The 72,089-nt window shown below is 41.3% G+C and overlaps 1 long non-coding RNA gene across 1 annotated transcript; it reads right to left on the reverse strand.

Moving 5' to 3' along the window:
- Positions 1 to 4,407: 4,407 nt before the first annotated feature.
- On the reverse strand, positions 4,408 to 29,993 carry LOC115136980 (uncharacterized). Its single transcript, XR_003864742.2, has 3 exons — positions 29,923 to 29,993; positions 19,257 to 19,386; positions 4,408 to 4,631 (listed from the first exon to the last, which is right to left on the reverse strand). It is a non-coding gene; the product is annotated as an uncharacterized LOC115136980 (long non-coding RNA).
- Positions 29,994 to 72,089: the final 42,096 nt, after the last annotated feature.

Genomic DNA, 72,089 nt, shown 5'->3' on the forward strand with positions numbered 1-72,089 from the left:
GGATGTACCATACTAATTTCAATCAATACAGAAAAACATGCAACGATCTGACTGGAATTCATAATGAAGAGCATCGATTTCCTTTTGCAAGGTGGTCTCGTTTAACCAGTTATGCATTAGAGGGCGCTATTAAATTTTTTGGATGAAAAACGTTCCCGTTTTAAACAAGATATTTTGTCACGAAAAGATGCTTAACTATGCATATAATTGACAGCTTTGGATAGAAAACACTGACGTTTCCAAATCTGCAAAGATATTATCTGCGAGTGCCACAGAACTGATGCTACAGGCGAAACCAAGATGAAATTTCAAACAGGAAATGCCCCAGATTTTGGAGGCGCAAAAAAAAATCTGAGATGACAGTGTTGTTAACCTGTTGCGACGAGCAATCCCGTATCCTCAAGCTCATTACCATAACGCAACGTTAACTATTCATGAAATTTCAGACTTATCATCGAATAGATATGTGAAATACACCTTGAGGATTGATTCTAAACAACGTTTGCCATGTTTCTGTCGATATTATGGAGTTAATTTGGAAAAAAGTTTGACGTTGTAATGACTGAATTTTCGGGTTTTTTTCTTAGCCAAACGTGAAGAACAAAACGGAGCGATTTCTCCTACACAAATAATATTTCGGGAAAAACTGAACATTTGCTATCTAACTGAGAGTCTCCTCATTGAAAACATCCAAAGGTCTTCAAAGGTAAATGATTTTATTTGAATGCTTTTCTTGTTTTTGTGAAAATGTTGCCTGCTGAATGCTAGGCTTAATGCTATGCTAGCTATCAATACTCTTACACAAATGCTTGTTATGGTTGAAAAGCATATTTTGAAAATCTGAGATGACAGTGTTGTTAACAAAAGGCTAAGCTTGAGAGCCAATATATTTATTTCATTTCATTTGCGATGAAATTAATAGTTAACGTTGCGTTATGCTAATGAGCTTGAGGCTATACTTAAGATCCCGGATACGGGATTGCTCGTCGCAACAGGTTAACACCCTAAGCATGTTGCATACATCAAACCCAATCTGCATTGTGTTTCATGCTGCATTCATAACCAAGTGGGAATTTAGCCAGTTGTGAAGTCGTAAATACCAGTCGGATGCATTCACGTGCTTTGAAATCTTTGAGAAACGCTGATTGGCTATTGGCAAACAAGCTGCGTAAAGCATAAACTAAAAGTACAAATATCATGCTTGTAAACAAATTATAGTGTTCAAAAGCCATATTAATAGATTGCTTTTTATGAATAATATTTTGTTGTATTTGACTGCCGAAAATGCTATTATCGAAGTTGTTTCCTTAGTAGGTGACGTCAGATGTCATCATGTGGGAGAAGTGAGAGCTCAGGATGATAGACAAGTTTCCCACTAGTAATTACCAGTTGGAGGGCCATTCAAGTGGATTCTTCCCAGTCATATGTGGCAAATTCCCACTTCCCACTTTGTCACAAACGCAGCACTAATCTTTATTAACCCAGAAGTAAAACCTTGCGTAATTTGAATAGCTGTGGATTCATTTCTAGGTCTATACATGATAGAAATTGACAGTTCGGACAAAAACAAGTCTCCACCCTTGCAAATGGAAACTCTCAGCCAAATTTGTCAATGAAAAAAAGGTCAGTCAACGCAAACACCTGATGAAAATGTTTTCATATGACTGCTACAAGTACAACATTTTTCTGCTCACTGGGAAATGATTATCCAACTTGTCAGGGACAACTGTGTGGAGTTTGTGACAGCAACTGTGCGAGAAATAATGTATAACGTTGAAGATCTGATGTTGTTTCAAAGGTAAAAATGAAACATTTTATAGAAAGTTTGTTTATGTTGAAAATTGGTTACCATGATGGCATAATCCTGTGGTTTACATTTCACCCTCACAACAACGTTGATGACTTTTTTCAAATCTAAATGTATTTTCAATGTAGATTTTACATCACAATACATTAACAAATTATGTTGAAACAAACATTCAACCATTTTGTTCCCAGCGGGGGGGGGGATCATGAATAAATATACTGTCTTTCTTTACCCTGACACTGTAGACGCTTCCATAATGCAGAGAAACAGGGGCTCATCTTCAAACACAAGTTAGGTTAATAATGTATGCCAGACAACCTGCGGAATATTCACACAAGTGGAATGAGGTGATTACTCTGACACTGGCAGGGCCCTAGCCCAGCATTTGTGCTCTGTAAGGTTTTATTGGAGTCTCATAGCCAGGTCTGCATCCAGGCAGGCTAAATTACCCCTGATACTTTCCCTAGTAAATTTGAGGCCTTGTGTATTTTCAGTGAGATGGATAATTAGGAGTTTATTTCATTTATTTGACATTGCATAGTAATAGTTGCAAAGAACTAGGGTTCCACATGATTTTGTCTTCCAGCGTTAATTGGATTTCTGGGGTGAAACACAGAGACAGGAGAGAAACTCTCATTTTGGGCTGTTTTGTAAGAGAAATGGAGAACACCTATAGATTGAAAGGTACTGCCCTGAGTAGAAAAATGGTATACAATTTTTTATTTTTCATAGACCGCACAACAGAGTGATATAGCTGACTGAGAAGAGATTAACAATAATAATTGACATGACATGTTCTATCATGCAAGTCCCCCCATAAACTCCTTCAAAAATATCACAGGTGGATGGATGGGTGTCTATTGACACAAATCTCTCCGCAGCATGTATAGCACACGTTTTTACACACAACGAGGTAATGAAAAGCCAAGAGTGACCCTGACCCAATAATACTACATCCTCATGGTCCAATTAATGTTTATTTTCCATCAAATCAGGTTATGACTGGTATTTACAGAGCCCTTATCTACAGATTCCTCTGCCATACTAATCTAAATGTCAAAAATCCACTTATGACGACCCCTTTCTGAGTGAGGGTTGTAAAAGAAAGAGGTTTGATGAAGATGAACAATGCACCATTAAATGCCTAAGAGCGTGCTCATTATTTATTGTGGGGGAAAACACATGACATAATTGATATGTCAGAGAAACGCAGCAGTGACATAATCAGGTCTTAGTTGATATAAATAAAACAGAGAGGCAAAACTGATTAATGCGGCAGGGATATTGTCCCTCGTTTGTCTGGAGGACACACTCCATCTTCCCCTCGCTGACGGAGTGATCAAAGAGCTTGTGGGGAGCAGGTGGCAAACTCGGAGGAGTTGCGGCGATGAGTGTGGCGCAAGGATTAAACAAAGCCATTCCTGTTTTAAACACAAGGTAAGCCCAGGCACTAATCAAAAAGCTCCTGTGAAATTGACACTGTGTTATGCCTATTACCGACCCAGAACAGCAGGGGATACATGCTCTCCAACCGGCAGAGCTGACTTATACAGAACACAGTCTGGTGGTGCTGACCTCATACTCTGTATGACTAATGTGGTTCAACAATCAAGCAAGTTTCTGCTTTATTATACATCTAACAGTTAATATGGCCGACACTCATGGAGTTACTGTTGTCTACTCCCACCACTAGCACTTAAAGGACTGTGCACTCCACAGTCCTTTGGTAACTTACTATAGCCCCCTAAAGATATATGCAGTGATTATTATGAAAAGTCCCTCTATGATTTTAACAGTTTTCATTATTGGAAATGTAATAAACCTTGAAGATGATTGATATCATCGTAAAGAATATCTTTATGATTAAAGGCATAACTCATATTGTTAATCGTAAAGATTCTGAACAGCTGTAACGAGTACGCTGAGAGTCGGTAAGCAAGTTCAGGGAGTGAGTGTTTTAATAAATAAAATAAACAATGAACATGAAACACAAACAATGCACCGAAATGAAAACAATCAATAAAACCTGAGGAAAGTACCAAGGAGAGTGACAGATATAGGGAAGATAATCAAGGAGGTGATGGATTCCAGGTGAGTGTCATGAGGCGCAGGTGCATGAGATGATGGTGACAGGTGGTGGGATAATCAGCAGCCTGATGACCTAGAGGCCCGAAAGGGAGTATTACGTGACAGTACCCCCTCCCCGACATGCGGCTCCAGCCGCAGGACGCCGTCAAAGGGGACAAACCCGGGGATCAGGAGTGGACAACCCTGCTGATGCGCGGGAACCTGTCGAGTCAGGTGGGGCGCGGGAACCTGACAGTTCGGTTGAGGCAGGGAATCCAGGCGATCCGGCGGAGGCATGAAAGCCCGACAAACCGGCTGAGGCAGGGGAGCCTGGTGATCTGGTTAAGGCATGAGAGCCTGACGGGCCGGCTGAAGCAGGGAAGCCTGGTGATCTGGTTGAGGCATGAGAGCCTGTAACAGTTCCCGGACCGACATCATTACTCTGACACAAAAAAATATAATAAAAAAACTCTGATGCTTCCCTTAGTTGAGGTGTTATTCTGTAACAAGTGCGCTGAGAGTCGGGAAGAAAGTTCAGGGAGTAAGTGTTTTAATAAATAAAATAAACAATGAACACAAAACACAAACAATGCACTGACATGAATACACAGTCAATAACACCTGAGTAAAGAACCAAGGGGTGTGACAGATATAAGGAAGATAATCAAGGAGGTGATGGAGTCCAGGTGAGCGTCATGAGGCGCAGGTGCGCGAGATGATGATGACAGGTGTGCGGGATAATCAGCAGCCTGATGACCTAGAGGCCGGAGAGGGAGTATACGTTACAACAGCAAGTGGAAAAACGTCAATGCTCAAGCCAACGTGCTAACTGTTCAAAGCCTGGTCACTCGCAAAAGGGTTTGTTGTATTAGATAGAGGAGACAAACTGACAGTCCTTTAATAAACTGTTGTTTCTCTGTTCAGCTGTCAGCGAAATGGTCCCCCTTGTCCAGCCATCCCACCAATCACATCCTATTGAGAGAGAAGAGACATACAGGTGTTGTGTCTTTGCTATGGATTAAGTGTTATGACATGCTATTTTATCAAATAATGTCTCTGTAATTAATATTACCTGATTAAACTAATCATGTAAATGTAATTAACTATGAAGTTGGGGCACCACGGAAGACTGTTTATAGAGCTGTTGTCTTCCGAATAAACTCTTAAAGACCTGGTAATATTGTATATCAATAGCAGTCAATTATTCATCGTCACCTTATTCAGTCTCATCTAAATGTTGTAAAAATCTTCACGAACTCTGGCTAACAAGTTGAATCATCAATACCAAATTTGCTTTAATTATTTAATTACGAAATAATCACACAGAATGACATATACACAGGATGGGTCATACAAGAAAACGTCCCTAGTGGACGGAACCGATGTGACGACTGGTTACCCAAAGAAAGGGGGTTGGGTTTGAATGAAAGAGTGGGAAGATTGTGTCTTTATCGGACCTTATGAAGTGATGCGATCGTAAATACAGAATCTTATGCATTCTAAATAACCGCCTATTTTGAAAAGGAAAATGCAAGAAATATTTACTCTGAGCTGTGCTTCGATAGATTAGTCGAAAATGGAAGGCTGGGTTGCCCAGCAGAGATCTCACTTGTCCTTGAAGAATACATCTTTTGTCGTAGAATGGATACGTTGTAGTACCATCGTCGTGTGGTAGAACAAATACATTGTAGTACCGTCTTTCTGAAGAGATTGTCCGTCCTTCCTAGCCCACGTTTACAGCTGCTGCTGCTAACCCGACTTCTAGGATGTATCACTTCTTTAGTGAATAAGAGTTCAAAGTTCATACCAAGTTGCCATTCTATAAGCTCATGCTATATTCTGGCTGGTATAGTCGAAATTCATTCTTCCAGCGTGTCGATCGTCACCTCCAAGGTGAAATTTGCCCTTCTAAACATATGGAAATCAGTCTTCAAGACACCGGGAACACACTGTTAATTTCGTAAGGTTGTTGTCGTTCATCCATTTGCAACCAGAGCTCACACTGAGGTTGGGTTAGTTCTGTTGTTGATATTAGCCCTTTTAAACGTATGGACAGGAGTCCTCCCATCATCGGGAACATCAGGTTGACTTTCGTCAATGGGCTTTTGTAGTGGTGGAGAGAAGGGAGTGTTTCATTGTTCACATGGGCAGTGCCACTGAGTGAGCATAGTTCACTTATGAAAACAATTCTCTTATTTAGAAGCTAAAATTACATTTGATCTTTTCACAAATAGTTTTATATTTAAACATTTAAATTACACAACAATTCCATGTGAATCCGATAACTAGAATGTGTAGACGTTCCAATATACAGTTTATGTCATCAGTAATAATGTCTCAGACGACAACTGATCTGACATCATATTCTTTAAGTACCAACGGATATTTCAACTGGTTGGATTACCGAAATATGGTTCCATTCCCCACCCTTTTGATGTTACCAGACTCTCTCTATGTTAAAGGGCTTTCTAAAAGTCCAATTTGTAGAGTAGAGAGAGAAAAGGGGGAAAGGTATTTATGGGGGTTAGGGCAATGTCATGACACAGGTCAGCTTATAGTGAGACAGGTCACACACACACGCACAAACACACAAAGCATCTATAATACCCTGACTACACCACTCCCGTCGCGTGCGCGAGTGTTGCAAAATAAATTTTGAAATCTATATTATTCAATTATTGCACCCACACTGCTCGCGCGCGTCTGCATTGCCAATAGCTAAAATAGAAGTCAGTTCTATTTGTGACGCAGATTGCAGTGCAAGTCCTGCCTCTCCCAACTCCTCATTGGTTTATTGAAGCAGATACCCACATGCCATCTCCTCATTGGTTATACCCACGTGGGTGATTGAAAGACGAACTGTGTTGTCGGTCATCGTGGTAATACTATGAAAGTTTAGATGACAATCACCATATAAGTTCAAAGAAGAAAAAGCCAAGGAGGGGAAGGGAGATGACTAGAAATTATTTGGTTGACCGTTTTAAGTGTGGATTAATTGTCGGAGTAGAGGACCTTGTGTATTTCAGGTAAAATAACAACTCAATGTTTATATCCCAGGACAAATTAGCTAGCAACAACAAGCTACCTAATTGGACAAATTAGCTAGCAAGTGCAAGCTAGCTAGCTAAATTGCCATACATTTTTAATGCTTTTCGACCTGTCCCCAAATTAATATAACTGGTTCAGAGTTTGTTTTGGTATTTTAACCTGCGTGTCGTGATCACATTTGATGTGGGGGGACTAAATACATTTATGCACGATGGCACATGCGCGCAGGCGGTTTGGGTTCCATTTAAGTCCGTATCTTGGAGCCCAACAGCAGCCCAAAATAGTCTGACCAAAATCTTTGCAACAGTCTGACATTACTTAGTAGCGTCCATTACAGGAAACGATCTATCACCTCCACTTTTTGGACTTGCTGAAATGTATGCTTGACTGTGAGGCTATTATGTATTACAGGTTCTAGAGGGCCTTTGTAGGAGTGTAGCAATCACGTCTCTAAAATAATCTCACCTGTGCTTCAGCAGTCATTATATCACAAGCTCTTCTCTTTTGAGTACCAGCTCACTGTCATAGCCATTACCAGTGACTGTTATGAAGGATACAGTGGCTTTGGAACTACCATCAAACTCAAAACAGCAGAGATTATGAGTTTCCTGGATCCACAATATACCACTTACCCTTGAGCAAAAGACCAGATATGTGTGACCCGTTTCAGGAAACTAGGCGTATGTTGCTGGTCACTACTTCACAGGAGAGCAGTTTGAACGTAACCTTATATTTATATCAAAATGCGTTTTTTGGCAGAAATGCTTTCTCGAACATGTGCACTTTCATGTGCCTTAATAACAAACGTGTATGCCATCTGTAAATATGAATACAATTGTTAAATTACAAGTCTAGTTGGTTTAGCCAGAGAAAAGAGGGCAACCTTCCTGCTAGCCATGGTTGGCTGAGATAATGAGTGGGCTGGACATGCCGAGAGAGGAGTTTGGATTGGTCCACCATATAGCACGCTTCTGTCTATTTGAGCTGGTCAGTATGTCTATGTAATCCTGTCTATTGCAGTTTGACATTTTTTAATGTATTGTGTAGTGAAGCTGCTTAAGTGTTGCTTTCCACTTTCTGGAAGGCTGACTTTTGAAATCAGTGGAATTCGTGTATGATACCTAAGGAGATGGAGAAAACACCTGTCTCCAGATTTCATCTTCAAAGGGCAACCATGGCATCTGACAGGAGACGCGTCCATCTATGAATGATCTATACGGGTAAGATAGTCTAGCTAGCTACATTTTCAGATATGACACATTTCTAATTTTGACAGAAAGAGCCATTTACTTGGCTAGCTATAGCCTAATGTTAGCTAGCTAATATGGAACCTGGTTGGTTAGCTATCTACAGATTCACAAAGGGTAGTAACGAGTAATGAGTTGGGATTGTGGCTCATTGTTTACCTAGCTAGCTAGCTACATGTCTTAATAAAAGACTCCACTATGCAAGTAACCATTTCGTGTGCATTCGTAAAATTCAGCCTGGCCATTTACTCTGATTTCAGAGCACTCTCAACTGAGTATGCCAGAGTGCAGAATAACAGTTGAATGTATAAACGCTCAACACCCACTGAATATGACCAGTGTCAGTAAACTTCGGCAAATAAGTGTAACTAAATTGTTGCCAGCAGCACAGTTACAGTCCGCACCGCTCGGGATAACATGAAAGCAGCCTAACCAGCTCTGCTAGGGTGAGTAAAATGGTCAGAGTGAGGTGTTCTCTCATGTGTATCTGGAAACACCTAGCAAGCTAGCCAATGTTAGCCAGTTAGATTGGGTGCTTGATTGCAGTTGTGAGGTCTGAATGTTCGGATCAATCCTACTTATCGGCCAGAGAGTCCAGTGTTTGTTTTTACGAACAGACAATCTGACAGCACAGTTGCAGTCACCAACGCTCTCATTTGTGTCTGGGTGCTTGACTGCTGTTGTTAGTACAGAATGCTCGGGTCAACCCTTAAATATTAAATTTAAAAAAATAAAAAGGAGACATTCACAGCTTTTTGTATCTATGAAGTTCTAAGGCGCATTTAACACAGATGTTGTCTGACACCTCCAAATCCAAGGTACACTTGAAGTTGAAACGAGAGAGATAAGGGCAGAGGGTAAAGCTATAAAGAACAAAACTTATGAGATAAAAAGTCAAGTGTCAGGAAAAGTTTACTGTCATGCTTTGTTAACTGGTCATCACCAGAAGCAGAATATAGCTGGTCACACTAGATACACTCTCTGTTCTCCCAGAGTCATCATGTAGTTTCACTGCTCCCTTCCACCCAGAGAGGAACATTAGTATTTGTACAGAAAACTCCCCTAAATACACCATGATTGCCTTTCTCCAACAGGAAACATGGCTGATGCCAAACCAGTTACACTCCCTCACAGTACCAATCAATACTCTTACATTATTAACAGGTCTTTTACAGCTCATGCCCAGCAGTATATATAAAATCTCATAGTTAGAGGAGTTCATCCATGAGAATGATTAATTATGATATGAATATGTGACCATATTTGTCTGGGGCTGCAACAAAAATGTGTGCTGTTAGGGGTACTCAAGGACTGGAGTTGGGAACCACTGTTTTGCTACTACTACTGGAGAGCCTTTCTTTGTCTACACCCATTCAGCATCATTCACACCCTCTTAAGCCTTAGCCCCACCCATCTCTTTAACCAACATTTCAGCGTCCTGCTACTCATGCCAGGAATATAGTATATGCATATGATTAGTATGTTTTTTCCTTGATCACACAGTCTTCATAGATCGATATTTAGGGTATATATGGACCGATTTAATCGAAAAAAAGACCCAATAGTGATGTTTATGGGACATCTAGGAGTGCCAACAAAGAAGATCGTCAAAGGTAATGAATGTTTTATATTTTATTTCTGCGTTTTGTGTAGCGACGGCTATGCTAATTATTTTGTTTACGTGCCCTTATTTTGTTTACGTGCCCTTTGGGGTGTTGCATGCTATCAGATAATAGCTTCTCATGCTTTCGCCGAAAAGCATTTTAAAAATCTGACTTGTTGGCTGGATTCACAACGAGTGTAGCTTTAATTCAGTACCCTGCATGTGTGTTTTAATGAACGTTTGAGTTTTAACGAGTGCTATTAGCATTTAGCGTAGCGCATTTGCATTTCCAGATGTCTAAATGGGACGCCTGCGTGCCGGGTCGACGTAAGAGGTTAAAACATCAATTAGCAACTCCACTCCCACTTGTCTTCAATTCCACATCCCAACCCTCAGCTTCCCTCAGCCCATCCTCAACTTCCCTCAGCCCATCCCACCTATCCCTGCTGGCCACCCTCTTCGGATTTCTACGCAACATATATCTCTCAAGTATGCTGTGATGTTTAAAGTTGCTCCTACCCTCTACTTTTTTGAACATTTTGTTAAAAATCGCGCAACATTTCAGCGCCCTGCTACTCATGCCAGGAATATAGTACGTTCATATGGTTAGAATGTGTGGATAGGAAACCCTCGGACGTTTTTAAAACTGGTTAAATCACGACTGTGGCTATTACATAACGTGCGTTACATCGGAAAGCGCAGGAAAACCTGATCACAGAAAATGGAAATAAATATCCTTGCGCCACTTCCAGCAATTGTTAACAGTGAGCCGAATTAGATAAGACCGAGCATTCAACTCCCACAGCATCCCCATGTTGTCTAGAGTCTTGTGAATTGAATCCTCTTTGATTCTTGGTTGAACCGAAACAGGGGCACCACTTACCTCCGGTCTCCGCCCAGATCATTCCGGAAGAGCTCTCTCGTGAAATTTTTTCCAAGACGACAGCTAATGATTTTGACATCGCCTATGGATGATTTTTATCGCTTATTAACGTTTACTAATACCTAAAGTAGCATTACAAACGTATTTCGAAGTGTTTTGTGAAAGTTTATCGTCTACTTTTTGAATTTTAAAAAATGACGTTACGTTGTGAAATCGCTGTTTTTTTCGTTTATCACACAGTCTACATATAACGATATCTTGGCTTTATATGGCCCGATTTAATCGAAATAAAGACCCAATAGTGTTTATGGGACATCTAGGAGTGCCAACAAAGAAGATGGTGAAAGGTAATGACTGTTTTCTATTTTATTGTGCGGTTTGTGTAACGCCGAAATGCTAATTATTTTGTTTACGTCCCCTGCTGTGCTTTTGTGTTGTAGTGTATTGGTGCATGCTATCAGATAATAGCTTCTCATGCTGTCGCCGAAAAGCATTTTAAAAATCTGACTTGTTGCCTGGATTCACAACGAGTGTAGCTTTATTTTGATACCCTGCATGTGTATTTTAATGAACTTTTGAGTTTTAACTAATACTATTAGCATTTAGCGTAGTGCATTTGCATTTCCAGAGCTCTAGTTGGGACGCAAGCGTCCCAAGTAGAGGCAAGAGGTTTTAACGTACAATTTCTAATCAAATAGAATCCACAGATTGCGAGTTGAAGATAAATAGTTTTACTAAGAGTATTAGTATATTAGTAATCGACTGACCCGGTCTTAATTTTAGATTAATGTTATGCATTTTCAGCCATTCCTGAACCTGAGACCAGAAACAGGCTACCTGAGGGCAATACCAAAATAAATGGTCTATTGACTCTGTATCCTCACAACAAAATCTGCAGAGCTTCGATGAATATTCAACATTTTGTTCATGCAAAGAATTCTATATAATAATTTTAGCTGAAATCTTGAAGACTTGAATCTTGCGTCATTGTACAGTATATATAAACCCGTACCATTGTATATATAAACTCGTACCATGGAATCTGAAAAACTATTTTGCAATCTGTATGGCACAGTTGTCAACATCCTGGTCCTCAAATGAAACTGGTATACTTTCTTATTTATGCAATTTTTATCTATTTTTATTCCTCCGCCAGTTTTGATCCTTTATATTGGGCAGACAGACCAGTTCCCTACCTCCTCCCGCTGCCACCTGCCTCCTCCATTTTTGGGGTAATGCTGTAATCAATTGGTTGTAATCTTGGATTGAGCAGACCTTCCCTTACAATTCTGAAAACTCCATGAAAGACATAACTCTACCATTACAATGTAGACTATCATATAAAAACAAAATACCCTTTTCAAACATCTTTGCCATACAAGTATTTTATAAACCAGTAGATTTGAGTTCAGCCATAATACTTGTTGTTCTATCTTTTCAGGGGGATGAAATTGATATTGTAGCCAGATCTGCAATGCTTGTTTGAAAAAGAGAGATACTTTGAAAAAAGTATCATTTTCAATTAATCAAAAATGAGACATGGCAATCTGCACAAAGGCCATTTTTAAACAATACATGACCTTTTCCCTTCTTTAGAAGGCTTTCGATTTTCAGATTTTTGACCCAATTGTCCCTTGGAAATCTCAGCATGCAAAGGTGTATTTGGCAGACATAACAGGCATAGCCAAATGTTAAAACCTGCTTCACAGATCTGAGATTTAGCCTTGACGGTCTTTGGGAAAAGAGATGTATATTTTCACACTTTAACTGAGAATCTGACTCAACACTGCTCTAACTTCTACCCAAACATCGCTCAAGGCTTCACAATCCACTTTATTTCCCCCTTGCGCACACACACACACACACACACACACACACACACATTCTTTACTTTAAGAGCCAAGACATGGAGTGCAATATTGAGCATCGATAATGGATTTTTATCTCGCCAATATATAGGGCCTTGGACAGCTATTTTCTTCATTTGAGAAAAAAAGAATGTTTATATCATCCCATCTCCAAGGCTTTTTGATCTAATCCTCTTGTCAATTGCAATCAAAATATAATAGTTTTTCTCATAGTGAAACAATTGGACACTCACACAGTAATAATGTTGCTGTCATTGAATGTCTCTCATGTCAAGAATTCCTCTACTCAATGAAGTCACTTTACCAGAGGAGTTCAGTGTTCCCTTCGTTGAATCTGTCTGGCTAATATTATAGAATATTTTATGACAAAGCCCCTGTAGAGGCTCTTCCTTACATCTGAAGACAACAATGGAAGTAATTTCAGAGGGCTGTCTAAACTGATGTAGTAGCTATTGAGGAAAAGCAGATAAGGTGTGTCCATCATCGGAGACAGACTGACCCGGAGTTGCCGCTTCTCTCTCTGCTCTCTGGGCCCGGCAGCTGTGGTTTTGTGAGAGCTTTCCCACTCTTTCTCCATCGGTGCCATGATAAGCCAGTGTCATGAGATCCCCTTAGACCTGTCTGATAAAGAAGTCCACAGAGAGCCCTAGACTGGGCCCCAGTCATTCTACATTCACTATGTCTAATTGATGTGATGTCTCCATACTGCAACCCATACAGGTTGAGTATGGAGTGCAGCAGGGGTGTCCACTGTGGCTAGATAAGATAATATACCCCAACCAGATCATGAATGATAACTGTAGCTGTACGAGCATGAATGATATATCAGCAGACAGCAATGTTTCAAAAGGCCTACATAATTCCTTGATTGTCGGGTTTGATTCTCACAATCATAGGCTACCCCTTAAAACACAAATACTGTAAGTCAATCATTGCTACACGGGAAAATAATTTATATTTAACTATGCCATATCAAATACTAATGAGCCTTAGGTGTCTGTACTTCCATGATGTCACATTGTCGCATATGAAAGATAAACTGAAACCCCAAGTGGCACTCAGGGACTTGAGGTGGGTTTTAGCTGTAAATGTTTCAGACAGAACATCTGGAAAGTGCAGCTGAATGTAGCTGGTTGTCATAACAACACCTCTGTCCCTGCAGTGACTATAGGTTGTTATCAATAAAATGTCATAATAAGGTGCTGAGTGTTCGATTTGCCTGCTGGGGGGAAAGAGACTCGTAGCTCCACAAAAACCATTGACAACTGAGGTCTGTAGGGATTGTTAAATAAATGTAAACTATTTGGTTGCATTATCACCTCATATTTTTCCATGCAAAACAATTGTGCACATTTAGCTCTATCATCAGAGTTATACAGTAAGTAACTGCATGCATTCAGTGATCAGTAAATATCAATTGATCATGTCATTTCAGATATGTGAAACCTCACGGTATCTATCCATATTGGCCACTATTAATTGGATATTTGATTATATAAAATAAAAGTCAACTATACCTGACAAGGTTTATGTTAATTTCCATTCGCAGTCTGCCTGTCAAGCAGCAGAAGGGAAAGGGGATATATATATTTTTTTACCTTTATTTAACTAGGCAAGTCAGTTAAGAACAAATTCTTATTTTCAATGACGGCCTAGGAACAGTGGCTTAACTGCCTGTTCAGGGGCAGAACGACAGATTTGTACCTTGTCAGCTCAGGGGTTTGAACTTGCAACCTTCTGGTTACTAGTCCAACACTCTGCCGCTGTACAATTGAATGCATTTAACTGAACTGTGTCAAAGGGCGCATTTGCCGATTACGTTTACTTCGCAAGCTACCGGTGGAAACTTTGTACAGTTAGCTAAACATAGTGGTGTCATGACGTTGCCCTCTTTGGGTACAGCAAGCCCCACCCCCCTCTCTCTGTCTCCTACACCCAGGCTGCTGTGGTCAGAGAGAGGTCGTAAATTCCTGGAGGAGATTATCTCCTCATGGCCACAGTATAGAGATAGAGTAGAGTTTTCATAGAAGAGAACAAATCATTTTCTTCCACCTCACATAACTTGAGGTCCGAACAACATTTATGTTCTGGAGAAGGTATAAAAGATCTGTGAAGAATCCAGCTACGAACTGGTCCGCTTGGTACAATTTTGTGAAACTCATGGGAGTCAATACGGCCACATTACCATAACGCTTTTTATATAATAGCCTCAGATATGAGGCTTACGTCTAATTGTTGTATAAGATGAATGAGTGATGATGATACTGTTTGTGAAATTGTGTAATGTGATTTTGGTCTGTTTAATGAAGGAAACTCCAATTCTCTTTGGAGTTCAACTAAATCAGAGGACCGCCCATGAGCCCAGTTATGGTCGGGCACCCCCACCTTGAGAATTCTCAACAGACCATGTTGCTCTCAATCACGAGAGGACAAAGGTTGCAGACCAGCTGACCTCGATAACGGGAGGGCCAAGGTTTGAGACCAGACTGCTGAATCTTTTAACCATCCCATGTGGTTAAACTCTTAGACTACCGATACCGACAGAATAAGAACAGGTCTCTGATATTAATTACTAGTCTGCAGCTAGGAATTCGGTATCATTGAACGCGAAGAGCGACAACCGTCGAAACATCTATCCATAACGACATGAATGAATGTCACTCTGAACTATCCATTCTAACCATGACAGAGAGGGCGGACAAACTCTCCAACAGAAACTAACTTTTCAACAGAGATCCCGACGACACACTGAGCGTAAATATATACAGTGGGGCAAAAAAGTATTTATTCAGCCACCAATTGTGCATGTTCTCCCACTTAAAAAGATGAGAGGCCTGTAATTTTCATCATAGGTACACTTCAACTATGACAGACAAAATGAGAAGAAAAAAAATCCAGAAAATCACATTGTAGGATTTTTAATGAATTTATTTCTTTAAAAATCCTACAATGTGATTTTCTGGATTTTTTTTCTCATTTTGTCTGTCATATGTAACTATGATGAAAATTACAGGCCTCTCTCGTCTTTTTAGTGGGAGAACTTGCACAATTGGTGGCTGACTAAATACTTTTTTGCCCCAATGTATATTGATTGCAATTGTTCCCAAATGAGTGAGGGTTCATGTGCAAAGGATTAGCATTTCAATTGTTCTAATTATCAACTCTGTAGTGACTTCTCAGCTGAACCCCACTCCCCTTTTGTCTAACAAGCCGCCATGCCAGTTTAGCCCAATATGGCACATTCCCCTATCATTTCTTGTAACCATATTTACTTTGTTTGTTTGTGTGTGTACTTTTGTGATTGTTTAGTTAGTTAATAAATACATTATTTAAGACAATTGATGTATGGATGACTCATAGTGAAGACTGGGTTCCTGCAGATAACCAGTAATTTACGATGTTTGGAATGAGACTAATGTGAGGTAAAGAATAATTAATTAATCAGAAGACTATTGATCAGATATGAAAATATCTGAAAAGTTATTTTAGGAAAATTATAACTTTGTAATCTGAATATTTACCTTGGTGCCCCGACTTCCTAGTTAATTACAGTTACATGATTAATCAGTTTAATCGCGTAATAATAATTACAGAGTCATTTGATAAATATTAATCTTCAGTTTAATGATGTAAAAGACACGACAGTGGTAAGTAGACCTACTTTTTCTCCAACCAACACAAGGCCTATATAGACAAGTTCGCTAACATTATCCCACATTGTTTTTAAATAGTTTAATCCAGATTGCTACTGACAGACATTGATTGATGGACCATGAAAAATTGGCTACTTAGCTAATACCAGATCACATCAATATGGCTAGTTAATAAGCTAACTTTAATGGGATAAACCAGAAGACTATATCCAATTATGGTTTGATTTGCTTGTCATCTATATTGGTGATGACAGTAGTCCGACTGACAACTTAACCAGGACGATGTCAAGCTCTTTCCAAAAGCCTTATCTGGTATGAAGCAAGCTAAATGAGACATGTTTCTAGCTTAATGCCAAACAGATAAGGCTACCCTAATGTAACTGAAAATACATGATCAATTGATGTATAACACTGATAGAGCTAAATGTTGAATAATTGGAATTGTGTAGTTCAAACTATGCTCTTCAAGAGGTGATGATATTAAATCCAAATAGTTATAAAATGTATTTAACAATCCCTTGAAAATGGCACATAGTTGTCAATGGTGTAAATGGAGCTAGTGGTCTCATTACCCCCATGAACCAAATCAAACGCTAGTATGATGTTTTATTGATAACGACCTATAGAAAGAGTCTATCCTTCAAGACAGGAGGTCATCATATAGCTGGTCACATTCAAAATAAAGAACACAGCCCAGGGAAGCAGCAGGACCTGGCAGTTAGCCTCCACTTCTCAAACGGCTAACTGCTATCAAGGGTGATCTAGCTATTTAGGCTATTAGCCTGCTTTCATTTTGGTCAGACAGATCCACTGGAAAACTTTATTTTCGCTTTACCTGTTTGATGGTTTGTCAGAGGGCATAGCGGGATTTCTTATAAGCTTCCGGGTTAGAGTCCCACTCCTTGAAAGCGGTATCTCTACCCATTAGCACAGTGCGGATGTTGCCTGTAATCCATGGCTTCTGGTTGGGGTATGTACGTACAGTCACTGTGGAGACGACGTCATTGATGCACTTATTGATAAAGCCAGTGACTGATGTGGTGTACTCCTCAATGCCATTGGAAGAATCCCGGAACATATTCCAGTCTGTGCTAGCAAAACAGTCCTGTAGCTTAGCATCTGCTTCATCTGACCACTTTTTTTATTGACCGAGTCACTGGTGCTTCCTGCTTAAATGTTTGCTTGTAAGCAGGAATCAGGAGGATAGAGTTATGGACAAATTGACCAAATGGAGGGCGAGGGAGAGCTTTGTACGCCTCTCTGTGTGTGGAGTAAAGGTGGTCTCTAATTTGTTTCCCTCTGGTTGCACATTTAACAGAGTTAAATGAGGTAAAAAGGGAATTAAGTTTGCATGCATTAAAGTCCCCGGCCACTAGGAGCGCCCCTTTTCCTGTTTGCTTTTGGCGGTATACAGCTCATTGAGTACGGTCTTAGTGCCAGCATCGGTTTGTGGTGGTATGTAAACAACTACAAAAAATACAGATGAAAACTCTATAGGTAGATAGTGTGGTCTACAGCTTATCATGAGATACTGTACCTCAAGTGAGCAGAACCTGCTGTTCTATCCTGCCGATACAGTGTTTAACCTGCCAGATGTATGTTATTCATGTCGTCAATCAGCCATGACTCATGGTGAAACATAAGATATTACAGTTTTTAATGTCCCGTTGGTAGGGTATACGTGCTTTTAGTTCGTCCAATTTATTATCCAGCAATTGTACGTTGGCCTATAGTACCGATGGCAAAGGCAGATTAGCCACTCATCGGCGGAGCCTCATAAGGCACCCCGATCTCCTCCTGTGAATGACGGGGATGAGGGCCTGTTCGGGTGTCTGGAGTAAATCCCTCTCATTCGACTCATTAAAGAAACATTCTTCGTCCAATTCAAGGTGAGTAATCGCTGTTCTGATGTCCAGAAGCTCTTTTCGGTCAAAAGAGACGGTAGCAGCAACATTATATACAAAAATAAGTTACAAACAATGCGAAAAAAACCGAACAAAATAGCACGGTTGGTTAAAAGCAAATAAAACCATCCTCTCCGGCACCATTACCTAGCCAAGGCATTAGCAATTCTATAAGCTATTCTATTTTGTAGAATTTCTTTGTGCTGAAAGTCCAAGGAAATTAGACAGAAGCATTGAAATATTAAACCCACTGCATGACTAAAAATAACCTATGTATGGTGGGTTTGCCATGTTCTATTTATACAGACAAATCTACAGCACCTCATTGACCGTTGGTTAACACGCATGGTAACATTGAGAGTGATTAATTGAAAGGTGAAGTCTCTATTCTGCTTTTGCTTAATAGGAGAGGAGATGGAGGGGGAAGATACTTCAACACGTTCAAAAGAAAGAAGAATAGCCAAAGTGTTTAAATCACAAGATGAACACGATCCTCAAGGGAACAAATAAGACTAGCGGCAGTCCATCTCTAACAGCTTATCTACGTTAGTCAGCTGGAACGCTTCCCTGCAACACCCATAATACATCACAGGGAGAGAACAACCCAACAGCAACTACAGCACAGGGTTAACAGGGTGAGTTATGGGGCTAATGATCCTACTCTAGGGCTGTAATACACACACACACACACACACACACATAAGTCTCAAAGCACAGTGAGTGGGCTATAATGCCATCAAACACCAGCACATGAAAACAGAAGATCAGTTCATTTAATTCTACTAGTGGGTAATGAAAAAGAGCACACCTCCATACAAACAATGAACAACTGGGGCATCATATACACAAAGACAAGTGAAACTACACCTGATGTGGGCCTACATCCCTCACATCCTCCCTGCTGCTATCGGCATAAGCATACCTCTGCAGGCAAACACAAATAAATGACAAGGAACCTATTCAGGAGTGAATAATGCTAATCAAGTTGAGGTGTTTTGTGTTGGTGTGTGACAGCACAGAGAGGGAATAATGCTGTGATTACATCTGCTCTCCAACCCAGCTGATGGCAGATACACAGGTAATACTGTAGCCACAGGCAACACATACAGAGAGGAGCCTGGAAGTTCAATCAGGAAGCGTGTCTCAGAAAGGATGTTATGATTGACGTTAACTCACTCAATCCCAACATCCACCTTTTGATGGATAGAAAGCCATTGAGAGTTTTACAGAGGCTTCCTCCCCTAAACGACAGCAAAGCCATTCCTCACTGTCTTCTCCTTGAAGGTTTTTAGCAGCACTGACTTACCTGAAAGAAAAGACAAAGAAAAGGAAGTGGCATTAGGTGGTGAAGATCACACAGTCATACAAATTGCTCAACATCATGATTTCCATTTATTTTAAACAGGAGAACAATACAAGAGATGCATTAACTCTGAAGTCTCTAGATTTTGCTCGCCTGAAGTAGGGTCTTATGATAAACAGTAGACCACATTATTTGCCAAGAGAGTTTTCATCTATACTTTTCGTGGCTGTTTATTTAACACCACAGATGGATGCTGGCACTAAGACCGCACTCAGTCAACTGTATAAGGAAATAAGCAAACAGGAAACCGCTCACCCAGAGGCGCTCTTAGTGGCCGGGGACTTTAATGCAGGCTTACCGAATCTCTATCAACATGTTAAATGTGCAACCAGAGGGATTTTGTTTTTTAGATGAGACATGAGTACAAAGCTCTCCCTCAAGTTGGGAAATCTGACCACAATTCTATCCTCCTGATTCCTGCTTACAAGACAAAATTAAAGCAGGAAGCACCAGTGACTCGGTCTATAAAAAAGTAGTCAGATGAAGCAGATGCTAAACTACAGGACTGTTTTGCTAGCACAGACTGGAACATGTTCCGGGATTCTACTGATTGCATTGAGGAGTACACCACATCAGTCACTGGCTTTATCAAGAAGTGCATCGAGGACGTCGTTCCCACAGTGACTGTACGTACATACCCCAAACCAGAAGCCATGGATATTCGCACTGAGCTAAAGGGTAGAGCTGCCGCTTTCAAGGTGCGGGACTCTAACCCGGAAGCTTATAAGAAATCCTGCTATGCCCTCTGACGAACCATCAAACAGGCAGAGCGCCAACACAGGGCTAAGATTGAATCATACTACACCGGCTCTGACGCTTATCTTATGTGGCAGTGCTTGTAAACTATTACACACTACAAAGAGAAGCACAATCGCGAGCTACCCAGTGACACGAGCCTACCAGACGAGCTAAAACACTTCTATGCTCACTTCGAGGCAAGCAACACTGAGGCATGCATGAGAGCATCAGCTGTTCCGGACGACTGTGTGATCACGCTCTCCGTAGCCGACATGAGAGAGACCTTTAAACAGGTCAACATTCACAAGGCCGCGGGGCCAGACGGATTAGACTAATTAACTGTGTGCTCCGGGCATGTGCTGACCAACTGGCAGGTGTCTTCACTGACATTTTCAACATGTCCCTGATTAAGTCTGTAATAGCCATGAAGTGCTTTGAAAGGCTGGTAATGGCTCACATCAGCACCATTTTCCCAGAAAGCCTAGATCCACTCCAATTTGCATACCCCCCAAACAGATCCACAGGTGATGCAATGTCTATTGCACTCTCAACACTGCCCTTTCCCACCTGGACAAAAGGAAGTCAATGCTATTCATTGACTACAGCTCAGCGTTCAACACCATAGTACCCTCAAAGCTCATCCCTAAGCTATGGATCCTGGGACTAAACACTTCCCTCTGCAACTGGATCCTGGACTTCCTGACGGGCCGCCCCAAGGTGGTGAGGGTAGGTAGCAACACATCTGCCACGCTGATCCTCAACACAGGAGCCCCTCAGGGGTGCATGCTCAGTCCCCTCCTGTATTCCCTGTTCACCCACGATTGCGTGGCAGGCACGACTCCAACACCATCATTAAGTTTGCAGACGACACAGCAGTGGTAGGCCTGATCACCGACAATAACGAGACTATAGGGAGCCTATAGGGAGGAGGTCAGAGACATGGCCGGGTGGTGCCAGAATAACAACCTATCCCTCAACGTAACCAAGACTAAGGAGATGATTGTGGACTACAAGAAAAGGAGGACTGAGCGCGCCCCCATTCTCATCGACAGGGCTGTAGTGGAGCAGGTTTAGAGCTCCAAGTTCCTTGGTGTACACATCACCAACAAACTAGAATGTTCCAAACACACCAAGACAGTCGTGAAGAGGGCACGACAAAGCATATTCCCCCTCGGGAAACTAAAGAGTCCTCAGGACCTCAAAAGGTTCTACAGCTGCAACATCGAGAGCTGGTTGCATCAACATCTAGTACGGCAACTGCTCGGCCTCCGACCGCAAGGCACTACAGAGGGTAGTGCGTAAGGCCCAGTACATCACTGAGGCTAAACTGCCTGCCATCCAGGATTTCTATACCAGGCGTTTTCAGAGGAAGGCCCTAAAAATTGTCAAAGACCCCAGTCACAGACTGTTCTCTCTACTACCGCATAGCAAGCGGTACCGGAGCACCAAATCTAGGACCAAAAGGCTTCTCAACAGCTTTTACCCCCAAGCCATAAGACTGAACAGGTAATCAAATGGCTACCCGGACTATTTTCATTGTCCCTCCAACCCCTCTTTTCTATGCTGCTGCTACTCTCTGTTTATCATATATGCATAGTCACTTTAACCATACCTACAGGTACATACTACCTCAATTAGCCCGACTAACCCGTGTCTGTATATAGCCTCGCTACTGTTATAGCCTCGCTACTGTTATAGCCTCGCTACTGTTATTTTTCACTGTCTTTTTACTTACCTATTGTTCATCTAATACCTATTTTTTACTTAGAAATTGCACTGTTGGTTAGGGCCTGTAAATAAGCATTTCACTGTAAGGTCTACCTACACCTGTTGTATTCGGCGCACGTGACAAATAAACTTTGATTTGATTTGAAACGGTCTAATTACTTTTGACACATACTCTCTCACTTCTCCCGATTTCACTTTCCACAAAGGTAGTGAAGTGTGACAAAGAAACGTCCTTGACCACAGCTCTCCATTAGTGGCATATTTCGTTTCAGATATTGCAGATGAAGGTCTATAAAAGCTGTAGTCTCTCAGAGAACATCAATGATCTGTCAAATCACATTATAGTCAGGTGTGCAATTAAAAATCTACTTGATTATCATTGTAAAAAGCAATTGACATCCTATTTGAAGAGGAAAATGATACCGGTTGGTCTATGACAGTTAGACTATAAAGTACACCAACTGGGCTATGACACTCTAGGTGAAAAAGCGTTGGCGTATTGGAATAATTCCAGACACTTTCTATTATACCTCATAGAAATCGCAGACAGATTATTCATGTCACTGTTCATATTCCAAATAGCCTTTCTCTACAGGGTGAGGCTAATTTCATCAGCTTCGAGACAGACACACGTCCTTCCTCCCGATATTTGTGTTGGTACGAGAACGGTGTCTGCGGAAAGCTGAGTACCTTACCTATTGACCTGTGCCTTAAAATATTTGGTGGGGCATACAAATGTATAAGAGCAGGCCGATGAGATGATCTCATTTCAAGATGGCTGCTACCTACATTCCGGTTAGCATCGTGAAGCATAAACGACATAAACACGGAATACGTTGATTCACACCGAAAGCCGGGATTCCACAGATCATTAGGATGTCTTATCTGACCTACCGTTATTGATCACCAGTCCCTAGAGTCAGATTTTTTCAAACATTAAACGTCATACAAGGTAAGATTCGATTTGTTTTGTGTTTGAGCTATAGATACATGGGGGGGGGGGGGGGGGGGTGAAATTAATCCTCCGGTTGGTAGGAACAAATCTAGCCATTTGCCAATGTTATCAGATGATGTATGACTTAATAGCAATATTGAATGTCCACCAAGTGACTATGTCTTTGCACATGAAAAATCTGATGAAAACACTTGAGACATCCCCTCTATGACCCCGACACCACCGCAATGTTAGAGGGAGGTTGGTGTTGTAGAAATTTAGTTTTTATAGCAAACAATAACTTTTAGGCACATCCATTATGCAAAAACAGTGCAATTACCACATTCGGACACTTTGGAAAGATTGAAGAACACTTGAATGTACCCTGGATACCCCATAACACCACCACAATGTTTGAGTGAGGTTGATATGGTAGAAATTGTGTATTTATACTGAACAAATAGCATTTATGGATTGCAAATGCGTAATAGCACTGGAATGATCTAATTTACAGACATATATGCCACTTTAGAGAGGTTTAGGAGCACATGGAAACGTCCCGTGACCAAAACATCTTCCCATTTCTAGTTGTTAAGTCTATCAATCCCATTTTTTTCTGATATTGTTCACATGTTGTGGAAGCCATCTGATGTGTTTCCAGCTCTGAGCATCAATAATTCACTTAAGCTTGTCAGTCAGTGAAAGGTTACATTCAAAATAAAAAAAACAAAAATGTTGTGTGTGCTTGATCTTGTGTATTCTGAACTACGTAATTCCTATCTATCTTCTAAACATTTCCTCATAATCTACCAGATGTCTTCTTTCCAGATATACCACGTTTTGGCATGTCAGAATCATGTAATTACACATGAATAGCAGTTACATTTGGGTATGTCTATTGAGGCAGATATCTACATTTTTCCATTACATTTAAGAGGTTAAGGGGGAACATGCACTGTTAATCAAAATGTAATGGGCCAATACATTCTCTTTTATATACGTATGTATCATCCAGGTGAAAGTACTGTATTTGTCATTATGACAAAAGCTGACAACTGAAGAACAATGCTAAGCGCTAGTCCCACAACATTAAACTACATTTCATTACATACTAAAAAGTATTCTAATGAATACTACGAGTTAAAAAGTCTACCTAACTTGAAACCTATTCATTTAAAGAATCTAAAATATCACTGAATAATTTAGCAGAAACAGTCAAATGGCATTGCATTCAGGCAGTTACTCTTACTGAAAGAGCTCAGTCTGTAGACGTACAAATCGGCCTGAAAGTAATATTTTCCATCGTATTCCTTTAACAAAGATCCATTGATTACTACAGTATGTAGAGCTTAAGAGCAAGTACAGATTACTCGGTGTCACATTTGATTGAAGAGGTACTTGAATATATTCTCCACAGAAGATTACTATTTCGCCACATAAAAATAACCTGGTAGTACAATTTGCATGTAGAGTACAGCTCTGGCCTAGTTCCTTTTAGCAAAAAATGTAATTTACTCCTGACCCCCTTTGACTAAGGGATCCTGAATCGGTCCAGAGGGTTTTAGTGGAGTGACATCAGGTCAGCCTTGTACTAAATTACTGTCAAGCATGTCATCGGAAATGGCATGGATGAAACATTTTTCACCTCCCACTCTCAAAGGTAATTAATTACACACTAGAACCGCTAAAACAGTCATTTTGACTGCTCATTAATTGTTTTGTTTTATTACTCTGCCATTTTTTTTAAATCAAGCCCCCCTCCGTCCTTGTATTTTCCTAAATAGGTCTATATACAGTGGGGCAAAAAAGTATTTAGTCAGCCACCAATTGTGCAAGTTCTCCCACTTAAAAAGATGAGAGACCTGTAATTTTCATCATAGGTACACTTAAACTATGACAGACAAAATGAGACAGAAAAATCCAGAAAATCACATTGTAGGATTTTTGATGAATTTATTTGCAAATTATGGTGGAAAATAAGTATTTGGTCACCTACAAACAAGCATGATTTCTGGCTCTCACAGACCTGTAACTTCTTCTTTAAGAGGCTCCTCTGTCCTCCACTCCTTACCTGTATTAATGGCACCTGTTTGAACTTGTTATCAGTATAAAAGACACCTGTTCACAACCTCAAACAGTCACACTCCAAACTCCACTATGGCCAAGACCAAAGAGCTGTCAAAGGACACCAGAAACAAAATTGTAGACCTTCACTGGAAGACTGAATCTGCAATAGGTAAGCAGCTTGGTTTGAAGAAATCAACTGTGGGAGCAATTATTAGGAAATTGAAGATATACAAGACCACTGATAATCTCCCTCGATCTCCACGCAAGACCTCACCCCGTGGGGTCAAAATGATCATAAGAACAGTGAGCAAAAATCCCGGAACCACACGGGGTGACCTAGTGAATGACCTAGAGAGAGCTGCGACCAAAGTAACAAAGCCTACCATCAGTAACACACTACGCCGCCAGGGACTGAAATCCTGCAGTGCCAGACGTGTCCCCCTGCTTAAGCCAGTACATGTCCAGGCCCGTCTGAAGTTTGCTAGAGAGCATTTGGATGATCCAGAAGAAGATTGGGAGAATGTCATATGGTCAGATGAAACCAAAATATAACTTTTTGGTAAAAACTCAACTCGTCGTGTTTGGAGGACAAAGAATGCTGAGTTGCATCCAAAGAACACCATACCTACTGTGTTTTTCTGCAAAGGGACCAGGACGACTGATCCGTATAAAGGAAAGAATGAATGGGGCCATGTATCGTGAGATTTTGAGTGAAAACCTCCTTCCATCAGCAAGGGCATTGAAGATGAAGCGTGGCTGGGTCTTTCAGCATAACAATGATCCCAAACACACCGCCCGGGCAACAAAGGAGTGGCTTCGTAAGAAGCATTTCAAGGTCCTGGAGTGGCCTAGCCAGTCTCCAGATCTCAACCCCATAGAAAATCTTTGGAGGGAGTTGAAAGTCCGTGTTGCCCAGCAACAGCCCCAAAACATCACTGCTCTAGAGGAGATCTGCATGGAGGAATGGGCCCAAATACCAGCAACAGTGTGAAAACCTTGTGAAGACTTACAGAAAACGTTTGACCTCTGTCATTGCCAACAAAGAGTAGATAAAAGTATTGAGATAAACTTTTGTAGGTGACCAAATACTTATTTTCCACCATAATTTGCAAATAAATTCATTAAAAATCCTACAATGTGATTTTCTGGATTTTTTTTTCTTCTCATTTTGTCTGTCATAGTTGAAGTGTACCTATGATGAAAATTACAGGCCTCTCTCATCTTTTTAAGTGGGAGAACTTGCACAATTGGTGGTTGACTAAATACTTTTTTGCCCCACTGTAACACACTGTCAGTGTTAGAATCGTAATATCACAAACAGAAGAGTTACAACCAGTTTTAGGAGGGCATGTCATTTTTTTAATGGTTTTCCACAGTTGCCCCTCCTCCCAACAGTAGGGCCCAGTGATGCCAACTTATCATTTTTGTTGCTATATTTAGCAACTTTTCAGACTACCCTGGCAACTTTTTTTTCAAAAGGCACCTAGCAACAATTTTGGCGAAATTTTAGCTTTTGAAAAGTGACTCAAACACTAAACTGCACTAATTGTACCTCTAAATTACACCAAAACAATATTCGCTGTCACACTCAGTCACAACACATATGCCTGGCTGCAAAAGTGCATTGTGAGTGACGTCAGCAGCAGGCACTCAGCTCGTACACAGTCAGCAACAATTTCAGCAAATTGCAAATCCTTGTTGGCTGACTGCAGTAGTATGCATTCGAGACAAACCGAATGAATATTGTTGGTCACAAATATTTGATCTCAAACAGAATTTACAACATCAATCAACATGTCTCAATCGAAATGATAATAAACAAACAAATCTAAACTAACAAATGTCAAATCAAATTTTTCAGCTGAGATGGCCAGTCAATTTGAGTAACGTTATTGTGTATTCTACATAATGACGCAGTTTTACGTAATGACGTCATCACGCAATGACATCGCAACATCATTTAGCAACAAATCGACCTGCCTCTAGCAACTTCCCTGGTAGTGTCACGTTCGTTGTAAGGATTGGACCAAGGCGCAGCGTGGTATGCGTACATTCTCTTTTAATGAATGAACCACTTAACAAAAACAAAACCAATGACCGACACCTGACGCTACACAAATTAGTGCAGACAGGCAACTAAACATAGACAAGATCCCACACCAGAAAGTGAGAAAATGGGCTGCCTAAATATGATCCCCAATCAGAGACAACGATAAACAGCTGTCTCTGATTGGGAACATAGAAATACAGGCCAACATAGAAATACACAACATAGAATGCACACACCCTGACCTAACCAAATAGAGAAATAAAACGGCTCTCTAAGGTCAGGGTGTAACAGGTAGGGCCCAGTGTTGCCAACTTAGCTACTTTGTCGCTATATTTAGCAAGTATTCAGGCCCCTCTAGCGACACATTTTTTAAAAATCGACAAGCAGCAGGTGCTGCCTTTGGCCCCACCCCCGTCCCAAAGCACTCACAGGCGGCCCAGTCTTCACCCTGGCTTACATTCAGGGCGGGATGTAAATGTAAAATGTTCTTTGTCTAAAATAAATCACTGCACAAAAATAAATCACTGCATTTGACTCACACAGCCTCAGTCACTTACTCACCTTGTCCACTGTGAGTGTGCCTCTCTGTGACATAAGCTAAACATCTAGCTGGCTAGCTCATCATGTCTCAGTCTAAACTGTACACTCAAAAATACAGAAAGGAGTAGGAATCAAACCCTGAATTCAAAGTCTGGTTGAAGCCGTGTATTGGAGATGATACACGGGCATACTGCCTGTATTGTAAGGCTGATTTCTACGCCAAACTTAGTCATGTAAACAAACACATGACAACTCAAAAACATACTCAAAAGGCAAAGCCTTATAACAGTTCCACCCAAAACAAGTTGCCATTTTATGGTTTAAAAAAAATTACTCTGCAAAAAAGGCTGAGGCCACCATGGCATTAGCTATCTCTGAACACTGTTCCATGCTGGCATGTGATCATATTGGAGAACCATGTAGAGCTGCTTTCTCAGACTCCACTGTTGCAGATGTGGGTGACCAGCATTTCAGCCTCCTTCTTGATGAGTCCACGGATGTAAGTGTTTCTAAGTACATGGGGGTTGTGATAAGGTACTTTAGTGACACCAAGCAGACAATTGTATCAACATTTCTGGGGCTTGTTGAGTTGGAGTTGTTGAATCTATAGCCCGTGCTGTTGTGGCTTTCCTCGAGAAGTGTTGTCTTAAAAAAGAGAAACTTCTGGGGATAGGTAGGGACTGACAATGCCTCTGATATGACGGGGATTAACAATGGGGTCCATAAAGTGCTGAAGGAGTATGGCCTCAAATATCTGGTTCTTATTCGCTGTGTGTGCCATTCTCTGCTTGCTGTAAGTCATGCTGCCAGTGACAACATCCCCCGTAGTGTGGAGTACTTGGTAGAAGAGACTTATAACTGGTTTTCAGTGTCTCCAAGGTGTGTGCCACATGTTGGCTCTCCATTGAACCCGCTGTTTCACGCATTTTGGAACAGTAGGAGGAGCTTAGGCTGCATTTCGCATTCACCAAATGCAGTGATCACTGCTACATGGCTGATGTTTTATACTCCATGTACAGTGATCCTCAAAACATATTGTATCTGACTTTTTTGAAGTCAGTGCTGGGTGAGGTACAGTTGGCCATCAAGGCTTTTGAGGGAGAGCAAGTAGATCCTCTTAAGCTACTTGACAGCTTGGATAGCCTGATCAAGTCTGTGAGCAGCAGGGTGGTGAATCCACTGGCAAATGTTGATGTACTCAAAGGGCCAATAGATGGATTCATCAGTCCGAAACCGTACCTTGGTTACCTTTTTGAGTCAAAGGCAGCTGAGCTACACCTTGCGCCTGAGGATGAAAACAATGTCTGAAAGCGGCTAGCCTTCACCATCCCCATCACTAATGAGTTGAGGGTGAGACTGCCGGACATAATCGAAGCATTGCAGTACATGTCAGGTTTCAATGTGGAGGAAACTCTAAAGCACAAGGAGAACCCTGGAGAACTAGAAAAAATAGCCAACCTCCTTGGCTATTCCCCTGCAGAGATAGACAAGATTGTCCAGCAATCTGGGATGGATGGCTGAATACTCCCTCGACTTCAGTATTCGAGTGTGGCAAGGACAACCATCCATCTCAGTAAATGGAATGAGACAAAAAAAACACACTGGGCTTCTGGAGTGAGATTTGGAAGTTCAGGGCTGCAGCTGATATCAACCCATTTCAAGAACTTGCCATGTCTGCTCTGTGTCTGTGTTGTCCTTGCCACACTCGAATACTGAAGTCGAGAGAGTATTCAGCCAGATGATTGTGGTAAAAAGCAAACTTAGAAATCGGATGTCCTTGCAGACCCTTAACTCCATCCTGTACATTCGATATGGACAGAAGCTGTCTGGTGAGGCTTGCTATGATTACCAGCTGCCTGATAATGTTTTGCAGCTTTTTGGCACATCAGCTGCTTACTCATTTAAGTCAGTTCCCTCAGTTGATGAACCTGCCCTAGAGAGCCTTGACCAAAATGACGATGACCCACTCTTTCTGTGAGCCAGCACAGCCTGTGTGTATGTGTAGGGGGGTCTGGAAGAAAGTTAGTTACCATAATTTTCTCACATTGCCATTGACAGTTATTTCTACTGTCTCTTTTTGGTCCATTTAGATTGTTAATGTAGATTGTATACAAAAAACAAACAAAAACATTTTATGGTAAAAAAATAATGTTTTACTGTGACTTGTTGTAGGCTCCTAAGTGGATCATAAGGTTAAAAACCAAACCAAATTAAGATAAAAAAAAAAAAGAATACAAATAAAAAAAGAATAAAAATAACATAAACTAAGTAACTCCGCCAGAGTGTCTCCTTTAGGTCACTTTTGCCGGTCCCGAGCCGGCATAAAGGAGGAGGGTTGGAATTGTGACATAAAAAAAAACAAGAATCGACAGAAGAAAGTTCATTTGTAGTTCTAAACATATTTAGGGTGTTTTTTACTCACTTTTTTGTCACTCCCACGATGTTATTCCTCTCTCCTACAGCGTCCATCACAATTACATGCACATGGGCAATTATGCAAATGAGGCGATGACGTCAGTTAGCGACTTTTACAGCCGCCGATAGCTACTTTCCTTACTGAGGAGTTGGCAACACTAGGGCCTGCTCCACTTCTTCTTGCGACAGTTGAAATTGCAGTGACCAGTTGATAATCACCCCGATAATTGCCTCGAAACTACATCTAAACTATACCGAAAGAATGTCACACATATAAGAATAGATTAAATAAATTTAGTAAAGTATGATGGGGAGAGAAAGGGGGAAAATGGGTGAGTTAATGAGCGACGGGAAGTGAAAGATGCATAATTATGTCATCACCAACTGTGAATGAAGAACAGTGCGGCATTCTATTGTATTGATCCATTCTAATTCTAATCTTAAAATGGTATGTACCCTATATCAGTCCATCGAATCAAAGCAGTTGTATCAGTCTACTCTGGCCTACTTGAAGTAGGCTACACAGTGAGTGTCTGCATAGTTGTACATGCTCTGAACAGCTTTGAATATCTGGGAAAATATCCACATCGGGCAGCAGGTGAGCGAGTGTCGGAGAATGTGGTGATGAGGCTTGTGGAACCTTACGTTGGCAAGGAGAGAAATGTCACCATGGACAATTTCTTCACTTCACTGTTATTGGCGAACAAGTTGCAAAGAAAACAAGTCTGGCAGGCACCATGAGTAAAGTGAGTCGGAGCTCCCTCCCTCTGCGCAAAATAAGTCACCTGCACATCCATACAACAGTGCTGAAGAATGACAAGAGGAGGGGGCACAATAAAGAGAAAACCGGAGACTATTGCGCACTACAACCAAACAAAAGTATGACAAAGTGTGTCAAGCAAGTGAAAATTTACGAAAATTGTGTCAACTGTTAGGACAAGGGATAAAGGCTAAATGAAATCCTACTGGTGGTATTGCGTGAAGACACACACAAGCACGAGCTGACAATAATTTACTATTTTTGACGGCTGTCATATCGGCACTTGTATTTATCATAATGGCATTATTGCTTTAGAGCTGAGTTGCACTATTTATCAAGGCCACTTGGCACATTAAATTATGTTTAGGCTACTGACGTTTTCACCATTGACCACGTGTCTTGGTGGTTGGGGTATTTTAATTTGATTTTGTCCTTGTGAAAAGAAGCTGTTACCGTGTTCCAACACATTGGTTTCTGTTTCATAGTTGTAACAAAGTCACTCCACAAATAAAAACTATTTAACAATTGAATGTTGGTGTTTTTAGTTTGTTTTTAGTTTTTACATATAGCCTACAGTCACAAACTAATCAAAATGCTATTGTGTTGTAAAACATATATATATATATTTTAATGTTCCCCAAGGCCTTCATAAACATAACTAAATTATTATTTTTGTGAAAGCATATATGAAATATATTAATTACACTGTTAGAAAGTTGCAGTCAGAATAACTGCTCATTTGCTGGAAGGGGGATCTGTCGAGACCCAGACGCTCCAGTGTTAATGGCTAGAGTGCATAAATCTTGAAAATATGAATCTTTTTCAGCGAGAATGAGAAGGGTTTAAGAGAGGTTGAGGGACACATCTTTGACAAATATATGATTCAGTTTGTAAAAAAAACAAAAACTAAAAGGTATTTTTGTTCTGTGAGTTATTCAGTCCATTCTTTATGCGTCATGGTATTCAAATAGATAACTCCTAAAATAGATGTAATTTGTGTAAATCTGTTATAATGAATAATCTTGAATCACATCCTCATTATTTTTAACAGCTGCGAAGTCAAAAACATCAGTCTTATGATCATCTCTGACAGTGTTTGATTCATGAACACAAACCCACAGTATGCTATAGTAAAAACTGTTGCTATAGTTCTGTCCAACTCTCTAACACTGAGATGCTCGTCTCAATTATGTTGAACGATCCCCTACATTACATGGTGCCCCCTTACACTAATAAGGAAAAAATATATAACCTAAAAGGGTTCTTCGGCTGTCCCCATAGGAGAACCCTTTGAAGAACCATTTTTGGTTCCATGTAGAACCCTTTACACAGAGGATTCTACATGGAACCCAAAATAGTTTGACCTGGAACTAAAAGGGGTTCTACCTGGAACTAAAAAATGGGTTATCCTATGGAGACAACCGAAGAACCCTTTTGGAACGCTTTTTTCAGTCAAGTTTAATGTAGGTTTTATCTGATACAATTCAATACAAAATATAAAAGCACTGTTCAAAGAACACTGGATTATCTGAGAGAGCTGAGAGATATGCTGAAGAAAACTATTTTGTTAACTCATTTGTGAAAGTGCTCCGACTACAAACTGCTTACAATTGTTCAGAGATGTCAATTTGCTGATCAGTATGCAATTAACAGCTCCTAGAGGCCTGATTCATTGGAAATGTGGCAGGGGGAACTAGTGGACCAGTCCCCAGGGACAAGACATTAAGAGACACTTTTCTGATAAATGATGTTTGGCTCAAACTTCAAAGAACAAAGGCTCGCCATTTTGAATAGAAGTAACAAACAAACAATAGGAATCAAGAAAGGTGCTAGCATTTACAAAGGAGTTCCAGAACAATGGTCTCTTTTACTTTTAGACAAGCTAAGTCCAAAATTAATTTCTTATTTTGACAAAACCATACAGAAAAAAGGCAAACTTTCAACTGACAGTATTTTGGAACAAACATCTGTTATGTCAGTAAGCTGGCACCCCTTCAGTATACAGTGGCTGAACTTAGACTATGACAGCATTTCAGTCTATGTGTAACGTCTTTGTTCATGACCATGAGGGTGCTGTACTAGAATGATACTATTGTCAAACAGAGCTGGTCCCTCTCTATATTCATCTCTTTTCCAACTCAGTGAACACGTTGTCAAGAGGATGTTCACATTCCCTCTGTGCAAACCCCTCGAAAGGCTGGTTGGTAGAAGACTAACATAAATATGTCATGTTCAGGGCTACGGTGGTTAAAGCTAATCTCAGACCAGTGTTAAGGGAAACATTCTCTCAGAACCAGTGAATGAATGAAAGAATAAAATGTTATTTTCATGTCAAATCGCCAATTGGCAACCCATCCCTTATGGGATTAATTGACACATAAACAAGCATTACAATAATTCACTATGGTAATTCAATGATCATTCTTCTTCCGGTGTTCTCTACATTGCGTATCACATAAAGAGTAAAAAAATAAAATAATTTAAAAAAGAAAGAAAGAAAAATTAAGGCAAAAATCAATACATAATAGCAAATTACTTCCCCAGAGCAGTAAAATAATATACATACATACTGTACATACTCTGGGTGAATCTGGACTTGTGTGTCTCTCTGACCAGACATCAGTGTGCTTTAGCTCAGCCTTTTGAAGCAGCCCAACACATTTGCTCTTATCTGTTCTGTGTTATCATCCTATCCTCCTGTTTTCATTTCTGTCACACCTTAGCAGACATCACAGGGATGTTATGTTCCACGAAACATCAAACCTGAAGAGATGGAGTGAGACGTAACTGCATTTCATGGCGCATTGATTCCAGAAGATGGGACAAAGGCAATGCCTTTGGTTTGAAGGTATTATGCTATATGATGTAGACCACAATAATATGGCTCATTTTACCAATGGAGAGTCCTAAAGAAATGTTCCATGTAAGAATTATTCAACACTAGCAGACAGCAACCAGATTTTAATCAAACCTGCCATTGTTTGTTTAAAAACTGCTGTCTTCACACGCATACAAAATGAAAGCACCTACATGTATCTGTGAGGGAAATCTAGGCTTATCTGATAGTTTGAGTAGGTGTTTACAGTACACAAAACCATTCTCTCCTTTTATGTGAGACTGGTTAAAAAAAGTTGCTGCATAAAATGCAGGTTTGAATTAATTGAGCACCAACTAATTTTGCAAGCACAACCATGAGTAATGAACTGACAATGTTTTTTGTCTATAACTAGGTGCTGTTGTTCTGGTCAGAGCAGATTGTGGTAGGATTTAGAAAAAAAATAGTACCAGTTGTTTTGAGTGTCTGCAATGGATGACTGCACCCATGGTTTTTAATTAAAGTTATTTAAATGATCATATGTGCTTTTCCCATGATAGGAATAGGAGCTGAACAAATCTCTTAACGCTGAAATATGCATATTCAATGACACATTCTGAAATGTGCCAGCTAGGTCTGTGCCAGCCTTTCATCAAACCGTGAATTAAAGTTTGCGTGACGTCTCATGGATTCAAGCAATCCTCATCCAGGACTAAGCACAAGGGCTCCAAAGAACATCCTTTCAATATTCCATATCATTGTTTTTGTTGAGGCCCACCAGATCTTCACTCGCATATATTGGAATAAAGGAATAATTGTTACAGAAGGTTGAGAAATGTGCAGTGTTTATCCTTGTTTCAGGACCACATATTTGGAGTCAAATGCACTTTAAAATAGAAAGCTCCTCTGTGTGACTGGAAAGGGATAATTATAATAATAGTCACTGATAACAATATGAGAGGGATAGCAGGACAGAAGCTATTTAATTGTTTTGTTATTTGGTGGTTTATCACTGGCAAATACATTTGTATTTCAAATTGAGCATGGACAGTTGATTAAGAATGTGCAGATAAATATGGCTATACCCAAATAAAATGAGTGGTAAAATAAGTATGATGTGATTGTGTACTAAATGTATATTCCTTAGAGCAAGCCAAATCTTTAACTGTGGAAAGAGGCGAATCAGCCATCCTCCAAGACAGTTTGCTGACAAGAAAGAAAGACAAAACAGAGACTAAATTCATTCCTCTTGATTCAGTTGAGCGATAGTGTAGGCCTGTATACTGTATAGTTTTTTTTCTTCTTTTCACAACCAACCAAACAAAGATAAATATGACAATCCAGCTGCAAATGTACACATACCATGTGTTTGTTTGCCTGGTGAGGGTTTTCCGCAGCAAATAGGTTTTCATTGTTAAATTTTCTGTCACTCGCAAGACCGAAGCAATCAATGTTAGTTCAAACTTATTAGTAACCATTGCTGACAGCCTGTGTTGAAAAATAGTTGCCGCACAATAGTTGGGCCTAAACAATTTGTGAGCCTGACAGTGTACGTTTATCTTCAACTCACTGCTCAGAGGCAGTATCTGTGCTAGGGCTTTCCCCAGGGGACCACTTGGAGCCTGGGAGTGTTTATACACTAACGCAACTGACAAGACAGTAGTCTAAAGCCTCTGCCCCAACTTAACAACAATGCACCATTCCTGTAGCATTCACAACAGTAATTTGGTTACAAACTTTTGGTCACAATACTTTGATGTCTACATGAAGGGTACTTCTAGGTATATTTGGCAATTCACTTTGTTCGTTCTTTAGACATGTCATTTGCTGATAACTCGCAATCAGGGATGTACAGTTTAACTTGTCGTTCTATTTGCTTCATGTATCACACTGTGCAAACGAGCGACCAAAGGCTGAACGAGAGGTGATTGGCACATTTCCACTGACAGCATCACCGGGTGGATCTGCATGGGATAAGGCATCAAGGACTCAATGTACTGTATCTATTATATAACTGTATCTATTATATAACTGTATCTATTAAATATAACTGAGGGGCTGTAATATCCTGTCTCCTCATGTGTTCTCCACAGAATGTGCCTTTGTGTCATGTGATTTTGACTATTACAATCCCAACCCCAACTGGAATACAGGGAGACGTATGAAAAGTGCTCGTGGCAGAATAATCTCAGTGTTTATTCAATGATCGTGTCCTACAAGTAAATATATTTGACAAACAACAACACTGAAGGTCAAAGCATTCACCTGAGTACACACACACGCATGCACACACGCATGCACACACACACACACGAGCGCAGTGAGCATGATTAGTAAATAATTCATAACTGCCAACGTAATTGTGGAAATAATGGGATAAATCATCTATTTGAACAACAGGAAAACACCCAGCTGATTTCTCCAGATTAATTGATTTTAATGAGAGGAAATGGCTACCTTCTTCAGAAAAAGAGAGAAAGAGGGACAATAAAAGGACCCTAAGAATTTATATTCAAGAGCAGACCCTCAGAACACCAATTTAGAAACACTCTTCAGATTGAAAAAAAGACATCAGGATTACAAGGTGAAAGTCAAATGGAAAATGACAACTAATGCAGAAGAGAAATAAGGCTTTTATGTGCCCTGACTGCTGAGAATCTCCCCACCTCCTTTGAAAGACAATAACCTAAACCATGTCCCGGTTCATTCTCTAAACCTGCATTTAATATACATTCACAATGCCAGGGTCCATAAGCTGCAGACCCCCACACAGACATTGATTGATATGAGATTTTGTTGGGCACACACCAATTTAAATCTAGAAGGGTGGCACACAGGGGTTCAGAAACAGTATAAAACAGACAGTACAGCAAATATGACTTGAAATATGTCAGCTCAAGTGTCAAACCAACATAAGCGGATTCGACAAAGGCACTCGGATATATATCATGAACGGTTGCTGTCAGAAAACCATGTCATACAGTACATACAGTACTAGTTAAAAGTTTGGACACACCTACTCATTCAAGGGATTGTCTTTATTTTTTTACTATTTTCTACATTGTAGAATAATAGTGAAGACATCAAAACGTTCAAATAACACATATGGAATCAAGTAGTAACCAAAAAAGTGTTAAACAAATCAAAATATATTTTGAAAGTAACCACCTTTTGCCTGGAGGACAGCCTTGCACACTCTTGACATTCTCTCAACCATCTTCACCTGTAATGCTTTTCCAACAGTCTTGAAGGAGTTCCCACATATGCTGAGCACTTGTTGGCTGCTTTTCCTTCACTCTACAGTCCAACACATCACAATCCATCTCAACTGGGTTGATGTCGGGTGATTGCGGAGGCCAGATCATCTGATTCCATACTCCATCACTCTCCTTCTTGGTCAAATAGCCCTTACACAGCCTGAAAGTGTGTTGGGTCATTGTCCTTTTGAAAAACAAATGATAGTCCCACTAAGCGCAACCAGGTGGGATGACGTTTTGCTGCAGAATTCTGTGGAAGCCATGCTGGTTAAGTGTGCCTTGAATTCTAAATAAATCACTGAGTGTCACCAGCAAAGCACCCCCACGCCATCACTCCTCCTCAATGCTTCATGGTGGGAAAGGACAGATTTCCACCAGTCTAATGTCCATTGCTCGTGTTTCTTAGCCCAAGCAAGTCTCTTCGTATCATTGGTGTCCTTTAGTAGTGGTTTCTTTGCAGCAATTAGACCATGAAGGCCTGATTCATGCAGTCTCCTCTGAACAGTTGATGTTGAGATGTGTCTGTTACTTGAACTCTGAAACATTTATTTGGGCTGCAATCTGAGGTCCAGTTAACTTTAATGAACTTATTCTCTGCAGCAGAGATAACTCTGGGTCTCCCTTTCCTGTGGTGGTCCTCATGAGAGCCAGTTTCATCGTATCGCTTGATGGTTTTTGCAACTGCACTTGAAGAATCTTTCAAACTTCTGGAAATTTTCCAGATTAACTGACCTTCGTTTCTTAAAGTAATGATGGACTGTCATTTATCTTTGCTTAATTGAGATGTTCTTGCCATAATATGGATTTGGTAATTTAACAAATAGGGCTATATTCTATATACCACCCCTACCTTGTCACAAAACAACTGATTGGCTGAAATGCATTAAGAAGGAAAGAAATTCCTGTTAGCCCTTGTGTAGTCCTAACATTCTGTACACTCCCCTTGTCCTAAGGGTAAGAAATGACCCGCCTTCACTAAACCCCTAAAATAAAGCAGCTCCATTGAATCTATTTTGCTTGAAGAAACAACCTGTCATTCATCACAAACTTTGTGAATGTCTTGGTTGTCCCTCTTCACAATGCAGAAAGACTGCATTTAATGAGTGGACACTATTTTTTTATTAAAACATACCAGTCATAATTGTTTTCTTTACTAAAGTAGAGGTTTATTATTATTATTGCTAAAGGTACTGCATAGCTGTAAAAATATTTTTTTTTAGCAAGAGATTGCACTTGTAAAGCATAAGAAAGTAGCAGAAATGTGCAGAAAGCAGTTTTGAATGCATTTTATTGAAGGGAAACAACAGTCTTGAACTTTTTTGGCAACATAGTGATATATTCTTATTATATACTGTACAATGAGGAATTCAACTACAAAATACTAGTCTTCTCCCATTCTTTTAAACGTTGTCCCCACCCACAAGGTGTATAAACAACAACAATAAATAAGAATAAAATAAGATAGCTACAAAACAAAAACCTGAAGACCATAAATCAATCAACTCTAATTAGCACATTTAGGACTGTACGCAAGTGTGTGTGGATGGACTTTGCAGATATATTTCTCACATGTGCAGCACATAGTATTTGTTTTACAGTCCTTCTTTGGGGGACAGAATTGGCATCTCCTCCTCTTGCCACCCCCAGCTGCAGCCACAGGTGGATCAGGACAAGATTCAGCCCCCTGAACAGCTTTGACAAGCGCAGCAGAGGCTCCTGTGCGGGGGAGGCGCTCCCTTCTTTGAATGTACGGGGTTACAAGTGCCTTTCCCAGCTGCTCCAGGGATACATTCCTCTTGTTCTGCTTATCGGGCATCCAGGTAGGGTTGATTTAGTTCCATATCATGAAGGCATTGCATGAGTACACATCAGTGATGTTATGGAAGATGACCATGGGCCAGCAGGCAGTCATCAAAAGTTCCAATCACCTTGTCCAGGTTGTCCACTCCTCCTTTGTTGTGGTTTAAGTCCAGGATGATTTCTTTTTCAATGGCTGGTGTGATGAACATGTAGAATGTTGAGGATATGTCCTGGGCATGGGCATCTGCATGTCTTGTGGGCCCTGGGGTCATCCTTACGACATTTTGTGTTGCCATCCTGCCGTGGTTGTTAAAAAATGTCTATCTTTCAACTTGGGGGATTTCTTCTTCTACCTCTTCCCCATCTTCTTCTTCAGATATCTCCTCTTCTGAATCATTGTTCTCTTGTTCCTCCTGGACATCTGAAAGAATCAGATCTACAACCTGTTGGGCACTGAAACATGCACTCATGGCTTCAGCAAAGAAAACTGTGACTATCATTTAATGACTGCATTCCCCATTAGTAAACAATGCTTTCAAGAAATGTTTATTTTGTCTGTGAACTTGAGTCGTGTGGGGTCGTGGAGAGGAGATGTTTCTCACGTACAAGAAATTTTTAGTATTGTCTGAGTTCAATCAATAGCACACAATCTCAATTTCTCATTGTGTGTGTGTGTGTGTGTGTGTGTGTGTGTGTGTGTGTGTGTGTGTGTCTTAGTGGTTTTTGTAGTGAGTAAATTATTTTATAACTGCCGGATCAAAAATGACCATAAGACAATCTTTGTACCCTGCTCGTGTACAGCTTTCATGGAAATATGAACAAATGCAATTTTGAACTCTTTCTAATGTTGGGGTCACTCCAGGAAAAGTCATGAAATTTCAAGTTGAAAAAATATAATTTAGGGGGTTTTCTCTGCTGTTAAACATAGTGGCGGGTCATTTTTGATGCTGAAGACAACACAAGGATTAATTGAAATGCATTCCAGGTGACTATCTCATGAAGCTGGTTGAGAGAATGTCAAGATTGTGCAGAGCTGTCATCAAGGCAAAGGGTGGCTACTTTGAAGAATCTCAAATATAAAATATATTTTGATTTGTTTAACACTTTTTTGGTTACTACTTGATTCCATATGTGTTATTTCATAGTTTTGATGTCTTCACTATTATTCTACGATGTAGAAAACAGTAAAAAGTAAAGAAAAACCCTTGAATGAGTAGGTGTGTCCAAACGTTTGACTGGTACTGTATGTTTGACATGGTTTTCTGACAGCAACCGTTCATGATATATAGCCGAGTGCCTTTGTCGAATCCGCTTATGTTGGTTTATCACTTGAGCTGACATATTTCAAGTCATATTTGATGTAATGTCTGTTTTATACTGTTTGTGAACCCGTGTGTGCCACCCTTCTAGATTTAAATTGGTGTGTGCCCGACAAAATCCCATATCAATCAGTGTCTGTGTGGGGGTCTGCAGCTTAGGGACCCTGACATTGTGGATGTATATTAAATGCAGGTTTAGAGAATGAACCGGGACATGGTTTAGGTTATCATTGTCCTTCAAAAGCAGAGGGGAGATTCTCAGCAGTCAGGGCACATAAAAGCTTTATTCCTCTTCTGCATTAGTTGTCATTTTCCATTTGGCTTTCACCTTGTAAGCCTGACATCTTTTTTTCAGTCTGAAGAGTGTTTCTAAATTGGTGTTCTGAGGACCTGCTCTTGAATATAAATTGGTGTGTCCAAACTTTTGACTGGTACTGCAGATTAAAAGCATCATTTTGCAAAACAGATGGTAAGTGTGCCATTATATTCAAAACTCTAAAAAGAACAAGACAAAAGAAGAAGAAAAAATCATTTTGCTCCACATCTTGATAGACCCCACCCCTTTGACAGAACAAACCTCTCACTAAGCCTCACTTTTTAATACTGGGTTAATGAGTGATTTGTATGTGTAAATGTCCCATTATACTATTACCCTGACAACACGTCAGGATCAGAGTATAATCACAAGGTTAGTTTAAGACCTCATTACACTAGGCTTGGGGCTGTACAATGACTGTCATACAGCTGGTAATCCTGGCTTATTTACAGTTGCCAGGGAGATACAGTTGAAGTCGGAAGTTTACACACACACTTAGGTTGGAGTCATTAAAACTCGTTTCTCAACCGCTCCACACATTTCTTGTTGACAAACTATAGTTTTGGCAAGTCGGTTAGGACATCTACTTGGTGCATGATGCAAGTAATTTTTCCAACAATTGTTTATTTCACTTATAATTCATTGTATCACAATTCTAGTGGGTCAGATGTTTACATACACTAAGTTGACTCTGCATTTAAACAGCTTTGAAAAAAAAAATCTGCCAAGTCCTCAGAAAACAAATTGTAGACCTCCACAAGTCTGGTTCATTCTTGGGAGAAATTTCCAAATGCCTGAAGGAACCACATTCATCTGTACAAACAATAATCCAATTGTGGCAAGGTTACACCACTCCAGTCGACGCTTGGCATTGCACCTGGTGATCTTAGGCTTGTGTGCGGCTGCTCAGCCATGGAAACCCATTTGATGAAGCTCCCGACAAACAGTTATTGTGCAACTTTGCTTCCAGAGGCAGTTTGAAACTCGGTAGGGAGTGTTGCAACCGAGGACAGAAGTCTATTTTACGCGGAATGCAAGTCAGCATTCGACCGTCCCGTTCTGTGAGCTTGTGTGGCTTACCACTTGGCGGGTGAGCGGTTATTGCTCCTGGACGTTTCCACTTCACAATAACAGCACTTACAGTTGACCGGAGCAGCTCCAGCAGGGCAGAAATTTGACTGACTTGTTGAAAAGGTGGCATCCTATGTCACTGAGCTCTTCAGTAAAGCCATTCTATTGCCAATGTTCTATGGAGATTGCATAGCTGTGTGCTCAATTGTATACACCTGTCAACAAAGGGGGTGGCTGAAATAGCTGAATCCACTCATTTGAAATGGTGTCCACATACTTTTGTAATATAGTGTATGTAATCCAACAGAGCCCTGGGGTAGCCATATTATTATAGTGATATGGAATAAAGCTGGAGCATACACCAAAATGAGACAAGTTATTAATGAAGCAGTCTGAAAAAGCCTTTTGTGTGTACTGCCTTTTGTGTGTATCTAGAGCAGGGGTCCCTAACAAGCAACCAATTATCAACTGAATATAATAGTAAAAATTAATAACAAAGACTTCTTAAACTTATCGCATTGAAAACTAAAATGTAGAAAGTACATAACCCAAATAACCTACAACCCCTGCCGTAATTCACCCGATCCCATGGTAACAGCAAAGACAACAAGTCGTCATAGCAATAATCTGTGCCAGGTGCAGAAACAACAAAGATTCTCCCCACTCTCCCTGTGACAGAAATTGTTAAAAGGTGTCCTTTCTTTCCCCATGAATAAATGTTTCACCAAACTGTCAGACATTTCTTCGCACAGAAATGTGTATTTCTGTTTCAGAAATCCACTCTATAATTCTGAAACCTATATTCATGAAGTCAAGAATGAACAGTGTGGAGCTGAATGTGTGTCATTTCAGTGACACTTGTGTTTTTTGGTCTACTCAGTTGCATCACATGAAAGACACCAGTAGAGACGGAGATAGTGTGCCAACTACCGGCACCTACTACCGTATAAGTGGAAAAGGAGGAAATTGGTGCATGCGATATGGATGAATGACTAATAACCCTGATTCTAATGATCACCCTATTTGAGTGATCACACATTTTACCAAACTATTACATTTTTGATTTTTTTATCTACCCAGGCTTCAGCTGTGGCCCAACAGAGACTGGCGGTGAGCCACCATTTGACATCCACCCATGTTTACATACCAACGTAAAATCCTTCACTAGTACTTTATTTATACAATACAGTCTGTTCTTGAAACATAATACAGCCTACTGTAATTTACATTAGTGGACATGGTTAAATGGCTTGCTAATTACATGGGTATTATGACTCATATCTCGAATGTTCTATTAGATATAGACAATGTTGCTTTCCATTAGAGAATACAACCACTACCATTGTGACTGTGGCTTGAAGGTCGCGGAGCTACAGCAGCAAAGCCTAAACAACAACAGTGTTCCAGCCGTGCTCAACCTGTTATGATTCAGTCTCCTCATGTCCAATTATGTTTGGCAAATCTACCAGCAGCCCACATAAACCAGTAGTCTAGAGCATGGGTCCCCAACTGGTGACACGCGGGCCAAGGTTTTATTTGACACCCCAAGTTTTCTGAGCAATATTCACTGTAGGACATAAAAGACTGAAAAAAACAGGAAATCTATCCCCAAGTATTGCCACGCATAATAGAGAGACACAAGTGATCATAACCAAATGTAAGTAAGGTTTGAAATTATGTTTTAGTCAAATATTATATCTGTTTGGGATTCTTGCGATCAATTTGCAGTCTACAAATTGTATGTAATTATGTTCCGGCACCCCGACCAGCGTCCAGGGGCTGAATCTAGTTGATGATCCCAGAGCTAGAGGGTAGTGTTTAAAAATATCTTTATTAGATCATGCATCCTCATTCTGTCACGTTCTGACCTTAGTTCTTTTATTTACGTCTTTGTTTTAGTATGGACAGGGCGTGAGTTGGGTGGGTTGTCTATGTTCCGTTTTCTATGTTGTGCTTGCTTTTGGCCTGGTATGGTTCTCAGAGGCAGGTGTCGTTAGTTGTCTCTGATTGAGAATCGTACTTAAGTAGCCTTTTCCCACTTGTGTTTCGTGGGTGTTTATTTTCTGTTCTGTGTTTTATTTCACCGTTCAGGACTGTTCGCATGTCGTTTTATTGTTTTTTGTTTCAGTGTTCACTATTCGTAGATGAACACTTACCACGCTGCGCTTTGGTCCTCTCCTTCATACGACGACTGTTACACATTCAAATCAATGAGACTTATTCTTTGATTTTAGAGAATAAATGTTGCATGGGTTAAAGCTGGAACCTATGATATTGCAACAACAAATATGTTACTTCAAACAAGGAACACTATTTTTGTCCCTTAGACATCATTGCACACGTGATAGAGCAGCAGAGTATGCACTATTTACCCCACGATGCAGGATGCTCCTAAGCCGTTAAATGTTTTTTAATAACAAATGCATTTGGGGCGACCAGTGGCGCTGTTTCACCTTATGTGGATTTAAGCTTTAACATCCCCAATTACGCCTGCTTTTGAAGAGTTCCTCAGTCAGCCAATAAAACGACAAACGAACAGTCCATATCACTTTTTCTTTCAGTTATTTTTGAGTTTTGTTTTCAGCCCGGAGTGAAGAGTAGAAACAGATTGAGCTCCCTTTATATAGGAGGTAGAGAGAATGTTTCTCCAACACTGTAGATTAGATTGTGTTCATCCTAGTGGGGATCCAACTAGAACCATGTTCTCACCACACCTGGGGCCCTAAGTTTGTGTCCTCAGAAAGAACATCCTTTAGTCAGAACTCAAATCACCCTCCTTCAATTTAACCAAATATAACTGTCATGCCTGCTCCCGCTCGGCCCAGCATTACACACTCCTGCCACCATCATTACACATACCTCCCCCCTTCTGAAATCACCTCTGCCATTACCTCTCCTATATTTGTCTCCAGCTCTGTTCCCCACTGCTGCATTGTTTGTCGTCTGTCCTTATGTTACCGGGTGCTGACGCTGTTGCTTGTTTTTTCCATGTCTGTTCCAATGAAACGTTGACTCCCCGTATCTGCTTCTCATCGCCAGCATCGGTTCTTACACTAACGGAATGTGAAATGATGATCACAACATCCCATCCCCTAAACAAATGTATGATGCATCAACACAGTGCTCAAGTAGGCTCTTTCACAAAGCAGTCAGACTCTGGTCATGTGGGTGCGACTTCCTCCCTGTTACACTATTTCTTGTCTATTTCAGCCATAATCTGAAACACCTACCGACTGAGAAATAGAAGAATATGCAGTGAGAAATCATGTGTTTTATGGACACAATGTCCACCCCTCATGGTCATGATATTTTTCATTGACAAATTCATGGTAGCTTCCACAAAGGGTGATTTCTATGGTAATTTGCAGTTGGGTAGTTATGATTGTGTTTGTTGCATTCACAGTACAGAGAATGCATAGGGATGCCAGATAGTTTGGAAAAAACATTACTATCAGTTCTTTGCAAGCACCATTATGTGGGCCATTGACTTCACCCAATGTAGGTCGACCGGACACTCCCAGTGGTTTCATTTTCACAAGCTAATGCTAATCAGCCAAGAGAAAGAGAGGCCTTGGAAACTCACCAATGTTAGGATTGACTATTTCTAAACAGCTCCCTGTAGGACTATAAGAGATACCGTGTTTACAACACTTGAGAAATACAAATGGGACTTGTTTCATAATGGCTAAGCACCATACAACTAAACCAGAAATCAGCTCTGGAAGTAGAAGGAAAAAAACAAGAGAAAACTTGCTCGAAGTACACAATATAAACGCAACATGTAAAGTGTTGGTCCCATGTCTCATGAGCTGAAATAAAAGATTCCAAAAATGTTCCATATGCACAAAAAGCTTACTTCTCTCGAATTTTGTGCACAAATTTGTTTACATCCCTGTCCCTGTTTCTCCTCTGCCATGATAATCCATTGACCTGACAGGCGTGGCATATCAAGAAGCTGATTAAACAGCATGATCATCACACATGGTGCAGCTTGTGGACAATAAAAGGCTACTCTAAAATGTGCAGTTTGTCACACAACCCAATGTCACAGAAGTCTCAATTTGAGGGAGTGTGCAACTGTCATGCTGACTGCAGGAATGTCCACCAGTGCTGTTGCCAGACGCCCCTACATTTTTTCAAAGCTACCTGTGACAGATGCATATCTGTATTTACATTTAAGTCATTTAGCAGACGCTCTTATCCAGAGCGACTTACAAATTGGTGCTTTCACCTTATGACATCCAGTGGAACAGCCACTTTACAATAGTGCATCTAAATCTTTTAAGGGGGGGTGAGAAGGATTACTTTATCCTATCCTAGGTATTCCTTAAAGAGGTGGGGTTTCAGGTGTCTCCGGAAGGTGGTGATTGACTCCGCTGTCCTGGCGTCGTGAGGGAGTTTGTTCCACCATTGGGGGGCCAGAGCAGCGAACAGTTTTGACTGGGCTGAGCGGGAACTGTACTTCCTCAGTGGTAGGGAGGCGAGCAGGCCAGAGGTGGATGAACGCAGTGCCCTTGTTTGGGTGTAGGGCCTGATCAGAGCCTGGAGTTACTGAGGTGCCGTTCCCCTCACAGCTCCGTAGGCAAGCACCATGGTCTTGTAGCGGATGCGAGCTTCAACTGGAAGCCAGTGGAGAGAGCGGAGGAGCGGGGTGACGTGAGAGAACTTGGGAAGGTTGAACACCAGACGGGCTGCGGCGTTCTGGATGAGTTGTAGGGGTTTAATGGCACAGGCAGGGAGCCCAGCCAACAGCGAGTTGCAGTAATCCAGACGGGAGATGACAAGTGCCTGGATTAGGACCTGCGCCGCTTCCTGTGTGAGGCAGGGTCGTACTCTGCGGATGTTGTAGAGCATGAACCTACAGGAACGGGCCACCGCCTTGATGTTAGTTGAGAACGACAGGGTGTTGTCCAGGATCACGCCAAGGTTCTTAGCGCTCTGGGAGGAGGACACGATGGAGTTGTCAACCGTGATGGCGAGATCATGGAACGGGCAGTCCTTCCCGGGAGGAAGAGCAGCTCCGTCTTGCCGAGGTTCAGCTTGAGGTGGTGATCCGTCATCCACACTGATATGTCTGCCAGACATGCAGAGATGCGATTCGCCACCTGGTCATCAGAGGGGGGAAAGGAGAAGATTAATTGTGTGTCGTCTGCATAGCAATGATAGGAGAGACCATGTGAGGTTATGACAGAGCCAAGTGACTTGGTGTATAGCGAGAATAGGAGAGGGCCTAGAACAGAGCCCTGGGGGACACCAGTGGTGAGAGCGCGTGGTGAGGAGACAGATTCTCGCCACGCCACCTGGTAGGAGCGACCTGTCAGGTAGGACGCAATCCAAGCATGGGCCGCGCCGGAGATGCCCAACTCGGAGAGGGTGGAGAGGAGGATCTGATGGTTCACAGTATCGAAGGCAGCCGATAGGTCTAGAAGGATGAGAGCAGAGGAGAGAGAGTTAGCTTTAGCAGTGTGGAGAGCCTCCGTGATACAGAGAAGAGCAGTCTCAGTTGAATGACTAGTCTTGAAACCTGACTGATTTGGATCAAGAAGGTCATTCTGAGAGAGATAGCGGGAGAGCTGGCCAAGGACGGCACGTTCAAGAGTTTTGGAGAGAAAAGAAAGAAGGGATACTGGTCTGTAGTTGTTGACATCGGAGGGATCGAGTGTAGGTTTTTCAGAAGGGGTGCAACTCTCGCTCTCTTGAAGACGGGAGGGACGTAGCCAGCGGTCAGGGATGAGTTGATGAGCGAGGTGAGGTAAGGGAGAAGGTCACCGGAAATGGTCTGGAGAAGAGAGGAGGGGATAGGGTCAAGCGGGCAGGTTGTTGGGCGGCTGGCCGTCACAAGACGCGAGATGTCATCTGGAGAGAGAGGGAGAAAGAGGTCAGAGCACAGGGTAGGGCAGTGTGAGCAGAACCAGCGGTGTCGTTTGACTTAGCAAACGAGGATCGGATGTCGTCGACCTTCTTTTCAAAATGGTTGACGAAGTCATCTGCAGAGAGGGAGGAGGGGGAGGAGGATTCAGGAGGGAGGAGAAGGTGGCAAAGAGCTTCCTAGGGTTAGAGGCAGATGCTTGGAATTTAGAGTGGTAGAAAGTGGCTTTAGCAGCAGAGACAGAGGAGGAAAATGTAGAGAGGAGGGAGTGAAAGGATGCCAGGTCCGCAGGGAGGCGAGTTTTCCTCCATTTCCGCTCGGCTGCCCGGAGCCCTGTTCTGTGAGCTCGCAATGAGTCGTCGAGCCACGGAGCGGGAGGGGAGGACCGAGCCAGGCCTGGAGGATAGGGGACATAGAGAGTCAAAGGATGCAGAAAGGGAGGAGAGGAGTGTTGAGGAGGCAGAATCAGGAGATAGGTTGGAGAAGGTTTGAGCAGAGGGAAGAGATGATAGGATGGAAGAGGAGAGAGTAGCGGGGAGAGAGAGCGAAGGTTGGGACGGCGCGATACCATCCAGTAGGGGCAGTGTGGGAAGTGTTGGATGAGAGCGAGAGGGAAAAGGATACAAGGTAGTGGTCGGAGACTTGGAGGGGAGTTGCAATGAGGTTAGTGGAAGAACAGCATCTAGTAAAGATGAGGTCGAGCGTATTGCCTGCCTTGTGAGTAGGGGGAAGGTGAGAGGGTGAGGTCAAAAGAGGAGAGGAGTGGAAAGAAGGAGGCAGAGAGGAATGAGTCAAAGGTAGACGTGGGGAGGTTAAAGTCGCCCAGAACTGTGAGAGGTGAGCCGTCCTCAGGAAAGGAGCTTATCAAGGCATCAAGCTCATTGATGAACTCTCCGAGGGAACCTGGAGGGCGATAAATGATAAGGATGTTAAGCTTGAAAGGGCTGGTAACTGTGACAGCATGGAATTCAAAGGAGGCGATAGACAGATGGGTAAGGGAGAAAGAGAGAATGACCACTTGGGAGAGATGAGGATCCCGGTGCCACCACCCCGCTGACCAGAAGCTCTCGGGGTGTGCGAGAACACGTGGGCGGACGAAGAGAGAGCAGTAGGAGTAGCGGTGTTGTCTGTGGTGATCCATGTTTCCGTCAGTGCCAAGAAGTCGAGGGACTGGAGGGGGCATAGGCTGAGATGAACTCTGCCTTGTTGGCCGCAGATCGGCAGTTCCAGAGGCTACCGGAGACCTGGAACTCCACGTGGGTCGTGCGCGCTGGGACCACCAGATTAGGGTGGCGCGGCCACGCGGTGTGGAGCGTTTGTATGGTCTGTGCAGAGAGGAGAGAACAGGGATAGACAGACACATAGTTGACAGACTAGAGAAGAGGCTACGCTAATGCAAAGGAGATTGGAATGACAAGTGGACTACACGTCTCGAATGTTCAGAAAGTTAAGCTTACGTAGCAAGAATCTAATTGACTAAAATGATTAAAATGATACAGTACTGCTGAGGTAGGCTAGCTGGCAGTGGCTGCGTTGTTGACTTTGTAGGCTAGCTGGCAGTGGCTGCGTTGTTGACACTACACTAATCAAGTCGTTCCGTTGAGTGTAAAGTTTCTACAATGCTGCTATTCGGGGGCTAGCTGGCTAGCTAGCAGTGTTGATTACGTTACGTTGCGTTAAAAGAACGACAATAGCTGGCTAGCTAACCTAGAAAATCGCTCTAGACTACACAATTATCTTTGAAACAAAGACGGCTATGTAGCTAGCTATGTAGCTAGCTACGATCAAACAAATCACACCGTTGGGACTGTAATGAAATGAAATGAAAATGTGATACTACCTGTGGAGCGAAGCGGAATGCGACCGGAATGCGAAAGTTCTATTCAGTAGACGTTGGCTAGCTGTTGGCTAGCTAGGAGTGACTCCTAAGTTAAGGACGACAAATAGCTGGCTAGCTAACCTCGGTAAATTAAGATAATCGCTCTAAGACTACACACTCTAAACTACACAATTATCTTGGATACGAAGACAGCAAAGACAACTATGTAGCTAGCTAACACTACACTAATCAAGTCGTTCAGTTGAGTGTGATAGTTACTACAGTGCTACGGTAGACGGTGAACGTTAGCTAGCTGGCTAGCTGCTGGGCAGATAGGAGGACGACGAAATACGATAATTACGCAATTATCTTTGATACAACGACGGCTATGTAGCTAGCTAAGAAGAAATTGCTAAGATTAGACAAATCAAACCGTTGTACTATAATGAAATGTAATGAAATGTAATGAAAAGTTATACAACCTGCAGACCGAAGCAGACCGAAGCGCGGATGCGACCGCTCGCTCCAACCCGGAAGTAATCAGTGAGTATTCCCAATCATGTGAAATCCATAGATTAGAGCGTAATGAATTTATTTCAAATTGACTGATTTCCATATATGAACTGTGACTCAGTAACATCTTTGTGCATATTTTTGTTGAGTGTAGATGGTGAGATGTCTGTTCAAGATAACGGCATGGTGGAGGATGCTCAAAGAGACAGGAGATTGACACTCAGTAGTAAATCAGATGAGATACAACCACAGGCATTAAAGATATCCTGATCAGTGAAGAGAAATCAATGAAACCACTTCCCAAATTAAATTGACAATGATTGAGAACACCTGCTCTTTCGATGGCATAGACTGTTTAAAAAAACCTGAAATACCTTATTTACATAAGTATTCAGACCGTTTGCTATGAGACTCAGAATTGAGCTCAGGAACACACACATGGAAGAAGTTTGGAACCACAATGACTCTTCCTAGATCTGGCCACCCAGCCAAATTGAGCAATCGGGGGAGAAGGGCCTTGGTCAGGGAGGTGACCAAGAACCCGATGGTCACTCTGACAGAACTCTAGAGTTCCTTTGTGGAGATGGGAGAACCTTCCAGAAGGACAACCATCACTGCAGAACTCCACCAATCAGGCCTTTATGGTAGAGTGGCCAGACTCCTCAGTAAAAGGCACATGACAGCCCTCTTGGAGTTTGACAAAAGGCACCTAAAGAATTTCAAACCATGAGAAACAAGATTCTCTGGTCTGATGAAACCAAGATTGAACTCTTTGGCCTGAAAGCCAAGAGTCACTTCTGGAGGAGACCTTGCACCATCCCTACAGTGATGATGCATGGTGATGGCAGAATCATGCTGTGGGGATGGTTTTCAGCGGCAGGGACTGGGAGACTAGTCAGGATCGAGGCAAAGATGAACAGTGAAAAGTACAGATGAAAACCTGCTCTAGAGCTCTCAGGACCTCAGAATGGGGCGAAGGTTCTTCTTCCAACAGGACAACGACCCTAAGCACACAGCCAAAACAACACAGGAGGGACTTCGGGACAAGTCTCTGAATATCCTTGAGTGGTCCAGTCAGAACCCGGACTTGAACCCGATCGACCATCTCAGGAGAGACCTGAAAATAGTTGTGCAGCAACGCTCCCCATCCAACCTGACAGAGGATCTGCAGAGAAGAATGGGAGAAACTCCCCAAATGCAGGTCTGCCAAGCCTGTAGCATCATATCCAAGGCTGTAATCGTAAAGGGTCTGAATACTTATGTAAATTCATATTTCATGTTTTAATTTTTTAAATAAATTAGCAAACATTTCTAAAAAACAGTTTTTGCTTTGTCATTATGGGGTATTGTGTTTAGATTGACAAGGGGGAAAAAACGATTTAATCAATTTTAGAATAAGACTGTAACGTAACAAAATGTGGAAAAAGTCAAGGGGTCTGAATACTTTCTGAATGCACTATATGTGTGCCATTCAGAGGATGAAAGGGCAAGACAGAAAATGTAAGTGCCTTTGAACAGAGTATGGTAGTAGGTGCCAGGCGCACCAGTTTGTGTCAAGAACTGCAATGCTGCTTGGTTCACATTTTGACATCTTTATCAAGTAATTCCCTAAAACACCTCCTGATCTGATCTTCTCCCTCTTCTCCACTCCAGTCATCCCCCTCTCACTGTCTCTTCAGATTGGGCCATGTGTCACATTTTGCAATGTTCCACTTTTCACACAATGCAATGTGTTACACCCTGGGAGATGCATCATGCCCATCTCCAAAATCTACCATATGTCCCGGCGTGACTTATGCCACGGAGTTGATATTCACTATGTATCAGACTCCCCGAAAAATACACATTCTCCCTTAAAGGGAAAACAAAGGTGATATCTGGTGGGAGAACCCAAACTAGGCCACATCTGGTTCTATACGTTAGATATGACAAGAAACAAAGGCATGTGACACTGAAGCATAAACCCAAGCCTTGCATACTGAGCAGGAGGTATGGTAGCTTTGGCTGTTGCCACGCAGCCATTATTATTAAGCGAGTCTGGTGAATCATTGATAGGTTGGATATTATTATCTATTCACAAATAGTACCCCAGGTGTGCTGGGCTTTGCCTGCTTTGCTCATGGGCATCCACCTAATTTCCGGTCAACTTAACCATGCATGACCCAGAATTAATTTAACGAATGAAATGTTCCCTTTCCTGAGCAGGATGCCATTCCCCTCCTTGGCTTCTTTTTTTGTTGTTGTTGCACAGATCCAAATGACATTTTGTCATTACAAAAGCACATTATTCAAATGTATTCATAAATATGTATTGTGAGATGTGAGTGACGGAGTGGTATTCTACTCCACTCCCACCCCCCAGTCATAGAAATGATGCAATACAAAATCTGAATAGCAACTATTTTGAGTTAAGGTGAAAAAAGCTCAGAAATATAAAGGGGCCAGAGGCCAGGGGTTGGTTGTGCTTGAAGCACTGCTGGCATAAGTCACAAGTGGGCTGGTTCACTAGCCTGCTCCACTCATGGCTGCCTGGGTCCTGGGTTGGAGTCCAGGCCCTCTCTCTCTCCCACTCTGCTCTGCCTGATGCCTGTGATAAAGGCTCTCGTTTGGCAGTCGTCAGGTCCAGTACATTTGCCAGTCTCTGTTCCAGCCTGGCAGTGCCCAGTCTGGGTGGAGTCACAGTTCAGCTTCACCACATAGTATTTGTTGTACTCCCTGTAAGAGAGTGAATTACAACTACCTCCAGTGGTTAGAAACAGTTTGTCTTTGTTTCTATTGTCTTGGACACCTAAAGGACATTTTGTATTATATAATTAAACATTTTTTTTAGATCATACAGCCCATTTGGCGACTGCATAAATTATTAGAATCTCAATCAAAGAGTCTGATTGACCGTTCTTTCATTATTTCTTAATACAATAATGGCGAATTGAATAATGACAATCTCTTGAGAGAAAATTGTTCTATTCCATCAAATCCCCATTAATATTGCCACAGTGATTTCAGGCACATCTGTTACTGCGTTAATGTGAGAAACATACTGTGGGTGTTTGGGTACAGAAGCAGTGTACTGTTTGGGCTCCCATTTCAGTCCCGAAACAGCCCTTTAAAAAGTGCTATGACTACTTTACCATTAATGTTCACATACAGTAGAAAGTGCTGTTGCATTTGCTGTTCCGAGACAGACCAGTTTTAAAATTAAATGCCATTTCACTTTACCAGGACATCATTTGCATGCATTCTGAGAAACATCATTGATTTAAAAGCTAATATTGATTGGTGTCTTGAAGAGTCACTGCCAATCCATTTGACAGTTATCTCCTTCTGCCTACAAGTTTGACACGTTTAACATTTTTAAAAAAGTTCGATATTTTTATGGGTATGTACCGTACGTGTTCTGGAACAAGTTTTATAGCATGGGCAGCTGGGAGAAGCAGACACAAAAAAGAGTAAGGAGAAAAAAAAGCACTGACAGTAAACCGCAGGGATCCATAATATTCCCAACACACACCAGCAAAGTCATCGGAGCCAGGTTGTCTTCCACCGCCTAACATCTTCTCTTTGTCAGCCTGTTATCCATCTTATGGGACAGATTGTTGTTGCATGTGCCATGCCACCCTGGAAAGGTCATTTTAGGGCTTGTGTGGCTGCACCAGCCCGGTTCTTTTACCCTGGGCAGCCCAGCTTGCCCTTGTATACCAGCTGCGTGGTTCATCCCCTCTGACAGCATGCTATTTCACCTCTGGCAGGGAGCAGTGTTCTGAGTGGCTGGTGGCTCACCTCTGGCACTGTTCATTCTCCTGATGCTGGAAGTCAGTGTCTCTGCCTGCTATGTGCCACTTAACTCTCCACTCTCCTAACCACAGTCTCATATCCATCCCCCAGAACCACCTGTGACCCTCCGGCAGGCGCCTACCCAACAACAAAGCCACTGGCACTCTTATGATTACTAGAATAGAACATTTCCTAGTTCTACCACTGTCATTATGCCTGGTGTGTTTCGGCCTTGCTCACAGTCACATGAATCATAGCACCTTGCAAGCTGGGGGAAGACAGTCCACAAAAGCTTTACAAACATAGAAATACCCCCAAAATGATTAACAGATCATTATTATTATTATATGGCATTTAAACATGTTGTATCATCCCTAAATCCAAGAGTGATGATGTAGGCCTATTTCTTTAAAGAGGCAATGTATAAACCCCCTACTGTCCACACAATACTGTACAAATATGTGGAAGTTTCTTCTTTCCATGTACTATACATGTGTTTAATATTCCTGCACGGCTTTAATTCCTCTCTCTATTGCTTAGGCATAACATATAAGCCCTGCGGCTAATATGAGCTATAAATGAACCAAACACAACACAGGAAAGTGTTTTACAGGGTTTTACATTAAGAAAATGTCACCTACCACCTCCCTGGTGTGGCCTCCCTCCCACAATCGTTTCCAGCAGCTCTCCCCCATTGGGGAGTTGACAGCTTTGATCAGGTGATGTTCTGCTTGACTATTTCCACTGAGAATCAATGACCACTGTTAATCAAATGGCAACCCTGGAAAGTAATGGGTTTAGTAGGACTCTGGGGTAAAGGCGAGAGTGCGCTGGCTGTAGGTCCTATCCTGATGCCTCCGATAATCTAACCTCTGGAAACCCCTGATTTGAACATTGGTTTCATGAAATGTTCACTGAAATAAGCCCACCCCTAGTGATGCGTAGCATTTAGTATGTATTTGGGTTTCATGGAAAATTATTAAAAATTTAAATGATCTAAAGCAAAATATCAGATTTCTCTCTTACGGAACCAAAAATTAACAAATGTAGTCTAGAAGCCGATCACACTCACTGCCCTTAGAGATCCAAAACCTACAGTAAAGTAAAGCATTTTGGCTAGCTCAGTGTCCTTTTAGCATCAGCTGTGATAAGGCTATAATTGACTATATGAGCAGGCTAATCTAGCTAGTATTGTGGCTCTGAGGAAAAGAGAAAGAAACGCTAGTGGTCGTAATTAATGGAGGGGTTCCAAGCCTGTCTTAGCAGAATTAAAGCTATTTGTAACACAATGAAAAAGGTAGACAGCGCTGGATGAGGAATAATGGAATCAATAGTAGCCATTGAGTCTTAATCCTGATTAAGATGGGGGAATTCTCTGAGACGTTACATCATCATCTAGTGATGAAAATTGCTGAGTGTTCTGAACCAGTTGCAATGCTCTGGAGTTCAGGACTAATGATTTCACAAGAGACCCAGACTTCGATAATGGAAAGACAGTGGACTGGACGTCGTCCAATAGCTTTAGTCATATGGCCAAGAATCATGATGTATTTCCAATTATAAAAGAAAAAAAGGGTCAATATAAAATAAATCCATTCTTACAATTCAAAAATTGGCTGAAATATGCTTTTGAGTGCATTAGAACAGGAATACAGTACTTCCTGTAGCGTGTTCTCCAGAACATTCACAACTGAAGTCCGGAGATAAAACATGTATGTAATAGACTATGTACCTCATACTTAGTTCATAGATTTTTAAGAATGAAACCTGTTATTACAGCACCAACTTATAGGGTTGACAAGTGGCTTACTGCCTTTGATGAGATCTACAATGTACAAAATTACATGATCTGTTTTGTGATGAGCTATTACTAATGCATGACCTATGGAAACTAACCGCACCATGCTTTTCCAGCTGTCACACAGCTCTGTTCGAAATCAGTATTCAGTAAGCCAGTCACTTAGACGCCTCTCTCGATGTACACTGCTTCCTCAGTCTTATTTGGTATCAGCAGTTTTAGAGGGTTTTTAAATCAACCATTTTTTACCACCCACTGATGGTTATTTTATTTGTTGCTGTTTGAAGGGGAGTATCACATGTAGTTGTTTATCTAAGGGGTTGAGTACTGTGCACAGAGTTAGGCACTCCAGTCTAAGTCAAAATCATCCTTTAAGATATTTCATTGTTTTATCCTGATCTGAAAGTGGGACTGTTTTATTTCTGTCCAGCCCACACATACAGTACATCAGTGAACCTGTAATTATTATTTAAATACACTGCATGACCAAAGGTATGTGGACACCTGCTCGTTGAACATCTCATTCCCAAATCATGGCCATTAATATGGAGTTTGTCCCCCCTTTGCTGATATAACAGCCTCCACTCTTCTTGGAAGTCTTTCCACTGAACATTGCTGTGGGGACTTGCTTCCATTCAGCCACATGAGCAATAGTGAGGTCGAGTACTGATGTTGGGCGATTAGGCCTGGCTTGCAGTCAGCATTACAATTCGTTCCAAAGGTGTTCCGTGGTGTTGAGGTCAGGGCTCTGTGTAGGCCAGTCAAGTTCTTCCACACAGATCTTGACAAACCATTTCTGTATGGACCACACTTTGTGCAAGTTGGGGCATTGTCATGCTGAAACATGAAAGGGGACTTCCCAAAACTGTTGCCACAAAGTTGGATGCACAGACCATTATTCCTCCTCAACCAAACTTTACAGTTGGCCCTATGCATTCGGGCAGGTAGCGTTCTCCTGGAATCTGCCAAACCCAGATTAATCCAGAGAACGCGTTTCCACTGCTCCAGAGTCCAATGGCGGTGACCTTAACATCCCTCCAATCGGTGAGTGTTCTTAGGCTTTGTGTGCGGCTGCTCAGCCATGGAAATCCATTTCATGAAGCTCCCAACGAACAGTTCTTGTGCTGACGTACCTTCCCGAGTCAGTTTGTAACTTGGTAGTGTTGCAACCGAGGACAGACTATGTTTACGGGCTACACGCTACAGCACTCGGCGGTCTTGTTCTGTGAGCTCAGAGTTCAACACAGAACACAGACACTGGACAGAGGAACTCTGCCTAGAAGGCCAGCATCCCGGAGTCGCCTCTTCACTGTTGACGTTGAAACTGGTGTTTTGTGGGTACTATTTAATGAAGCTGCCAGTTGAGGACTTGAGAGGCATCTTCTCAAACTAGACACTCTAATATACTTGTCCTCCTGCACAGTTGTGCACCGGGGCCTCCCACTCCTCTTTCTATTCTGGTTAGAGCCCGTTTGCGCTGTTCTGTGAAGGGAGTAGTACACAGCGTTGTACGAGATCTTCAGTCTCTTGGCAATTTCTCACATGGAATAGCCTTCATTTCTCAGAACAAGAATAGACTGACACGTTTCAGAAGAAAGTTCTTTCTTTCTAGGCATTTTGAGCCTGTAATCGAACCCACAAATGCTCCAGATACTCAACTAGTCTGAAGGACAGTTTTATTGCTTCTTTAATTAGCACAACAGCTTTCAGCTGTGCTAACATAATTGCAAAATGGTTTTCTAATGATCAATTAGCCTTTTAAAATTAAAAACTTGGATTTGTTAACACAACGTGCCATTGAAACAGTGAGTGATGGTTGCTCATAATGGGCCTCTGAACGCCTATGTAGAGATATTCAATAAATAAAAATCAGTCATTTACAACTACAATAGTCATTTACAACATTAACAATGTCTACACTGTATTTCTGACCAATTTGATGTTATTTTAATGGACATAAACAAGGACATTTCTAAGTGACCCCAAACTTTTGAACGGTAATGTATATTATTTGATATGCTCTGTGCATTCACGTCGCCTACAGAGCATTATGAAATGCAGTAGAGTTTCTACTAGGGAAAGAGTAACAACTTTCCTATCAGAGCATCTATATTTCCAGTTCAGGGATACAGGCGTAAAAATCTGGGTGTGTGCCACTGTACCTCATTGTTTTAATGAATGTCCCTTTTATCCTTTGTTGTACTGGGACTACAGATTCATGAAGCCATCTAATAAATAAAAATCGATCAAGCTATCCAACAAGGGGCCTCCCGAGTGGTGCAGTGGTCTAAGGCACTGCAGCACTTGAGGTGTCACTACAGATCCAGGTTCAATTCCTGTGTTGATGAAGGGTTTGGCCGGCCGAGATGTCCTTGTCCCATCACGCTCTAGCGACTCCTGTGGTGGGCAGGGCGCATGCACGCTGAGACGGTTGCCAGTTGTACGTTGTTTCCTCTGACACATTGGTGCAGCTGGCTTCCAGGCTAATCGAGCAGTGTGTCAAGAAGCAGTGCGGCTTGGCAGGGTCGTGTTTCGGAGGATGCATGGCTTTCGACTTTCGCCTCTCCCGAGTCCGTACGGGAGATGCAGCGATGGGACAAGACTAACTATCACGCAATTGGTGAGAATAGGTCCAAAAAAAATAATAAATAGAATTAGAGAAAAGCTATCTAACATTACACTAATTTTGAAAGTGATTGCAGTCTTTGCCTCTAATGAATAGCTTACAAAATGCACACATCCATCGTGGTGCACCGAGAGGTTGAGTTCCTGTTATTCCTCTTTAGGAGAAAGAAGCGTGTGTGTTTGGGGGTTAGATTTAGGGTGTCTGATGTGCCAGCTGTTGATGTACCTTTGATTGTATCTAAGGTCTTGGCAGAGCTACAGTCACACAGCTTGAATTGACAGTAGCCTGAGCACCAGAAGATTATAGGGCCTGTCATGCCTAATAATATCCCCTGGCCAAAAAGTGTCCACCTTAGCATCACAATGGGATTCAATAAACTATTAGCGTATGTTGCTGTGTCAAAGGAGTGATGACATAATGATGATAATTTTGGAGATCGTTACAGCATTAATTAGGATCTTTTCATCATCGCTATGCAAACAAGGCTGATTTCCACGACAATTTCACTGTTTAAAGAAGTTTTATTTAGCCAATAAAATGAAAACCTTACTTCAAACTACTTTTGGGTGCCTTGTTAACATTACAACATGAAATGAGTTAAATGTTGCTACGTTTCGTAAATGACAAAGAAAACGTGTACATTAAATTGACTTACCTTACAGATCGCAAAGTCAGCTAATTACAACTCCATTCATATGCAAATCCATTTGATTCACACACTGGCTTGTCTGGCCTATCATGTTTCTATTTTAGCCTGCTCTTCCCTTATCTACACTGAAATAATATCATTTCAGTAGTCCTCCATTATGATTCCTTTCTTCTAGCTCGCATAACTGATTAGTTGAATATATATATATATATTGTAGGTCCTAGGATACAAAAATTAATAATGTGGAACAAATACATAGCATCAAATTCATTTGCATTTTATTGCATGACATAAGTATTTGATACATCAGAAAAGCAGAACTTAATATTTGGTACAGAAACCTTTGTTTGCAATTACAGAGATCATACGTTTCCTGTAGTTCTTGACCAGGTTTGCACACACTGCAGCAGGGATTTTGGTCCACTCCTCAATACAGACCTTCTCCAGATTCTTCAGGTTTCAGGGCTGTCGCTGGGCAATACGAACTTTCAGCTCCCTGCAAAGATGTTCTATTGGGTTCAGGTCTGGAGACTGGCTAGGCCACTCCAGGACCTTGAGATGCTTCTTATGGAGCCACTCCTTAGTTGCCCTGGCTGTGTGTTTCGGGTCGTTGTCATGCTGGAAGATCCAGCCACGACCCATTTTCAATGCTCTTATTGAGGGAAGGAGGTTTTTGGCCAAGATCTCGCGATACATGGCCTCATCCATCCTCCCCTCAATACGGTGCAGTCGTCCTGTCCCCTTTGCAGAAAAGCATCCCCAAAGAATGATGTTTCCACCGCCATACTTCACGGTTGGGATGGTGTTCTTGGGGTTGTACTCATCCTTCTTCTTCCTCCAAACACGGCGAGTGGAGTTTAGACCAAAAAGCTCTATTTTTGTCTCATCAGACCACATGACCTTCTCCCATTCCTCCTCTGGATCATCCAGATGGTCATTGGCAAACTTCAGACGGGCCTGGACATGCGCTGGCTTGAGCATGGGGACCTTGCATGCGCTGCAGGATTTTAATCCATGACGGCGTAGTGTGTTACTAATGGTTTTCTTTGAGACTGTGGTCCCAGCTCTCTTCAGGTCATGTCCTGCCGTATAGTTCTGGGCTGATCCCTCACCTTCCTCATGATCATTGATGCCCCACGAGGTGAGATCTTGCATGGAGCCCCAGACCGAGGGTGATTGACCATCATCTTGAACGTCTTCCATTTTCTAATAATTGCGCCAACAGTTGTTGCCTTCTCACCAAGCTGCTTGCCTATTGTCCTGTAGCCCATCCCAGCCTTGTGCAGGTCTACAATTTTATCCCTGATGTCCTTACACAGCTCTCTGGTCTTGGCCATTGTGGAGAGGTTGGAGTCTGTTTGATTGAGTGTGTGGACAGGTGTCTTTTATACAGGTAACCAGTTCAAACAGGTGCAGTTAATGCAGGTAATGAGTGGAGAACAGGAGGGCTTCTTAAAGAAAAACTAACAGGTCTGTGAGAGCCGGAATTCTTACTGGTTGGTAGGTGATCAAATACTTATGTCATGCAATAAAATGCAAATGAATTACTTAAAAATCATACAATCTGATTTTCTGGATTTTTGTTTTAGATTCCGTCTCTCACAGTTGAAGTGTACCTATGATAACAATTACCGACCTCTACATGCTTTGTAAGTAGGAAAACCTGCAAAATCAGCAGTGTATCAAATACTTGTTCTCCCCACTGTACATACAGTGCCTTGCGAAAGTATTCGGCCCCCTTGAACTTTGCGACCTTTTGCCACATTTCAGGCTTCAAACATAAAGATATAAAACTGTATTTTTTTGTGAAGAATCAACAACAAGTGGGACACAATCATGAAGTGGAACGACATTTATTGGATATTTCAAACTTTTTTAACAAAAACAAAAACTGAAATATTGGGTGTGCAAAATTATTCAGCCCCTTTACTTTCAGTGCAGCAAACTCTCTACAGAAGTTCAGTGAGGATCTCTGAATGATCCAATGTTGACCTAAATGACTAATGATGATAAATACAATCCACCTGTGTGTAATCAAGTCTCCGTATAAATGCACCTGCACTGTGATAGTCTCAGAGGTCCGTTAAAAGCGCAGAGAGCATCATGAAGAACAAGGAACACACCAGGCAGGTCCGAGATACTGTTGTGAAGAAGTTTAAAGCCGGATTTGGATACAAAAAGATTTCCCAAGCTTTAAACATCCCAAGGAGCACTGTGCAAGCGATAATATTGAAATGGAAGGAGTATCAGACCACTGCAAATCTACCAAGACCTGGCCGTCCCTCTAAACTTTCAGCTCATACAAGGAGAAGGCTGATCAGAGATGCAGCCAAGAGGCCCATGATCACTCTGATTGAACTGCAGAGATCTACAGCTGAGGTGGGAGACTCTGTCCATAGGACAACAATCAGTCGTATATTGCACAAATCTGTCCTTTATGGAAGAGTGGCAAGAAGAAAGCCATTTCTTAAAGATATCCATAAAAAGTGTTGTTTAAAGTTTGCCACAAGCCACCTGGGAGACACACCAAACACGTGGAAGAAGGTGCTCTGGTCAGATGAAACCAAAATTGAACTTTTTGGCAACAATGCAAAACGTTATGTTTGGCGTAAAAGCAACACAGCTCATCACCCTGAACACAGCATCCCCACTGTCAAACATGGTGGTGGCAGCATCATGGTTTGGGCCTGCTTTTCTTCAGCAGGGACAGGGAAGATGGTTAAAATTGATGGGAAGATGGAAGGAGCCAAATACAGGACCATTCTGGAAGAAAACCTGATGGAGTCTGCAAAAGACCTGAGACTGGGACGGAGATTTGTCTTCCAAAAAGACAATGATCCAAAACATAAAGCAAAATCTACAATGGAATGGTTCAAAAATAAACATATCCAGGTGTTAGAATGGCCAAGTCAAAGTCCAGACCTGAATCCAATCGAGAATCTGTGGAAAGAACTGAAAACTGCTGTTCACAAATGCTCTCAATCCAACCTCACTCAGCTCGAGCTGTTTTGCAAGGAGGAATGGGAAGAAATTTCAGTCTCTCGATGTGCGAAACTGATAGAGACATACCCCAAGCGACTTACAGCTGTAATCGCAGCAAAAGGTGGCGCTACAAAGTATTAACTTTGGGGGGCTGAATAATTTTGCACGCCCAATTTTTCAGTTTTTGATTTGTTAAAAAAGTTTATAATATCCAATAAATGTCGTTCCACTTCATGATTGTGTCCCACTTGTTGTTGATTCTTCACAAAGAAATACAGTTTTATATCTTTATGTTTGAAGCCTGAAATGTGGCAAAAGGTCGCAAAGTTCAAGGGGGCCGAATACTTTCGCAAGGCACTGTACATACAGAAACATACAATAATTTGTAGCACTTTGTGACATCGGCTGATGTAAAAAGGGCTTTATAAATAAATTTGAATAACAGTTACAGTAGCTAGCTAGCTAACGTTAGCTAAATAAAACTGTCTGGCTGGCTGACTAGGCAGGCTGAGGTAAATAAGTATGGTAGCTAGCAACGTCAATCTAAAAACAGCTTAAATGATTTCTTCCTATTTAACAATATTTTCTTATATAAAGACAAATATATGGTAAAGAAAGAATGTTCTCGTTTCAGTTTTTTCAGCCATCTGAAGCAGCAGGTAGTCAGCAGGTTGTCACCGTCAAAAACCCTCTTCTTGGAGAGCAATTCTGAGGTAATAATTTTGCGCGGGATGGGTGAGCGCTCATGAGGTGAAATAGAACTAGAAATGCCCGGGTTCTCCTTCCTTCGCGAAGAGGTAAAATAGATCCAAGCAACCATCATAGCAACGGATGCTTTGGTACATTACTGTACGCAATCCGGTTGTAGCAACAGCCTTAGCAACAGGAGCTAGAACTCATCGAATCCCATTGTGATGCGGGGGGGGGGGGCACTTTTTGGCAGTGGGGAAACTAGTGGGCATGACAGGCCCCCATCTCACACTGGGGCTCATTAAGGAAGAGGCGTACTCGCGTTCTGATGTTTCCTGTCTGTCGGCAGACAGAGAAGAACGAAGGAACACTACCTCAGACAGAGATGGAGAATTAGAATGTCTCTGAGGGGACCAAGGGAAGCTGACTCTCTAGTTAAGTTTGACACTAAGGTACATGCTGTTTCTTAACGTTCTTCTGCCAAAGAAGGAGAGGCTAACTGTCCCTCGATTAAGAGGAAAGTAAGTCTACCTGGCTCCCAACGGTGTAGATAATTACGGTCTTAACAGAGCGACTTCACATTTATACTTGAGATGGATGCATTTAGTTGAACTGAAATAGTGAATGTGACAGATTCTGTGTACAATAAAGAAATAACTATTCCTCTGCTAAGCCTAAACATTAAATAGTGACTCCTGTAGCTAGCACAGTCAGAAAGGAAACAGGTGTTGACCTGCTCCCTCGTGGTCTTACATTCTATCAATTAGTGAAAATCCATCCAATACTTATTTTGTCTGTACATTATTGAAATTCTTTTTTTACAAGAGCAATTCAAGACACAGCTCAGTTTTATTGCACAAATGCCTTGGCTACACTTCCTCCCAGTATGCAGCAAACACTGCAATAACCATTGAGATTACAGTCATTTTGTTAACTAAGCATAAATGTTGAATGTCTCAAAATGGATTTAACAAAAATCCCAGCACTGGTCAGGTCCTGCATGGGCAGGGTAATATGGCTTTCTCTGTGCTCTTATTTATGTTGTTTTGTTCAACAAAAAGCCATTACAAATTGCTGCCAAAATAATTTGGGGAGTTTCATTTCACCATGCTAGATAGACGTATAAATCACAATCCATGTTAATCCACCACCAGCACTGCTAATACCACTTGAAGAAGTGGCTGTAGCACGGGAAACAGAACTGTTGCAACCTCCTAGAGGAGCACTGAGAAACGAGTTGTCTTTACATTAATGTAATGGATTTCCTTCATTCCCTTACCATCTGGGTCCTTATGGGGCCTTATCTTTTGAGGGATGTTGTGTTTGGCGACAGGTGTTGATGGAATCTCTTACCATTGAACTGGGCGTCCTGATCATGCATTAGTTTACTTCACCTATTTAATCCCATCGGTTACAATTGTGACCGTAAAAAAAAACGTTTCCAGGTATCAATGTCAATGCATTTACAGAAAATATTGAAATAATAAAGGGTCTCAATGAAATGTGTAAATTGTCACATGACCAGAGCTGTTTACTTCCTGGTTGCACCATGAGAAGAGGATGGCTGCATCAAAGCTCCCAAACAAAAAGGTTAGTAAAGTATGTTAACATAAAGAATGGACAAAGATTGTTGGTACACATCATCTTTAAGGTGTCTAGTATTGATATATGCATTTGCAATTACTCAACTTTGTTCAGTGTGGTCATAGAATGTGTAAACATGTTGACGGCAACAATAGTGACCGGCAGGATAACACAGTACATCTAGGTATACACATACTTATACACATACATAGTTCTTGTTCTACCTAACTTTCCACTCTGTTTTTTCTTTTAGTTTCACTTTGAGTCATGTACTGGATATGTTGGATCTAGGTGACCGCCCAGACAAGGCATGCAACATTGCAGTTATCCCTCAAAATGAGAAAGATAATGTCCTGATTGATTGTGATAGCGATGGGTCAGATATGGACTATGGACAGGCCATTTGCCAGCCAGGCTGTTGAATGCATATGCTGAACCTATGCAAACAGATCATGACAGGAACAACGTTATCAGTGATGATGAGTGTTCAAACGATCGAAGAGGCCTGCCACCGATGTGATTCCAAAACACATAGTATACAGCCCAAATATGCAAAAATTTGGCAAGGAACCACTGAGCCACGGAAGGAAATCTTTACTGGCTGCTACTGTTGAAGATCCGGCAAGATATGACAAAGCATCTCACTGGCCAATCAACACGATGCACAGGTTCCAGAGAAGTCGTCATTGTGACAAACGTACTACCTATGCATGTGAGAAATGCAAAGCGCCACTGCACATTGAGTGCTTCAAGATATACCATGGACAGTAGAAAAGGAGATAAGAGTGAATGAAAAAGGGCTGAAAAAGACAATAAAAGAAAAGTCGATAAAGGGTGAGAAGAAGCAGTACAACGGACTCTAGGAAGAAAAGAAAAGTTGACGAAAAAGACAATCAAAATGACTGAAATGTTTTTGGAAAAGGTCAATTGATTCAAGACACTGTCTGACAGTAGGTCTGACTGATCACAGTTTAAAATAGTGATGCACAAACTAATCTTGCACTTGGTTCTGAAGCCTACCTCTATGATATATAAAATGGTATTTTGTTCAGTGTAGGCCTCTACTTGAATGCATATTCTACAGGCTACCTCTATCCTAAATGTTACCTTTATGTTCAGTGGGAATGAATCACATGACTTCGAAACAGTTGTTAGTGAATGTTGTACTAAAATGTTACAATGACAATGACAATGTTTCAATGAATATTGCACTAAAGTACAAGTTCAAATGTTACAATAAAGTTACGATATTAATGTTTCAATATATGTTGCAATAAAGTAACAATGTTGAAATACGTTGATGGTTGTTTTTTTTGTCTTTGCTCTCAGTATTCATATCGTGTTGAATAATGGTTTTTGATGTGTAAAATAGTCACACTAGAATGTGACGGTGAATTCTAGAGGCAATGCTGGAGACTGCTAGTGACAGTGTTAAATGTGCTAATAACTGGGTTGGGATTTATAAGAACTTTGATAACTGCATGGGAGAAATATGTTCATTTAGTATAAGTAACATTATCCCACCGGTCACAATTGTGACCGACCATAAAACACACTTTTTCACCTACTTTTACTTTCGAAAAATAATGATTGATTACTTCAAAGGGTTACTAATGACACTTGATTTGGATATTTCATGTCTGGAAAAATGTGGGATTAAATGGGTTCAATAAATGTGTCAACCTCCACCTAAATGCAACTAGATTAACAGAGCTCTACAAAGGTCAAGTGAGAGGCAGAGTGTAAAACTAACAAGTCTTTCAACTCCCATTTCCCCCCTGTGCCCACCGCCCATCCCCACCAAAGGTACCCGGCGCAATGTTATTGACGCATCCAAAACGAAGAGGCTAAACAAAATTAACTTGCTTGGTAATTATGTGGAACAACAAGGCAGTGGTGGACATGTGTCGCAGCTCTCAGTATTAAAGCCTTTATCCAATCAATAGTCAAATAGTCCATGGACTCATCGAGGTCCTCAGTGAAACTAACAGGGCTTTCCAGGGATTTGATATGCATATAACAGCCAAGTATAGAGAGATGAGAAAGATCAAAGGCTTCTCAATGGTTTCCTCATAGACTAACTGATAAATGGGCTCATGCAGATGGATATAATATGACTTATTATTCAGGCAGCAGTTCATCCCATCCAAAGTCACCTGGCTCTCCTCTTTCCTATGCTTTTACGAGGAGCACAATTATACCCTGACTACACCGCACGCTTCGCGTGCGCGAGCATTGCGAAATACATTTAGAAATCTATATTATTCAATTATTGCACCCACACTGCTCGCGCACGCCAACAAGCGTCTGCGTTGCCAAGGGCTAAAATAGAAGTCAGTTATTTTTGTGATGCAGATCGTGCTGCAAGTCCTGCCTCTTCCATCTCCTCATTGGTTTATAGAAGCAGGTACCCACGTGCCATCTTCTCATTGGTTATACTCACGTGGGTGAAAGACAAACGAGGTCAGTGCCGGTAATGCACCTAATTTATGAAAGTTGCCAATCGCAATATAAAGTCCAGAGAAGAAAAAGCCTGGAAGGATGAGAGATGACTAGAAACGATTCGGTTAACCATTTCATGTGTGGATTAATTGTCGGAGTGGAGGACCTTGTGCATTTCAGGTAAAATAACAACTCCATGTTTATATCCCAGGACAAATTAGCTAACAACAGCAAACTATCTAAATAGGACAAAATAGCTAGCAAGTGCAAGCTAGCTAGCTATATTGCCATAAATGTTTAATGCTTTTCGACCTGTCCCCAAATTAATGTAATTGGTTCCGTTTGTTTCGATATTTTAACCTGCGTGTCGTGATCGCGTTTGGTGTGCGGGGACAAAATAAATGTATGCATGATGGCACACGCACGCGTATAGCTGATTTGGGTTCCGTGTAATTAATCTTTTGCGTGTAGGGGGCAATATTTCCGTTTTTGACAAAAAAAAAAAAACATTTGAAACTGCCTATTTCTCAGCCCGAGAAACTAGAATATGCATATAATTGTCAGATTAGGATAGAAAACACTCTAAAGTTTCCAAAACTGTACAAATATTGTCTGTGAGTATAACAGAACTGATATTGCAGGCGAAAACCTGAGGAAAATCCAATCAAGAAGTGACTCTTATTTTGAAACCCTTCTGTTCCTATGCATGCCTATCCTCCATTTAAATGGATATCAACCATATTCCTTTTTCTATGGCTTCCTTAAGGTGTCAGTCTTTAGACATAGTTTCAGGCTTTATTTTGAAAAATGAGTGTGAAAGATCACATTGTGTAAGTCGATCGGTGGGGGCTCTCAGAGTGAGTTTTGCGCTACAGAGTAAAGCGGCCATTGTTCCACCTGGTGTTATTGAAAAACCTACACACTCGGTTGATATATTATCGAATATATATTTTAAAAACAACCTGAGGAATGATTATAAAAAACGTTTGACATGTTTCTGTGGACATTATGGAGACTATTTGGAATTTCCATCTGCGTTGTCGTGACCGCTCTTTCCTGTGGATTTTTGAACATAACGCGACAAACAAACTGAGGTATTTTAGGTATAAAAATCATCTTTACTGAACAAAAGGAACATTTGTTGTGTAACTGGGAGTCTCGTGAGTGAAAAAAATCAGAAGATCTTCAAAGGTAAACGGTTCATTTGATTGCTTTTCTGATTTTCGTGACCAAGCTTCCTGATGCTAAGTGTACATAATGCTATGTTAGGCTATCGATAAACTTACAAACGCTTGGATTGCTTTCGCTGTAAAGCATAATTTCAAAATCTGAGACGACAGGTGGATTAACAAAAGGCTAAGCTGTGTTTTGCAATATTGCACTTGTGATTTCATGAATATTAATATTTTTTAGCAATATTATTTGACTGTGGCGCTATGCTATTCAGCGGTTGCTGACGAAAATGATCCCGCGACAGGGATGGGTAGCGTCAAGAAGTTAAGCATTTACAGATGGATCTGTAAATGCGGTGTGTCAAGGTAGAGTTACTTAGTATGCTATTAGGACAACCTTTCACTAGGCTATGAGTTATGTCGCCGTTATTTTCTTTTGTCAAGCACATTGGTAATTTGAATGCTAGTGGTTACTGTTGTAAAAATACACCTACAGTTCACAACTGCTACTAATTTGTATAAGAAAGGCAGATTTATCAGAATTATGGAGAGGCATTACATTGGCATCATAACCTTGGGAGATTGAATTGTTTTCTTGTCTCTTCCTGAAAACACTGCACTGTCCTAATATGTTATTGTGTTTGCACTCTGACATTTTTAAAGCCTGCACTGGAATTATTTCTCGGTCACACTCTGAATTCCTCTACAGTCCCAATTTGATCAAACCACATCTGAAATATGTTTATACTGTCGCTGGTTAATAATTTCCTAGATGTGTACAGTGACTCAATAACCTTGATGCTTTCTGCACCTCCTCAGTAGAAGTCAGCCAGAAAAAGAGAAGGGAAAGAAGACCTTGTCCTGAATGCTGATCATGATGACCATGCTCTTCATCAAATCATGTTGGAAATCACATCTCAAATCTGCAGACGTTCTCTCTCATCTGTGAGGACAGTGTGATGTTAGACAAGAGTGCCCTCTCACTGTTTCTGATTTAATGGAAGATAGTACAAATAATCCTCCATGGTCTCTCAGCCCTGGCAGCCCTCAGATGATGGCTAATCAACAGCTGCAGCACCTTCGGTCCTACCTCGGCTTGTAGCCAACCATGATTCAGGGTTATTCTATTTTGCAGCAAAAGCTGTGACCGAATGATCACCTCTGTTCAGTTGGCTGGCCTGCACAAAACATATGTTTCCACCATTTGAATTGTTTGTCCCTGCACACATTCCCAGGGTTGTTTGTGTTAATGGGAAAAATCCTGTTTGTTATGACTGAACAGAACCCCATGAAAACATCAACACTAACTAGATTGTCTTCATGCAATGGTTTCACCTACACATAAAATAGTATCTGGCATTGGGCTCACTATAGGAGATTCCATTGTATTTACTAAGTTAGAGAACATGACTTGAGGTCACGTCTGTCCTTTCAAAGTTCTCCAATATTTCTGTTTTGCTATATTTCCTTTACAGTTTTTAAAAGATCCATACTAACTTCCATTTGAATGATCGCATGCTTATAAAATATATTCTGATTTGTTTAACACTTTTTAGGTTACTACATGATTCCATATGTGTTATTTCATAGTTTTGATGTCTTCACTATAATACTACAATGAAGAAAATAGTAAAAATAAAGAAAAACCCTTGAATGAGCAGGTGTGTCCAAACTTTTGACATGTACTGTAAATCAATTACTATTCATTAACTACCCTACCTCAGACATAATACTTAACTCTCCTTGGGCTTGCCTCATTCCACATGCCAGAATAAAACATTAATTTATTGTAGAGTGGTGCCAAAGTGTGGCTCGTAAATGAGTAGTATTGATCATATTGACGGACAGTTTGGATGTCTGGCTGATACTAGCAGTCTGGAAAAAGTTGTTTCTGTCCCCTGACTAACCCTTTTATAACACTGTGACAGATTGATCCCCTGGAGACTTGGGCTTATAAAATGGCTCCACAATCGAATAAAACAGAGTGCTTTTGTGGTATTATTGAGCCCCATTTTTATCCAAGTTCATCTGGAGTCAAAACAGTTATTGGCGATACTGGTTTCTAGTTTAAGTCGTTCTACTGATGGTTATACTTATTCCACCCTGGTGTGGGAGATATGTGAGTCACAGAGATATAAAACATTTGAATGATTATGTGGGAACATTTAACAGCTACATGTTCCCTTGCATAGTGCTACTGACATGTTGCCAAGCATCAGTGCCACAAATAGCAGGCTGAGAAATAATCCTTTGAAGGTTATGACTAAATATGGGCAGGAAAATCCACCTAATAAGAGTTATGGTGATGAGATTAATCATGCCTTACACCGTACCCAAAACGGCTGCGCGCACACCATCGTGCGCAAACTGATTTTGTCCCCCCTATAACAAACGCGATCATGACACGCAGGGTAAAATATCAAAACAAACTCTGAACCAATTATATTAATTTGGGGACAGGTCTAAAAACATGAAACATTTATGACAATTTAGCTAGCTAGCTAAATTGCAGTTGCCAGCTAATTTGTCCTATTTAGCTAGCTTACTGTTGCTACCTAATTTGTCCTGGGATATAAACATTGAGTTGTTATTTTACGTGAAATGTACAAGGTCCTCTACTCCGACAATTAATCCACACATAAAATGGTCAACCGAATCGTTTCTAGTCATCTCTCGTCCTTCCAGGCTTTTTCTTCTTTGCACTTTATATGGCCATTGACATCTAAACTTTCATAGTATCACCACAACGACCAACGAACTCAGTTGTCTTTCAATCCCACACGTGGGTATTTGCTTCTAGAAACCAATGAGGAAATGAGACAGGCAGGACTTGCAACGCGATCAGCATCACAAATACAACTGAATTATATTTTAGCCCTTGACAATGCAGACGCTTGTTGTCGCGTGTGAGCAGTGTGGAGGCAATAATTGAATAACACGTATGTTTAAATGTATTTTGCAGCGCGCACGCGGCGCGAGTGGTGTAGTCAGCATGTTATGTTTATAAGGATAAAGAAAGAGGCAATTTCTTAAAGTGTTAGTGGCAAAGTCACAATGCATTTCCTTCCCATAATTTCCATAGAAATATAGACTTTTTCATCACTTCTTTGAGGTGTATATAAGATTCACCTGCTATGTGCTATGTGACCTCCAGACAAAATAAAGTGTTGTCGTTTGAGGTGCAAAGTTCTGGACCTAAAATTACTTACAAGGGTGTGCACAGCTGTGCTGATACCAACTTCGGGAAATAGGCTACTTTTTCTTTGCATGAAATAGACCTACATCTTTCGCTCAGAAACATTCCCCTTGTGTGTTCCTTCAACAACAAAAATTCTCTGAAATGTCATTGCCCAACTGCATGAGAAAAAATAACTACTCAAAGAGTGAATTCGCTGAATTGAATTCAACATCTGTTCTTTGAAGTACATCATCTGTCCTGTTTCCAGAGTCTTTGGGAAGCTATTTGTCTGCTTCTTCCAAGTGAGTCTAGAGTGGCCAGTAATTTTGATCTTGTATAGACAGGATCTGTGCCATTCTAAATCATGTCCAATCAATTGAATTTACCACAGGTGGACTCCAATCAAGTTGTAGAAACATCAAGGATGATCAATGGAAACAGGATGCACCTGAGCTCAGTTTCAAGTCTCATAGCAAAGGAACTGAATACTATATTTCTGTTTTCGCTTTGTCATTATGGGGTATTGTGTGCATATTCACGAGGATTTGTTTTATTTAATCTATTTTAGAAAGAGGCTGTAACCTAACGAAATATGGAAAAAGGGAAGGGGTCTGAATAGTTTCCAAATGCACTGTAGACAGAACTGTGCTACATGACAGACCAATCAAACTCATCTCTCGGCATGTCCAGCCCAACAATTATCTGAGCCAATCATTGCCAGCGGGAAGGTTCCTGTTTTTTTCCTTGGCCAAAACAACTAGGCTCGTAATTTAATTTAATAATTACAGATGGCATGAAAGTTTACGTTCCTGACAAAAAATGCATTTTGAAATAATCAAACGCCTCTCCTGTGAAGTAGTGGCGTGCGGCATATGCCTAGCTTATTGAAACGGGACACTTTTCATACCGTTGTTCCATTACAAGCCATGAAAGTCAATGCTGTTCTCATGTGTGAAACTACAGTACTTCAGATCCTTGAGTACGTTCATGCAAGACAAGTAGTTAAAGATGGAATCTGCAGTAGGCGGAAACTCAGCCCCACCACCATTGTTGTTTTTTGCTGCTGAGCTGAGGAGACGTCGTGAAGCTTGGTAAAAATAATTGCAGTTCATATTGTCCTCTTCATTCACGCTTGCAATGATGTCCAGGGGGAAATAAGCTGTTTGTTGTTTGCGGCAACTTTTTTTATGTTGAAATATCGCAAACTGAGGTTGTGTCTACACTTGACACTAACATGCGACTTCTGCTATCAGAATACGATGATCTCATTGAACTGATGGGTCTCGAAGCACAAAAGTTGCTTTGTGGCCTGATTGTGTTCAGGGATGCATTGTGTGCAGATTTGTCCTTAGTCTGTACACTATCAGGCTACTGAAAGTGCATACAGTGGGAAACGTCATCAGCCGCTGGAACCAATTCCAATTGTCCTGGGGGGTACAAACAAAGGATCCGATTCGGGAAAGTCATATTCCTGGTCATAATGCTGGTAATGCTGGTGAGTTACCGCCGCTCTGATAGCCAAAAGTTCTTCTCGGCTGTATGTAATAACACCCCAAAAATTCTAGGCTAATAATGTAAGAAATAACACAAAAAAAGAAATACTGCAAAGTTGCCTAGGAGCTAAAATACGGCTGCCGTATCTGTCGGTTTTCTTTGCATTGTCAGAGTAAATTGAGTGTAATTGCTGAGTGCAGGTAGCAAAGCATTGGTTCCCTTCGCAATGTTTAGCCACAATAAACC

The sequence above is a fragment of the Oncorhynchus nerka genome, linkage group LG11, assembly GCF_034236695.1.
Source record: "Oncorhynchus nerka isolate Pitt River linkage group LG11, Oner_Uvic_2.0, whole genome shotgun sequence".
NCBI lineage: Eukaryota > Metazoa > Chordata > Actinopteri > Salmoniformes > Salmonidae > Oncorhynchus > Oncorhynchus nerka.